General features: G+C 36.4%; 1 protein-coding gene across 1 annotated transcript; it reads right to left on the bottom strand.

The window, feature by feature from the left end:
• Positions 1 to 28393: 28393 nt before the first annotated feature.
• Positions 28394 to 65765, bottom strand: LOC149258642 (uncharacterized). Its single transcript, XM_089426760.1, has 5 exons — positions 65646 to 65765; positions 30738 to 31964; positions 29967 to 30614; positions 29748 to 29814; positions 28394 to 28791 (listed from the first exon to the last, which is right to left on the bottom strand). Exons 1-5 carry the CDS (start codon positions 65763 to 65765, stop codon positions 28394 to 28396), a joined length of 2460 nt encoding a protein of 819 aa, XP_089282886.1.
• Between the last annotated feature and the right edge of the window lie 6324 nt (positions 65766 to 72089).

Genomic DNA, 72089 nt, shown 5'->3' with positions numbered 1-72089 from the left:
ATATTTGTTACCCATTTTTTCTGTTCTTCTAAAGATAATTTTTGTTCTAAAAAGTATTTAAGACTATCATGATCCATTTTTACCTTGAAGTGTCTTCCATTAGGTAAGGTTTCCATTTCTTAAGTGAATGTAGTATTGCCAACATTTCCTTCAAATAAATAGCTTGCTTGAGATGTAGATGTAAAAATACCCAATCGCCTACATCAAAACTTCTTTCACTGTGATGTTGATATGCCTGTTGTTTCATTCGATTCTGCACTAAAGTGGCATTATCCTTTAAAAGTTGGAGAACTTGTTGTTGATGCTTGATGTGATATTTCACTGCTTGAATATTTTTCTTCTTGATATGTCCTTCTACCTTGAGAGTTTGAGGAGTGGTAATTTCTTCAAATGCATTACAAGATATGGTCGGATTCATTTCTTGGTGCTTGATGTGATCTTTCACTTCTTGAACATTTTTTTTCTTGATATGTCCTTCTATATTGATAGTTTGAGGAGTGGTAATTTCGGCCAATGCATTACAAGATATGGTCGGATCATTTCTTCTTTCTCGATGTGATATTTCACTTCTTGAACCTTTTTCTTCTTAATATGTCCTTCTATCTTGAGAGTTTGAGGAGTGGTAATTCTTGCCAATGCTTTAAAAGCTATGGTCAGATTCATTTCTTCTTTCTCTGAGGTTGGTTCCTAGTGTATATCCTCTTCTTTTGATGTTTCTTGATCCTTTTCTTCCTCCTCTTTATAATCTATGTAAAATAATTTATTCCCAACACACTTATGACCTTTAGTGTATTTGCTATCACAATTGTAACAAAGCCCTTTTTCTCTTTTTTCTTCCAGTTGTTGTGGTGTAAACCTTGTAGGTTGTGAAAGGCTAGGAGAAAAAACAATTCCATAATTATAGTCGTGAGTGGTGGGATTCTTTGTTTCCATAATTTCGCTTTCAATTTTTCTTGCCAACCTGAATGCCTTCTCCAATGAATCAGGTTCCCAAAGACGAACCTCATGTTGAATGTTATCCTTTCCCTATGAAGACATCAATCCTTTGCTTCTCTGGAATATCATTTACCCTTATATTCAATTTTTGAAAGTCCTCAATGTGCTTTGCCATTGAACCCTTTTGTTTGAGATTTATCAATTGGCTAAAGAAGGTGTTTCTCTTTGTATCCTCATAATGTGCTATCATTTCCTCCATAAAAATTGACCACGTGACAAGTGGTTTACGAGAACAAAGCCCTTTATACCATAAAAATTGATTTGGTTCTAAATATAAATATGCCATACGTACCTTTTGTAACAGTTGCACCTCATGTAGATCAAAATATTGCTCCATCTGTAGTATCGAATTTATCGGATATTTGCCATCAAACTTCCTCATATCAATTTTTCTTGATTTTAGGAGTTCGATCTTGAAACTAATGTAACTATGGAATTTATGATCTCCAAGGTTTGAAATTATGAGTTGCAGTAGCCCTCTGCATCCTCTTTCCAATGCCACCAGTCTGATCGAAATTGGATTCTCCAAGAAAGAGTTATGCCCAATCTCCTAAGATGACCCGCTTATATACTTTTTCAGTAGAGCGAACTTGTACAGAGTTCCACGTATTACTGTTTCGACCTTCGTACCTGAAAACAATACACAGAAAATTAAAATCCGTCCTATTTCTCCATCTTCTTACGAAATTTCAATCTTTTGCTCAGAGAGAAAGTTATGATGATTTTTCCCAGTTCACCTATTTGGGATGTAATTCGGGAGCCTACAAAAACCCTAAATGTCTTGGACTGTGTCTACGAAAATATAGTGAAAAAAGATCTAAAATTTAGGCCCGAGCTTCACCAAGTTTTCGGCTCAAATTGGTTTTAATTTCAGAGCTTGAAATTTTGTAAAAACTAAATTATAGCGAAAATTCCACGATGACCTGTTTGAGATGGAATTATGGAGCTTGCAAAAACCCTAACTTCCTCAGATCATATATCCGCAAATATAGCGAGACAAGATCTGAAATTTAGACCCGAGGTTCAAAATGATTTCCGCTCAAATGAGTTTTTTTTTAGCTTCTGAAACATCGCAGAAAAAAAATTTATAGCTAAAATTCCACGATGACCTGTTTGGAGCAGCGAAATCGTAGAATCCAAAGCTTTGATACCAAATGTTATGGAACCAGCTCACAAAAAGATAGAAAAGATAGATAAACGCCTTCAAAGTAAGCCTCATCGAGGGGGAAACCTCCTTTACATTACACAAATGAACAACTTGGATGATACAAATGACAAGACATCCTATCTATATATAGGAGTCTAAGGGGTCATAATATAATTGGAGCCGACATAACAATAATAATGTAAGGGCACAATAATAACAATAGTGGGCTTCTATGGGGTACAATAATAACAATATGGGGACTACATGGGCACAAAAATATAATAAGGGGGTTGTACTAATAACAATAAGGGGTTACACTAGTAGTATAGGGACCTAACAACCTTCAGCCCTAAAAATTATACATAAAAAACTACAGTTCGTTCGATTATAGTCAATTTTTATGAAATTCAAATCTGATACTCGTAGAGAAAGTTATGATGATTTCCCCTAGGTCACCTGTTTGAGACTGAATTCTGGAGCATACAAAAAAAAACTTATTCAAACTATATCACATAAAATTAACGAACCAAGATCTGAAATTTCTACACAAAGTTCACCAAGATTTCGGCTCCATGTGGTAAAAATTTCAGCATCTGATTCTTTGTAGAGAAACAAGTATAGTGAAAATTCTAAGATGGCTTGTTTGAAGTAGAGAAACCCTAGAATCCAATGCTTTGATACCAAATGTTATTGAACCAGATCATAAAACATAAGAAAATATAGATAAATGACTTGAAAATTAGCCTCTTCAAGGAGAAAACCTCCTTTATATCGCATAAATGAACAATTCTTGGATGATAGAAATGACAAGACCTTATTGCTATATTTAGGAGTCTAAGGGGTCACAATATAATCAGATCCTACATCGCAATAATAATGTAAGGGCACGATAATAACAATAATGAGGATCTATGGAGCACAACAATAACAATATGGGAGCTACATTGGCACAAATAACAATAAGGGGGTGACACTAGTATTATAGGGACCCTAATATAGAGAGACTTCCAAGGAATGAAAGTACCTCCCTCACTAAGAGGAAGTGTTGAAATTTGGTAGCATTAGGAGGTACTTCTCACATGCCTTTTGTGTTGAGCATTTGTGAATAATTAAAATGATCAAGAAACATTTTACATTTAATTATAAGTTAGCTTAAGATGTCAAGCCATCTAAGGTTAGGCAACAAGGCCAAGAGACACACCGCTTGGGGTTTCACACCCCTTGGAAAAGTATAAATACAAGAAGGAAAATGATCATTCTTCTTATGTGTGGTGGAAGAGGATAGATGTGACCTATTCGCTAGTAGAAAAAGGATTTATAAGATAAAGGAGGTGAACAAGTAAACAAGGGACGAATATGTGGAAATATGGCCTAAGAAAAGTAAATTGTAGGCCTAAAAAGGCGGCAGGGAAGAATAGCTACCAAACTCTAGGCCTAAGGAGAAGTCCAAGGACTAAGAAAGAGAAGGCCACAAACATGAACAATTGTCTGTAGTTAGAAGAGGAGGTCATAGGTGTGGCTGAAGAAAGTTGTAGAGTTGGTCGCAGCTAGAAGAGGCCAAAAGTGTGGCCGAAAGAGGCTGCAGCTAGGGAAAGGCTAGCCACAGGTTTGTATAGAACTATGGAGGGAAGCTTTAGTCATTTAAGGAGGTTTGGTAATTTCTATGCATGCCAGGCATGGAGAAAAAGGTGATTTGTCTACTATAGGAAGGTTGTACAAGAACTTCCAGGTAAGCAAATTATTATATTGGTAATTTAAGGAGGGTTGGTAAAAGCCCTAGTTTATTATAAAAATGTAATTAGATTGTTGTAGATGTCTATATTTGGGAAGGAAAGGCTTAGAGGAAAAAGCTTCAGCCATAGGAGAGTTTTTCAAAGGATTAGACCTGATATTTTGGCATTGTACATGGATTGTAAAGGGCCACTATCCAGGGTATATGAGCCCTATGGATTTTCTTATTAATGGACTGATAAGAAGGCAAATTTTGGGCATAATTATTTTGTATTATAAATTGATCTGATTGCTAGTATATTTTTATAGCACAAATGTTTTGAACTTGGGGATTTTCAATGTGTTTATGTTTTCTAGCTAAAACATAGATCAGACCTAGGGTGCATGGAATTCTAACATCCTAGTTGCATTGTAGCATAATAGTTTAGAGCTTTCATAGACTTACTACAACTTGTATTATGGTCAATTTTATTTTGGTCTTCAATTACAATAGTTTCATTGTTAAACCATTGGATGTTTTAAGGTGCATTTTGAATAATGCCCTCATAAGTGGCTATCCTTGGTATTTTGTCATAATTAACTATTTTTTGGGGCTTGGGAAACAAGTTATTTTGGTGTATCAGTACAACAAGGTGGTATAGTGGCATTTTAGTGGCACAAAAGTGTTGAAAATGAAACAAGAAAATCTTAGTTTGAATTTTCCTTGGGCAAACTGCAAAAATTTTGAATTTCCATCTCAACAGAAATATTGGAGGTATTTAATTGAGATGACATGGAACTTGTCACTCTGTTAACTCAGTTAATTCGATTTGGGGAAGCTTGAATTCAGTTCATTATTATTGATTGCTAATTTGTAGAAATCTATTTAAGTTAAATTGAGTTATGGTCAGTTAAACTAGTTCTAATTGTTGGAGGAAATAGTGGAAGGCCATGTTGTGGAAGTGTAACTTCAACCACACTCAATGATAACCTAGTTAACTAATCAATTAGCCAAAAACAACTGATGCATGTAGATAATTCAAGTTACCCAGTTGATATGGAGATTATAAGGCAGTGTACTATCAATTGTAGACTATTCTGAGTGTATAAGTGGTGCATGCAATTAGAGGATGAGCCTAGATGAATTGCACAATCCAATTGAGGTAATTTCCTAAACAATAGGGGCTAATTTAAACAAGGAACAATGCAAGGAAATAAGAGCTTGGAGGGCTTGAAAATTGGCTAAGTGTTGGCTAGAGTCCATCTGTCAGGCAGAGAGATAGACTATACACTTGCAGGTTGTGCTTAGGCTTCAGCAAGCATATGTATTCATCTCTATTCTTTGATCAACGCAATACAAATAGGAAGGGGTTTTGATTAGTTTATTTCCCCTAGATAAATCTCTATGCATGTGTGATATTTCTTTTTGCATGTCTATGATTTATGTTCTATATTGTGAATTGAATTCTACAGAACAACAAAGTAGCTCTGAGTCTTGTGATTTAGTAAATTTCATGGGAAGCTTCCAATCTACATCATAATTTCTACATGGTATAAAAACATGATTCACAATAGAGTAGACATTTTAAAGTTTTTAGTGCAAGAGGATCAAATTTGCAGGATCAATTCTTCAGAGCTAGAAGGATGGCTTTCTATGGACTAAGACTTGAGTATTCCCTTTAGGGAAGCTCAAATTATGTTTCTTGGAAGGACCAGATGGAGGGTGAAACCAAAAACAACTGATACTCAGAATTTAGAAGAATGGAATAATTGTGTAGCCAAGGCGAAGAGAATCATATTGGAGGGAGTACGTGACTAAATTGTCTCAAATATCCACGAGAAAGAGACTTCATATGCAATGTGGCAAGCACTGAGAGATTTTTTCTAGAATAGTAGTGACCTTAGGAATGTGGCGCTCAAGGATAAACTTCGAAATATAAAGATGTAGAAGAAAGACACTATTCCAAAGTACCTAAGCAACTTCACACAATTTCGTGATGAACTTGGTCAAGTTGGTGTTATTGTTGCAAAAGATGATTCGGTAAGCCTATCCATTCTAGGCCTTCCCAAGAGCTGGCACAACTACCAAGATTCGGTGAATGGGATGGAGAAACTACCGAGTTGGGAATGCTTATGGTCCAAATTTGTATAGGAGAAAATAAGGCATAATACCAAAGATGGGACTTCAAACAAGGGCGAGGATGAAGAAAATTATTCCTTGGTTGGAAAGGAAAAGAAGGGAAAATGAATAAATCCCAATCCAAACTAGAATTTAGTCAAGGGGGAAAGAAGAAAGACTTGTCCAAAATCAAGTTCTTTCACTTTCACGAATTTGGGCACTATGCCACGAAGTGTCCACAAAAGAAGACAATCAAGAAGACCTTAGGAGGAGCAACAGGTGAAGCATTACCTTCAAATTCCAAGCTTGAATTTACCCTTTATTGTTGTTACGACAAACACCCTCCAAAATTTTGCTTACACTTGAATTTTGGAGCCTACTATGGATCCTGTGATCGGTCGTTCCATAATCACTTCTTGGTCGATCAATTCTTTGTTAAGTGTTTGATATTGGTTTTGGATCGTAAGTTTCAAGGTCATCTTCTCGCACGTGCTCGGTTTGTGACAAGTCCATGAGTGCAATCTTTTATGCAAGCTTGTACAGGCATAGCAAAGTCCATCAAGGTTGTTATTGTGTGATGATCAACCCATGTCGATAGTTAGTGCATGATTTCATTGACAGTCTCTCACTTTTGGTTGTGATTGTGCTTTTATTTCGGTGAGTTATTTGAACTATCTCTTTTGTGCGCCTTCACTTTCGCGAGTGTCACTTTCATTTTTTTGACTGTCACCTTCTCATGATTTCATCCTAATTGTTGTTTTTTTCATGTTATCTTGGATCTAACATGTGTTTTTTTCACCGTCGTTCACATATCACCAGTGTTGTTAACACTTTTCTCTTTATATAGAAAATGTTGTCTTTTGGCATGGGAAGTGTCGCTTATCATATAAAGTGGAGTTTTGGCTTGTTTCAAAGGGTAAATTTGGTGTTGATGAGTCCCTCTAGTCATGTAGATATGTTTTAAACTCATTCTCAAAGTTTTATGCACTATCGCACAAGTGTTGTCACTATTGTTGCAAAGTGTACCTTTAGTGTCGCACTTGGGGAAAATCGTTGCAATTTCGTCGCATTGAGGGAAGTATGTTTTTCATGTATTATGAGTGATCAATTTTTCTAAGTGTGTGGTCATGCTAAATTTTTTTCCTTGTTCACTTTGGTCTCACTGATTCCATACTTAGCCTCATCTAGAAAATTTCACTTTTAGGCAACTTGACCTCACTCAGCATTCCTAAACTGTGCATTGCATAGTCTTAACCCTCAATCCATAACCTTGCCTCTTGGAACTATGCATTACATAATCATAGTTCCTAGCCTTGACCCTTGAGCTACAGAACTGCGCAATTTTTGCCTCCCAGACAACCTTAATTTCACATTGCGCATTGTCAAGCCTGAAGCTTATAACCTGACACCTTGAGTTGCACAACTGTGCAATCCTTGAGACTATTCTCTCTCTAGAACTATGCATTTGGAAACTTCAAGCCTCAAGCCTTGACCTTGATCCCTTGAATCCCTCAACTACACAATCTCCCAGCTTGTTCTCCTGTCTGAACTGCGCATTGGGCAACTTCAAGCCTCAAGCTTGACCTCCTGAGTTCCCCAACTGCACAATCACTTAACTAAGGCCCTTAGAACTATGCTCTGTGCAGTGTCAAGCCTCAAGCCTCTAGCTTGATCCCTTGAGTCCCTCAAATGTGCAGTCCCTCTACACAGGTCTCAAGAATTGTGCATTGCGCAATCTCAAGGCTCAAGCCTCTAGCCTGAATCCTTGAATCCCTCAACTATGCAATACCTCGACCCTGGCCATCCTGAAGCACACATTGTGCAGTCTCAAGCCTCAGTATAAGACCTTGGCCTCTGGAATTACGCAATCCCAGAGTTAGTCATTCAATCAGTCACGAATTCCAACCCTACCAAGTGATATCATGAAGCATCATAGGCTAGGGATTTATTGGGATGATGTCGTCTTATCATGATTGGTTTGGAGCCACAGGTATTCTAGTATGTCATGACAAAGTGATGATGAAGGAGATGGAGAAGGAGACCATGCTATAATATACCCTTATAGCTACAAAGACAAGTTGATCCATCAAGAGAAGACAAAGGGACATCGGTTTGCAACAACAACTGAAGTGCAAGACCACATTGGAGACTCCTTATCTTCAATTCATGAGGAGGAGGAAGAAGAAGAGCATGTTCCATCTTTCAAGAAGAAAAAAAGCAAGCAACAACAAAGAGTGACTTGACACTGCCATGTCATAATACAGTCCATGTCACCAGTGTCATGTCATGTCATGTCGTCAACCATCATCGCCCACATCATTTTATGGAATATGTAATTCAACATTGGAAAATGTATTGTAAAAGTGGAAGTCCAAGAGTCATCCATGTAATGTGAAAAGTCATGTAGGAAGTCAAAGAGTCATCCATGTAATGTGAAAATTCATGTAGGAAGTCAAAGAGTCATGGAGGAGTCAAACAATTATGAGGGTAGTCCAAGAGTCACAAAGGAGGTGAATGGTCACCTCATTTGTTATAAATACACCCTCATTGTGCAAGAAAAGGATTTTCCCCCTTGGATTCTCCCATAAGGCATCAATAGAAACGTAGTCAGTACTTTTGGGGAGCAAGTTGTGGCTCCAATGCTCCACTATTGAAGCTGGTGATGTTCGTTGTATACATGTATCTTGGGAATTTTACTTAATACTTGACGCCTGATGGCCAACACATTTTCATGCATGGATTGTGAATATTTGTAAGAATGTTATGTGAATGTCTATGATTCATGTTTTTTTTTCACTAGTACTAAAGTATTTGAACTATTTCGATTATTTTAGTGCTTATCTTATTAAAAATGTGTTGTAATGATTGTAACAATTGTCGCATATATGTGGACTATTCTGCTTTATGTTAGGCGATTCTCTTTTCGCTTCTGTGCACCTATACTAGGGTGGTACTATTACCTCTCTTAGAGGCTCACCTTTCCTCCCCCTGTAGTAGAAGAATCTTGATACACTTGCAACTAAAAATTCACCAGACACACTTACTTGCTTTTTGTAAAGGCATACACACGCTTCTCTCTCTTGCTGACAGCTAAAGCCAAGGCAAGTCTGTAAGAATATATGGAAACTGAGCTGATATTCTGGATTGGGCTCCTATTCCAAACGGTGTGAAGACTAATTGGGACTTCACATCAAGGAGACCCCCTTGGTTAATGGATTTCCAGCACCCGTCAACACACTCATTGCATGCATGGCCAACACAGTAATGGGGAGTGTGTAGTACTTGGACTCAGGTGCCTCGTCCCATATGATAGGGAATAGAGAATTTTTTAGTGACCTAGAGGAAAAATACTTGTAGATGCACATTGAGATGGGGGACGATAGAAGATACAACACGACTTGGATTGGTACAATCACCTTTAAGAGGGAGTCAGGCTCCCCCCAGGCTCAAGGATGTCATGTTCATTTTGGGCCTAAAGAAAAATCTTGACTCTGTTGTAGTTTTGGAAGACCGTAGTTATGATGTGATCTTCAGTAAAGGGAAAGCATTCCTGAGACACATAACCATGGGACAAGTGAAGCATATCAGGGTTCGTGTGAAGAACCTGTACAAGCTAGATGTAGATGATTTCGCTGCATTGAGCACAAAGGCAGAGAAGGTGCAGAGCCACGAAGTCACTGAAATTTGGCATAGAATACTATGCCTTTTGCATCATGGAGCTTTGAATATCATGTAACAGATAACCACATGCCTCCCCAAAGGAGCACTAGAGAAGCATGATACATGTAAAGGGTGTACCTTAAAGAAGTACACAAAATCCACCTTCTATGATCGGGATAGAAAAGCACATGCAATCCTTAAAAGGATCCACTCTGATGTCTGTGGACCTTTCTTGACATCCTTCACTGCCAGGCACAAATATTTTGTCATTTTTATTGATGAATTCTCATGGAAGTGCTAGATCTTCTTCATGTGGAAGAAGGATGAGACATTCTCCAAGTTCATAGAATTCAAGGCACTAGTTGAGAAAGAAACGATAAAGAAGGTGAAGGCTCTCAGGAGTGATAATGGAGGTGAGTAAGGGTCGAATGAGTTTAAAAAAATTTGTGCAAAGGAAGGTATTTAACAGGAGTTGAAACATCCCACAACCCACAACAAAATGGGGTGGTTGAGAGGAAGAATCATAGTATTGTGGGATAATCAAGGGCAATGTTGCATGATCAAGGCCTACCTCTACATTTGTGGGTTGAAGAATGCAACACAACATTATATTTGCAGAACCAGAGTCCTCATAGAATTATGGGCATGATTACACTGGAGGAGGCTTTCTCGGGGAGAAATTCAAATGTTTCGAACTTCAGGATTTTTGGAGCCTCTGTTTATAGCCATGTATCCAAAGAATCAAGGAAGAAGCTAGAGTTGACGACAAAATTGGGGGTATTTGTGGGTTGCAGAGAAACTTCCCACAACTACAGTGTGTACATCCCATTCCTCATAATGACAATTATGTGAAGGGATGTAAAATTTGATGAAGACAAAGCCATGCAGTGCTCTCTTGAGAGGCAGCTTTAGATCCCACTAGAAGAGGAAATTTTATCTCCAAAGGAGGAACCTCAAGAAGTTGTGGAGTAGCCACAAATTGAAGAGCAGAGAGTGGAGAAAACCACTCATGTAGAACCATCCAGAGAAGGCAGAAAAAGGATCAGGAAAGCTGAGAGACTTGTGCAGGATGTGAGGGAGAATGGTGGGTGCTCCTTTAAATCAATGCAGGTAGAGATGGTCACCAGATCAGTACACTGGAAACATGGTTTTAAGGACTGATATTGTAGAGACTGATCCATCCTCTTTCGAGGAAGTAGTAGAGAAACCTGTATGGGTATATGCAATGGTGGAGGAATACAAATCCATTGTAAATAATAGTGTTTGGGAAGTGGTCCCAAGACCAACAGAAAAAATAGTTGTGGGTTCGAGATGGATCTTCAAGGTAAAGCATGCAGCATATGGAAATAGAAAAGTACAAGGCCATATTTGTGGCCAAGGGGTACTCTCTAGTTGAGGGGATTGACTACGAGGAGACCTTTTCTTTTGTAGCAAGGTAATCATCCATCAAATCAATTCTTGCTCTAGCTCCATAGATGGGGTGGAATATTGACCAGATGGATGTGAAAACAACATTCCTCAATGGAGTTATTGAGGAATAGGTGTACATCGAGAAAACATAAGGTTTTGAGACCTTTAATCAGGAGTCTCATGTGTGCAAACTCAAGCGAGCATTGTACAGTCTCAAGAAAGCACCCTGTGCTTGGTACACCAGGATCAATAACTATCTCACCAATTTTTGATTCACCAAAAGAGAAGCAAATGCAAACCTCCATCATATTTTGGTAGAAGGTAAATCGTTGATTATTGTCTTATATGTTGGTAACTTGATTTTAACTAGTGATGAGAAGCTGATTAGATCTTGCAAGGAGGACCTTGCAAGAGAGTTTGAAATGAAGGACATGGGTCTCATGCACTACTTCCTCGGATTGGAAGTATGGAAAGGTGATGAGGAATTGTTTGTCTCTCAGGGAAATTATGCCAACGAGATACTTCAGAGGTTCCGCATGGATAATTGCAAACCCATGGAGACACCTCTAGCGACCAACTGGAGGAAAGAGGATGCCACTTCAGGTGAGGAAGTAGATGATATTGTTTACCAACAGTTGGTGGGTTCACTAATATATCTTCTGAACACATGACCAACTACGTGCTATGTGGTTAAATAGACGAGACAAGCTATGGTTAGGCCAACCAAACTATTTTGGAGGGAAACTAAGCATGTTCTATGGTACCTTAGAGGAACTACCCAATTTGGACTGTGGTATAAACAGACAAAGGTAGTGATGCTGTGTGGCTTCACAGAGGGATTGCATTAGAAAGAAAGAGTACATCAAGTGGAATTTTTAGTGTTAGGTCCACAACAGTTTCTTGGTACAACATGAAGCAAAGATTTGTGGCACTCAACTCATCAGAAGTAAACTACATGGCTGCAATTCAAGCAACACGTGAGGTGATCTGGATGAGAAAGATACTTGTTGGATTATTTGGTCAGATGATGGATCCAATTGTGATCTACTGTGATAATCAGAGTTGGATCAAGCTCTCTGAAAATCTTGTTTTTCACAATCGATCCAAGCATATAGATATCCGTTATCACCAGTTATGGGATTGTGTGCAGAGGCGGATAATGTTGTTGTAGTACATTCTGACAGAGGAATAAGATTCTGGATTTTAGACATCCGTGGTTTATATATTTTGAGTTAGTTACCGGAGAACCCATAGTAATAACCATATTTTGTCAACGTTTCAAATCCCAACAGGGATCCATCATCAGGACTATTTCTGAATGTTGATAGTAGAAGAGCTAAATGAGAGTTTTAAATAGTTATGAGGTGAGTTGTTTTGATTTAAGGAAGAGATGAAGGTCGGTTGCTTAATAATTATTATTATCCATATTTTAAGGTTTTTTTATTAAATTAAGTTTTTATTTTAATTCCTATAATTTTTATTTTATGATGATTTTAATTTAAAAGTTAATTCATTAATTGGAGAATATTAAAATAATAATTATTACAAACTATTTATTATTAAATCTAATTATCAAGAGATTAATTATATGATTAATAGAACTATTCTTAATCTTGATCTAAATATAAATAATTCTTAGTATAAATTAATAATAATACTCATAATTAATTAATACTTAGTATAAATTAATAATAATACTCATAATTAATTAATAGTAATAATAATAATTAATAGTAATAATTTCTAATAATAATTAATTACGCCGTAAGGCGTTTCCTTCTGAGAAAGACTTTCCCAGCTGCCACTCTGGACGGTTTAACACCATTCGATTGCTTGTTAGACGATAGAAAGGTTTTAGGCCATAGATCTCACCACTTACGGGTAGTAACTGCTTCTTTGATTCGCGCCACTGAAAGAGAGACCGATTACCGCTAGTAACTGCTTCCTTGATTCGCGCCGCTGAAGGAGAGACAAACACGTCGGCAAGTCTCTGGAAGCACCAGCCTGTTTCTTTTCAAGATTTAGGGTGGCGTTGGTTCCTCACACATATTTTTTAATATGGTTCGGTTTGCTTTCAGATAGCGAATTCTGTGTCAGGAAGGCAGCCCGCTAGAACATTCAATGGAAAAGTCTTCCAATTCAGAAGAGACGACACCTGATTTTGGAAGCAAGGACTTTTAATTCGGTGTTTTGGTGTCTGATTCACTGCTGTAGCAGAGCATGAGGGGTTTGGGTAATGATTTCAATTCATCACAACCGCCAGCAGGAGCAGAAGGAGAAGCAAAAGGAAAAACAGAAAAGAAGGTGAAGGAAGAAGAATGGCGCAGAAAAGGTTGCAGAGGTGGCCGATGATGAAGTCGTGGTGCCATCACAGGCCGTTCTCTTGGCAGAAAGTTTTACTCAGAAGTTCCGCCCCATAACCATGGAGCGCCCCAAGGTATGAAGATATTCAAAATTGCTTGCATTGGAACAAAATGACACTCGATTAGGTATGAAGATATTCAAAATTGCTTGCATTGGAACAAAATGACACTCGATTGTGTCCACCAGAGTTAGGATTAAGGCGCAGCTTTCTGAAAATTTCGATTCGATCTTTGTGCTACAAACTAAGTAAATCATTTGTAAAATAATGCACACTTTGCAGTGTCGAACGTAACGAGTAGGTGATACAATGGTATTAATATGTATACTTTTTCTCCCAAATAAATAAAAACTAAAAAGTTTTACAGACCAGTCCATATACCGCGTTTAGTTTAAAGAAGAAATTTGTGGGTAAAACCGTCCTATTTTTGAGAGGATCCGGTCAAGGAAGTTGTATTAACACAATTTAAGCTAAAGTATATTGATTTGGTTTTCGTTGGTCAAATAAACTTATATCAAACTATTATATATGCATCTGTAATTTTAATATTTCATTCATTTATTTGTTGGGTTTTATTTATTGGGTTATATTTCAGAGATTGCCCAAATGTTTATTCCCATCATGTAGCTTGATTATCCTTAGTTGTCTTTCATACATGGGAATATAAATTTTTAAATGCCAATCAAATTTTTAAATGTAGTCCTTATATTCTGTTCATAATTGGATTGTTAAACAAAATTCTTACTAACACGTTATTTATAACTTAGTAGACCAATACAATTGATCCACATAATTTTTCAAACAAACAATCATTAAGTAATGATCCAGATATATTTTCAAACACACAGCCTTTTCAAACACACAGCCGTAAATTGTTATGACATGGCTACCAATTTTGTAAAAAATAGATTCTTTGCTCAATTTCATGTCATTTGCTAGAATTTGCAAAAATATGGATAATTGATAATATGTTCTTTGAAAACAAAATGTGTTTATTGCATATAATTCTGTAATACAGAACACAATGCTTTGACAACTATACCACTTTTCCATAACATATTGCAATTGGTGCTTAATACCATCTTATTTCAGAGGAAGAAAATTTAAAGTGTTTATCTATCTACCAAGCGATTTTGACCTCCAAATAATGGAAGAGCCTGGCCATCTGCATCTTCCATTCTTGTTTGAATAATTAACCGTTTTTTTTAATTGATGGAATGGGTTTGCATAAAATCAAGGTTCATTTAATTTTGTTTATGCATCTCATGTTTTCCAAAATTAATCTATTTAATTAAATAAATAAACTTTCTTTTATGTTTTAGGGTTTGAAATGAGCATGTGAGCTTTTCTTATTTAGAGAAAAAACACAACAACAACAAACTTTTAAGTTTCATCTCTTCAAAAAGAGGAAATGTTATATATCTCTTCAAATGCATTATATTTACATCTTGATTGAATTCTTAAATTTGTCTACACAAGAAATTGTGTACCAATTACACACATACAGGGAGATGCAGTTGTCACTTATATGCATGAAGTGGAGACCCAAACTAATGCACTTTTATAAATTTAAAATAAATGTTAAAAAATATGTAAATTCCTATTGTTAAAATTTAAAATAAATGTTAAAAAATATGTAAATTCTTATTTTTAAAATTTAAAATAAATATTGCATTTTTTTAGGTTTAATAGTTTGGTGAATAATTTGTTTCCCTAATTACATTGTTAAATATCTAAATTATTGCTTCTTCTAAAATGTTAAAAAACATGTAGATTCCTATTTTTAAAATTTAACTCTTTAAAAACATGTAAATTCTTATTTTTAAAATTTAAAATAAATGTTAAAAAACATATAAATTCCTATTTTTAAAATACAAATAAATATTGCAGAAGTCACTATTAGATTAAATTTTTGGTAATTAAATTTTCTTTAAATTTATTATTTAGTTTTAATTTAAATTTATTTATTTATAATTTAACATAATAATCTTCTAAAATTTACATCTTATTTTCAAAATTACATAATACAATATAAATATGTAAATTCCTATTTTTAAAATTAAAATAAATATTGCATAATATAAATATGTAAATTCTTATTTTTAAAATTTAAAATAAATATTGCATAATTCATTATTAGGTTAAATTTTTAGTAATTAAATTTTCTTTAAATTTATTATTTATTTTTAATTTAAATTAATTTATTTATAATTTAACATAATAATCTTTTCAAATTTACATCTTAATATTTTATTATTCATGTCAAAATTACATAATACAATATACAAAAGATCCATGTCAATTAATTATAATTAATTATAAAGTGTTTTGTGAAAGATTATTCATTATGTCAACCACTCACACAATTACCACCATTGCTTAATTTATTAGCTATTTTATTTTTATATGTTTAGTTATTTATATTAAGAATGAGTACCCTATTTATCCAAGTATTATAATTTTTTTATTTAAATATTTGAAATTTGATATGATTTTATTCTCATATATATATATATATATATATATATATATATATATATATTAAATTAAATAAATTTGTGTGATTTTTAAAAAGCACTGAATCTATATATGCATTCAAAAGAAGTCAATTTAAATAACACAAATTAAGATTTTTTTAGTTTAAATAATAGAAATCAAGACAACTCCAAAAATAACACTTAAAACAACTTTTTTTTAAAAACAATTATCTAAACTCATATTTTAAAAATATTAATTTTCATTTTCCAACTATATAATTAAATTTATTTGTATTATATAACATAAGAAATAAGTTTTATGATACTGCATGCTTCTTTTAAAAATATTCCAAGCTTACTAATGAATTAGGTTCTTCTGAAATATTAACAGCTTCTTTTAAAAATATTCCAAGCTTACTAATGAATTAGGTTCTTCTGAAATATTAACAGTCATTATTTCAACAGTCATTAATTGGCAGGATAGAAAATAGAGAGTTGTGATTCCATGAAAATATGAACTTTGCAAGAAGACTTCAAGAGATTGGTAATTGGCAGGATAGAAAATAGAGAGTTGTGATTCCATGAAAATATGAACTTTGCAAGAAGACTTCAAGAGATTGGTGCTCTCCAGTCACATCTCAAATGTAACTTCTTCCGAGCATATAAACAAGGGTTTGTGTACTCAATATGCACAAGGATGGATACCAAGTTTAGGGAAGGATTCTTTATTTTTCTTAGTTCAAAATGATTGCATGTGAGGTTCAGAATTTGAGGCCATTTGTGGCTACATTTATGAGCTTTAATGTCTACCTTGTCTGAAGTATTTACTTGTCTATTGCATTTATTTAGTTCATATCTGCATTCTCCCTATCCCTCTTTTTCTCTAGGAGAATCAAGGCCCTCATGTTTCTTCGATTTTCTATTGAACATATAAGGTAAGTTTAAATATTTACTCATTTGTTTACAACTAACATGCAGGAAGGAATCCTACAGGACGGTTCAATGGATTAATGAATCTCTAAACAAAATTAGACCCTCTTTTTGTTTATGCAACCTCTAAGTAGTTTTCCAAATGAGAAGTCCTAGAGTAGAACAAATACCAATGACGAATATTAATTGTATGTCCATATATAGGAAACACAACTATTATTAATTGAATATCCATATACAACTAGTTTTTTAGTTTGGAAATATATTTGTTGGTGTGTTTGAAAGTACTGTTTATTTACAAGTCTTCTACATGGAAACATGGAACTCTCGTTGGGCTTTTTTAGTGAAAATAATTTGCGTTTGAATATTATATCATGAGATAAAATAGTTGCAACATTTTAATTAAATTTAAATGGTGGTTTTCAATAGTTATATAATTTAAATAAATATATATAGTTTTGTACAATTTATTATACATAATAATAAAGATCCATAAAACTAAAATATCATTTTTTATAATATCTATATAGAATTTAATTTTTTAATATATATGGTATACATATTCACAAATGTATTCTTCATACTATTTTGGAATTTAAACAAACTATCGGCCTCTTTTTGTACCTTTTGGGGCAATTACTAGTTATTTACCTCTCTTAATTTAGTCTCTTCAATACTCACATTATTGTGAGCAGAGATCAATTTACCTTCAATTTAGTCCCTTCAATACCCACAATACCAACATTATTGGGAGAAGAGATCAATTTGCCTTCAATTTAGTCCCTTCAATACAATTTACTATGTTGTTCTATTAGTTGTCTCGAGTATAATTTAAACATTTACTATGTTTTTCGAGTATAATTTAAGCATTTTCCAGAGTTGAATGATAGTCTGTAGAGTTACAGCAGTTTGACTACTTTTACTTCAACTAGACTTGAAAATCGAAGTTCATGGAGGAGATGAATTTCCTGGGGTTAAATCTATCGAAATTAGAATGTGTCTCTAAGTTCTAAATTCGGAAGTAAGAACTTTGTAATTTAAACCTTCCTTAATTGATGTTCCTTAGACTTTGTGCAGATTTTCAAAGCTCATTCCAAAGTAGCTAAAAATTCTAATTATTATTTAACGCATGAATGACTTTTATAAATTCAGATGGTTGAAATCTTCTTTTTCTAAGTTTCAATTCAAAAATACTTAATCCAGAAACTAAAGGGAGTTTTGTTTTCTAAATTCAAATATCAATTTTAAAACTCGGAACGAAGTTTATAGTGAAGAAAAGAAAGTTATCTACTTAAAATTCGGATATCTACTGGAATTTGAGTCTGTGAACTCTTATGTTTTTGAAATAATTAATAATGATGTTTTCCAATTTTTTTATAAAAGAAGAGTGTATATATGTTGTAATATATAAATTTTATTCAATTTTTTTAGATATGTATAAAATTGAACTTTTTTGTTTTTGAAATAATTAATAATGATTTTTTCCATTTTTTTTATAAAAGATAGTGTACATCTGTTGTAATATATAAATTTTATTCAATTTTATTTTTTAGTTGTGTATAAAATTGAAATATTTAATATAGAACATTTTTTTTAATAGTAAATTTACTAATATTCTTTAATATAAAACATAATTTCTTGTTTTTAGTATAAGAAGTGAAAAACACATTTATTTATTTTGTAGCGTAGCACAAAATTTTTTCAATTAAAAAAATCAAAATACTATACACAACTAAGAGGAATATTAAGAAAGGCCTTGCATAGAAGCTTGAAACAAAAAAAGGGTAATTACAAAAGGAATATTAATGAGTAGGAAGACAATGGTTGTAAAATTGCACAAATATGTCATTTATGCATGCAAATGAAAGATATATAGGGTATATTTATTTATTTATTAAAATGAAAATTATTTATGTTTATGAGACTTTATGTAGATTTTCATAGCTTGTTTGAAGGTAGCTAAAAGCGAAAAAGTTATTTACTTAAAATTCTGATATCTATTGCTCTGGAATTTCAACATTAGAATTCTGAAGTTTTTGAAATAATTAGAAATGTATTTGCTCTGGAATTTCAACATTAGAATTCTCAAGTTTTTGAAATAATTAGAAATGTATTTTTTTGTTTTGTTTTTCTGTTTTATAATAAATAGTATACATTTGTTGTGACATAAATTTTATTATTTTTTAGATATGTGTAAAATCAAATTGAAGTATTTAATATAGAACCAAAAAATCTTTAAAATAGTAAATTTATTAATATTTATTTACCTCTCTCTTAATTTAGTCTCTTCAATACTCACATTATTGGGAGCAGAGATCAATTTACCTTCAATTTAGTCCCTTCAATACCCACAATACCAACATTATTGGGAGAAGAGATCGATTTTCCTTCAATTTAGTCCCTTCAATACCCACAATACCAACATTCTTGGGAGAAACGATCAATTTGCCTTCAATTTAGTCCCTTCAATACCCACATTATTGGGGAGAGAGATAAATTTATTTTCCCTCAATTTAGTCCATTTATTTTCCTTCAATTTAGTCCCTTCAATACCCGTGTTATTGGGGTCATAGATAAATTTATTTTCCTTCAATTTAGTTCTTTCAATAACCATATTATTAGAGTCATAAATCAATTTACTTTCTATCAATTTAGTTGCTTCAATACCCACATTAGGGGAGTATGTAAAAGAATTTTTTTTTGCCAAGGTTAACGGAATGGGTGAAAACAAAAACAGCTATGAATTAGTTTGAAATTAAAAAAAAAAAAATATTAACTTATAAATTATTTTCCCTCAATTTAGTTCCTTCAATAGCAACGTTATTGGGGTCATAAATAAATTTATTTTCCCTCAATTTAGTTCTTTCAATAACCATATTATTAGGGTCATAAATCAATTTACATTCTATCAATTTAGTTGCTTCAATACCCACATTAGGGGAGTATGTAAAATAATTTTTTTTTGCCACGGTTAAAGAAATGGGTGAAAACAAAAATAATTATGAATTAGTTTGAAATAAAAAAAAAGAAATATTAACTGTAGCAGGTTCATTATGAAAACTAAAAACATGTAGTCCAAGAAAAACAACCCTTAACCTTACTTCACTGCAATCTTTTATAACCCTAATGCATAAAACAATAGGACAACAATGTAAGGGAGCGTTTGAGAATTGGGTTGCAATCTTTTATAGCCCTAATGCATAAAACAATAGGACAACAATGTAAGGGAGTGTTGAGAATTGGGTTTCATTCCAAGCTCCATTCATGCTGAATCGACCAATGGAAAAATGGTTAGAATCTTCGTTATTAATTTGGTTTCATTCCAAGCTCCATTTAAGTAGAATGGACAAATGGTTGGAATATTCGTTAATTTCTGGTTGGTTTTAAGGAAAGTTGGTTGAATAAAAACCATGTAGTGAGATGAATAGGCTCACCATTTTTTCATAAACTCATGGATCAAAGACCTCTGGTTAAATCCTCGAGAGCTGATAGCATACTTTTGCAAGTTTTTTATTTTATTCTCTCCTATGAAATCTACTTTAACGCTGGATATGAGGTTGTTTGTTGAATTTAGTTTAATTGTAAATCTTTTTGTTGAATTTAATTTAATTGTAAATCTCATATTAGAGTTAGTTAAATACCTTTAGCCATTGTGTACATACACGATTTTTTACCCTCTTTTTGTGATGGGTTGCTTGGTGAGTTAGTGTAGGTGTAAATCTTTCTTGAGAGTTAATGATCTATTTTTAACCATTGTGTATGTATAGGGTTAATTATCTACGTTCAACCATTGTGTATGTACATTGTCATTGATTCTAACCTAGTTTGTATATTTAATATATATACTATTTTTTAGAGTTGTTTGGGATGTATATGGGTTTTTTGAAAAATTCCAAGTTAGTCTTTCATCCATTCATTCGTGATGTTTAATATAATTTTGCTTTCCAAGTCTTACTGGGAATTTTACTCTTTTTTTAGAGTTGTTTGGGATGTATATGGGTTTTTTGAAAAATTCCAAGTTAGTCTCTCATTCATTCATTCATGATGTTTAATATAGTTACTCTTTTTTTTAGAGTTGGTTGGGATGTATATGGGTTTTTGGAAAAATTCCAAGTTAGTCTCTCATCCATTCATTCATGATGTTTAATATAATTTTGCTTTCCAAGTCTTACTGGAAATTTTACTCTTTTTTGAGAGTTGTTTGGGATGCATATGGGTTTTTTGAAAAATTCCAAGTTAGTCTCTCATTCATTCATTCATGATGTTTAATATAATTTGGCTTTCCAAGTCTTATTGTAAATTTCTCTCTCCTAAAGACGTTGGTGAAGATAGTAAGTATTGAATGATTAAAGAGGGTTACAATAACCCAATCCACCTGTTGGGGACCATCGATATGAATTCAATACTCTTTATCTGCTGGATGATTTCATAAATATTGGAAATAAAGTTGGTACTCAAAACTTGATCTCAATATAATGAATTAGACTATAAGCTATCTGTGACCATTCATGATTATACATTCATGTGGTACTCAAAAATTGTCTCAATATAATGAATTAGACTATCAACTGTCATGTGACTATTCATGCTTATACATTCATGAGGGACAACTGCAAAAAAATATATCTAAGGCTTGAAAGGCCTATTAAATATTAAACTAAATTAATATTTGCAATGAAAATACATTGCAGGCGATAAAGGAAAAGCTTCTCGAAGCAATGGAAGGACACATATTGGGAGTTGCTGAGCTGGTATGACATTATAGCAAGGAAAAGTTTACAAAGTTCTCTATTGGGTATGCTATGGATATTGTGGAAAAAATTCCCACTTTGGATCCTAGTCAAATATTGTCACTTCCGTTTAACTACTCATTCTTTTCCTAAATCATCAATAAACACACCATTACTACTTTTGTTGAACTTCATTCCATATTTGATGGTATCTTTTCCATTTTGCACAACGTATAAGTTTTCATTCAAGCATGAAGAAATCTTTGTGGAGTGTGAATATTTTATTTTGTCTTTATTCCAGTTTATGAAAGATGCATCCATGGAACTTTCGATCATATGTTTTTTTTGTGTTTTTTCCCCTAAAAAATCATTGTTTAGTGTTGGAATGTTCTGATTGGTCTTATAATTGATAGAGAATAAGTGCAAAGGATCTACTTGATGTTAAATAATTTTGGATAGATCTTGTCCCTTGCATCTAGTAGGTTGGTTTTATTTAAGTATATATGCATTAATTGTTGTTCGGTTAGAATTAAATTTCCATTCAAGTTTAATTCTAGTTTTAGAGGGCTCAATATTTCGCCCCATAATATAGAAAGCAAATATTGATTTTTTGATGCCTTATTTTTGATGTTGCAACTTGCCGAGGTATGATCCATCACATGATTTTCAAACAAAGAGGAAATGACAACAACTGAGGAAGCATGTTGAAATGACCAAGAGACAGAAAATTCACAACATCCTCCACAATAAGATGTTAGACTACCTCCTATATAAACTGGTAGACAATGCCATCTTCCACTAAGGCCAGATGTAAATCGACCTCCTTAGTATCCAGTGACACCTAGTAATTATGTGGGAAGACATGGGGGGGCGAATAGAATCCTACCGACCTCGTATTTTACCCAAGCTTTTAGAAAAGAGAAACATTGAAGATGCCCTTATCAGTGTGGGCTCTGGTATGCCTATCTCTACATCAATTCCCGCTATAATTGAATGCACGGTTTGATGCATGTATGGATGTACATTAAGTTGGTAGTTTATTTTAGTAAACACGAATTTTGATGGTTGTGATGCAGGAGGTGGTGGTGCTTCTACATTTTTGTAGTTGGTCCTTCTAGTGGTGGTGGTACTCCTACCACTACCACTCTTGCCCTTGCAGTTGAAGAGAAAGAGGTCAATCTTTTGATATAAAATATATAATTATAATTTTCCTTCAGACATGGCCTTAGCACTGCTTTGACTACTTTGACTACAAAATTTGGGTAGTGTTGTTGGTAGTTGATTAGGTTAATGTGTTTTTGATACCATTTGTCTGTTCAACAAGAGGAACCCAAAGAGGAGAGCGATTAAATCTTACTATAACAAAGCCTATCATTACATTAAGAATCTCCATGGTAAAATGGTGATGAATTTTCATGATTAAGAATTTTGTTACTTTTTATATATGTGTGTTTGTGTTTCTTTTTACAATTAATAATAATAAATTAAAATAAAGTTATAATTGAACTTCTCTTCTAATCAAACATAGTCAATTTAATTCATCTTCTAAGCGAGAATAAATGTAGTTGTTAATTTTTTAGATTTTATTATGTAAATTGCTAAATTGCAGATTATTAGCATATCGTTGTGGATATCTTTGTGACATTTGTATTATATCCTATATCAGCATTTTGTTTGTTCTTCATGATGCATAAAATTATGCCAATGCTTTTTGTGACATTTGTATTATATCTTCTATTATCATTTTGTTCTTCATGAAATCTGGCCAATGCTAAACGTACTCATCTTCAATTGAAAAATTAATGAATAATCATATTCAAATTTTCAAACACTTTGAATTGTTGTTCTAGTTAAAGCTCAAACAAAAAATTACAAGAAGTAAAATGAAAGGTTTTGAGTTTCAATCCCATGGCGAGCCACTAATGAAAGGTTTTGAGTTTCAATCACATGGCATTGATTTGATATTATGTTGCTTGCATTTTTAAAGAAAGAACTGGAAATAATAGATAATGGTAAATGTTAATCACCTTTTAGTGTAAATAAATATACATAATAGATGAATATATCCTTTAATCTAATGATTATATTTTTCAACAACGTTACTCAAAACCACATAGTAAATAAGTATACATAATAGAGGAATATATGTTTTTTTTATGAGTATTATGTATTATGAGTATTGATTGGCCTATATTGGTCAATTTTAATGGACTACTCTTCCTAGAACTCACCATATACAAAATTCTCACACGAACTCATGGGATATAGATGCAAGTGTCCAATCTATGTATAAAGAATCATTCATAAAGTTGTGATGCAATTTCAAATGTGGAAATATCACCATCATGTTTTTTACATTTTAGAAAATCAAGAGCCAATCTTTGTTACAAGCATTATATTATCTATAAACTTCACATAATGTAAATAATTTAGCTTTACCTTCCACTTTTGTGTGCAATTTTCTTTATTAATTCTTATTTTAAATGATCATTTACATGTCAAGATTGTTCCTCAATTTATGCCTTATGGCGTTTCCTTTGCAACATCTGGTGCAAATGCTAGTAGTAATAATTTATAATAATAATAATTAATAATTAGTAATAAACATTATAAATATTCACTACTAATTTTTATTAATAGTTTTAATAGATCTTTTATATATATATATATATTTTAGTTATTTATAAATAATAAATAATAAATGTTAATGATAAATGTTATAATAACTATTATTATTATAAATAATTATTATAATCAATTTATTAATTATAAAAAATATTAATGCAATTTCTGACTAATAATTTAGAGGTTAATGAATTAATTGGATTTATTCTTAATTTTTAATCTAAATACAAATGATTCTTAATATGAATTAATAATAATACTAATAATTAATAGTCATAATTAATAATTAGTAGTAAATATTATAAATATTCACTACTAATTCTTACTAATAGTTTAATTGATTAATAATTATTATAATTAAATATTAATTATTATTATCCTGAGATTGATTATTAAGAGTAACAATAATAGTAATAAAACTAATAAAACTATTTTTTTGCTAATTTTAACCTAAGATGGATAGGGAAGGGAGATAGCTACCTACTGAGTGTTATACCTAGGATGTATTGGTGGTCTTAATTTCTCTGATTAAGGGAAACCAGCTACCGCTGATCTCAATACCATTGTCCCTGTTGAGATTATGTGGATGTTTCATAATCTCAAGAGCCTCTCTAATCTTTCGCCTATGATGATGTTCTTCTCTTGCGACAATTGAGGCCTTTTCCAAACAGAGATGGTGCTTAGTTTTAGAGGAACAAGATGCTGACATTTTGACAATCAAGTCCTTATCAAGAGGGAAGTTCGAGTTTCATAGGTGTAGGATAGGGGTGGTTGATAATCCCTTTATTACTGAGAGGGAGTGATGAAAATGCAACAAGAAAATCTCAGTTTGACTTTGCCTTGGTCAAACTAGAGAAAATTCGAATTTCCATTTCAGCATAAATCTTGGAGGCAGTTAATTGAGGTGACATGGATTTTGTAACTTAGTTAAATCATTTTATTCAAGTTGGGGAAGCTTGAGTTCAATTTAGTATGATTGATTTCTAATTTGTAGCAATATATTTTAGTTAAAATGAGTTATGGTCATTTAAACTAGCTCTAAATGTTGGAGGAACTAGTGGAAGGTCAAGTTGTGGAAGTGTAACTTTAATCACACTCAATGATCGACCAATTAACTAATCAATTAGCCTAAAATAACTGATGCATGTAGAGAATTCAAGTTACCCAGTTGAGATGGAGATTCCAAGGCTGTGTACTATCAGTTGTAGACTATTGCGAAGTGTACAGGTGGTGCATGCAGTCAAAGGATGAGCCTAGAGGAATTGCGCAATCCAATTGAGGGATTTTCCTAAATAATAGGGGCTAATTTCCTCAAGGAATAACACAAGGAAAGAGGAGCTTGGAGGGCTTAAAACTGGCTAAGTGTTCGCTTGATTCAGTCAGTTACGTAGAGAGATAAAGTATACACTTGTATGTTGTGCTCAGGTTTGAGAAAACATATGTAATCATCTCTTTTCTTTGATTAATGCAATACATATAGGAAGGGGTTTTGAGCTGTCCTTTCCCCTAGATAAATATTTGTGCATATCTGATGTTTCTTTTTGCATGTTTATGATTTGTATTCTCGATTGTGAATTGAATTTCGTTGAACAATACAATAGTTTCGAGCCTTGTGATATAGTAAATTGCATGAGCAGTTTCAAATCTACATCATAATCTCTACAAGAAGTTCAAATTGCATAGGCGTTGGGAAATTTGAGACCTCAACTAGAGAAAATAATTGACCAATTACATAAGATGTAGGAATAAATATATTCCCTTCAATTGAAGCATAACCCATTAGTCTCAAATATCTCCTATTATGAAAATACTCATCGACCATCAAAACTTAATACAACACATCGAAGATGATATTTTTAGTATGCATCAACAAATGGAGGATTTGTAGTTCTCTATGCAACACTTGTCTAATCCTTCTTTATCAGGTAAGTCTACAAGTTCCTCTAAGTGTTGGGCCCCTATACTACTAGTGTAACCCCTTATTGTTATTAGTACAACCCCCTTATTATATTGTTGTACCCATGTAGTCCCCATAGAAGCCCACTATTGTTATTATTGTGCCCCATAGAAGCCCACTATTGTTATTATTGTGCCCTTACATTATTATTGTTATGTCGGCTATGATTATATTATGACCCCTTAGACTCCTATATATAGAAAGGAGGTATTGTCATTTGAAACATCAAAGAATTGTTCATTTGTGTAATGTAAAGGAGGTTGCCCCCTCGAAGAGGCTGAATTCTAAGGCGTTCATCTATCTTTTCTATCTTTTTGTGAGCTGGTTTCATAACATTTGGTATTAGAGCTTTGAATTCTAGGTTTCGCTGCTCCAAATAGGTCATCATGGAATTTGCGATATAATTTTTTTTTTCTCTTTTTCTGCGACGTTTCAGACGCTAAAAAAAAACCCATTTGGGCCGAAATCGTTTTTAACTCAAGGTCCGAATTTCAGAGCTTTTCGCGCTATATTTGCGGAGATATGATCTGAGGAAGTTGGCATTTTTGCAGACTCCCAAATTACATTCCAAACAGGTGACTTGGGGAAAATAGTCATAACTTTTGTTTTGAGCATTAGATTGAAATTTTGTAAGAAGTTACAGAAAGAGGACGGAATGTAGTTTGCTGTGTATATTTTTCAGATCCTAAGGTCGAAATAATGACACGTGGCACTTCCTACAAGGTAGCTCTTCTGAAAAGGTCTATAATCAGGTCATCTTGGGAGATTATGCATAAGTCTGCCTTGAAGAATCTAAATTCGATCAGACTGGTGGCATTGGAAAGGGGACACAGAGGGCTACTACAGGTCGCAATTTCAGAACTAGAGGATTCGAAATTACAGAGATACATTAGAGGTAATATCGAGCTCCTGCAAAGTGAAAAAAGGTGTGTAGATTTTTTTAAATTTTTGCTTAAGCTTGGTTTGAAAAACTATTTTGAAGGAATTCAAATGGCATAGTAGAACATTATTATCGGTAACTGATGCCCTGAGGAAAAAAATGCAAACACCTAGTAAGAAACCTAAAATCTCCAGCATGACTTATGAAGAAGAGGAAGAAATGCAACATGATATATCAAAATTACGAGACCAAGTGCAACAAATGTCACTCGCACAAAAAGTAACAGAATCTAAGATGGATGGTTTAAAGAAAGATGTAGAAGCTAAGATGAATGACGTGGAAGCTAAGATGGATGATTTTTTTTTTCTCGGCAAAGACTAATTCTATTAACTGAAAAGTAAAATAATATTACAAGGAGTTGAGGCCTCAGATAACAGTACCCGAGAGCACTCAACGCAACAAAACTGCCGCAGTCTAGGAAGAGCCTGGGAAGACCAGTTACAGAAAGCTAGAAAACATATGTAGAGCCCAGAGATAGACCAGTAGAACATAAGAAGAGACGTGAAAGCAAGACATACATTTTCCTTGGCTAACCAGAAGATCATTATACTGCCACTGCCCAGGAGGAAAACAAAATCATCTGGCTGAAGATGTTGAACCATGACTGCAAACAAAACTGCCTGGAAATGGTCATCTGAGACGTCAGCAAAACCAAAAAGAAAGTTTGAACAGACCCAGGTGGCCTTAAACATCCACGTCCTCACTAGGAGGCATCTCCACCACTGGACACGCACTGCCAATCCATAAATCTTCGCTTCCAGCCTTCTCGCCCGCTGGGTTCGCCATGGGATGATTAGTGGCTTTGGAATTCCCTTCCCCGACCACCGGGACAATGTCTTCAAGAGGTGGGGTAACGCTGGGAGCTTCATCCTTGCCAAGCCTATCTCCCTTTCGTTTCTTTGGGCTTCCCCCATCCGTAAATTGCTCACTGCTTTGAGAAGGCTCAGGAGCCACGCACACCAGAGGATAAAGCTGGTTTTCTTCTTCCAAAAGGATAATAGTGATATGAGCAGTGATCAATGGCCTATTGAGATTTCTTTGGAACTTGAAGTGAGTGGTTTGAAACGCACTGTTTGGAGTCGGCCTGTGAAGCAGGCCTAAGAGGAGGCACATTCACCGGAGAGGAGGGGAGATTAATAGGAGACAGTTCAGGGTCCACAGAACATCTTGCCTTCGAACGCCTTCGACTACCTCGGCGCCCCCCGGAACGATTCCTCACACTCTAGCGAACCATATTGAGGTGCGTAGGGGGAGGCACAGAACAACCAGGGACAATGACTGGAGGGCAAAAAGACTGCACCGGGAACCAATTCGAGCGCACAAAGTAGGCCTAAGAGGATGGTGAGGGCCGCCCAATTCGAAATTCCAGAGCAGTAGAAAGCTTACCGCTGATAGCAGAGTTTAACCTGCCATCAAGACCCTTAACATAATAATACCGCCTCCAAGATAACGGAGTACAGGCATGAAGCTTGCCTCTGTGAGCAGAGACCTGCTTTCCCCCAAAATCCGCAGCAAACCAGAGCCTGGAGCACGAAGACTGAACACTAATTGTGAGGAGAATAATCGAGAGTGCCATGATTATAACCACCATTGCTTCACTTCGAATGGAGCAAACCATTAATGCAGAGATCCTACCAAATCTGCCCTTCTTAAGTTTATCCTTCTTGCGCCGGGTGAAATCCTGGGAAGCCACGCTGCCCTGCAGCTGGCAGTACCAAACCTTACTGTCTGTCATGAAGAGCATTAAGTTCATTAATTTCACCCGCATCTGGGGGTTCTACTTCTTCCTGATGCATTTCCTTCTGCACTAGGTTGTTGTAATCCAAGAGTTGAGATTCAGAGGCTAAGCTTGAAATTGATCCAACATGTAGATGCAACCTACAACCAACCCCCATATTAGCAAGTAAGTCTGCCACTTTATTCCCTTCTCTACGAATGTGATTCAGAGTGACCGCCCTGTGGGAGGAAAGCCAGCATTCAATAGATTGTAGCCTTTTTTCCATTCTCCAACTGTTACTTACTTTGCAAGAAGGGGATCCCTGCAGGATTCTTGAGACCATATTGATGATGATCTGGGAGTCGCCCTCTATTATGAGCGGAAAGAAGCCTTTACCTTGTGCAAGAATTAGACTCTACCATAGACCTTCCAATTCTGCTGAGTTATTGGTATCCCATCCTCTTGAACCTAAAAAGGTTAAGAGAGGAGCTCCCTTATGATCTCTGAAAATCCCTCCAAAGCCTGAACTACCTGGGATGCCTTTCGAGGCACCATCAAAATTAAGCTGGTACATATGCATGGGGGGAGGTGACCATTTCTCAGGTGAGTGGCTCCTTGGAGGCTTTGTTCCTTTGATAAGCTGTTCTCGCTTCCATTGGAAGTTCCAATTGGCCCATATAGATTGTTCTTGGGGGGTAATTGGGAGATCCTCCTGGTACCAGGTTTTGAGAGATATGGTTTCTTCAATATTTTGGCAAATTATTTTCCAGATATCTTCCAGCGGTCTAGAGTGATCCTTGAATATTCTACTGTTTCTCTCCTTCCATATGGCCCACATGAGAAAGCCCGGAATGAGCTTCCAAAGGAAATTTAAAATCTTACTTTGATAAGGGGTATGGTCCCAGTTGCGCACAGTGGCAATGATGTCTCCATTAGTTCTTCCTTCCTTTTGGCAGCGGAAACTGACCTTTTCCCAGAGCTTGCGTGCCATCGGACAGGAATGCATGAGATGCTTTATGGTTTCCTCCTTTTGTCTGCAGTTAGGACATATTGAAGGTCCATGAAAGTTCCTTTTTCTAAGATTGTCCCACGTGAGAATCTTGTTATGACAGAGGAGCCAAAGAAAGGTGGAGATTTTCGGCCATATGGAAGGGTCCCATATTTTGCTCCAGAGAGGATCTATCACCATATGTTCCTTGATAAGGATGTTGTAGGCCTCTCTCGTAGAAAAGGTGCCTCTTTCCTCATATCCCCATCGAAGAATATCCTTTTCCTCAGAATATTGAATTCTTCTTTTCATTAATTCTGTATCTAGAATTTGTTGGGCTTGTGTCGAACCCTGTCTTAAGATCTGAATCGCCTTGAGCCATTCCCTGTAATCTTGGTTCGATGAATTTCTCCAGAAGTTTTCCACCTTATCATGAGATTGCATATCCTGCTCCAGATGTTGAATATGAGGGATTTGGTCCTTTAGTTTGGGCATCTGCTGCCAAGAATCTTCCCAAAACCTTGCAATGTTACCGTTCTTCACTTCCCAAAAGCTGTGCTGCTGAATGAGATTCCTATGCTGCTTGGCCGAATTCCATATAATGGAACCCATGCTGACCTCTGATATTCTTATTAGTTCCTCCGCTGGGCAATTTCTTGCATACTTAGCTGTCCACAGAGAGGCCCAAGGGGTGAGAGGCTCAGTTAGCCACTTCCACCAAATTCGAGCTCCCATGACCTCATTGCTATGAGAAGGGTCCCTTAAACCAATACCGCCCCCTTTCTTTGGTAGACATGCCGTTTCCCATTTGACCAGAGCCCACTTGCGCCTGTGACCACTGCTACCCTAGAGAAAGGATCTCTGGAGAATCTTGATTTCTTTGAGAACCCATTTGGGTGCTGCGAGGATGGAGAAGAGGTATAGCGGCATAGCCTGAAGAACTGCTTTTATGAGGACTAGCCGGCTTGCCATATTTAGAGATCTGTGAGTCCAAGAGGAGAGCCGAGCCTCCAGATTTTCTAAAAGGATTTTCCATGAAGAGTGCTTTAGGGCCGAGGCAGTCAGAGGAGCACCTAAATATTTGGAAGGAAGTTTAGCAGTGGAGAATCCCAGAATATGGGTTATAGCTGCCTGAGTTATAGTAGGAGTATGGAAAAAGATGATCTGAGATTTGGATTTATTGATAGAGGCTCCAGATGCCTCCGAGAAGTCAATCAGAAGGGATTTGAGCTGGCGAGCTTCCTGGACCGAGGGATGCCCAAAAAGCATGTTGTCATCAACAAATTGCTGGTGAGTGAATGCAGGGGAATTATGAAAGGATAGGCCTCTGAGACACTGGGATTGCTGAGCTGACCTAATACTTCGACCTAATCCTTCTGCCATGATAACAAACAGGAAAGGGGAGAGAGGGTCTCCCTGCCTGATACCCCGGGAAGGATGAAAAGGAGAAGAGGGTATACCATTGACCAAAACAGAGAAGAAGGAGGAGGAGATGAGGCTCATAACCCATCTAACCCAAGGAGCAGCAAATCCAAAAGCAATTAGAACTTTTTCAATATACATCCAGCTTAGGCTATCAAAAGCCTTTGAAATATCTAGTTTGAGGAGCATACCTGGCTTCTTGGAGATCTTCAGAGAATGAATTATTTCATGAGTCAGGATGATACCATCAGTGATCTGCCTCCCTTCGACATATCCGGATTGCTCAGGCGAGATGATGAGAGGAAGCAACAATTTGAGCCTGGAGGCGATGATTTTGGAGACAATCTTGTAGATTATATTGCACAGTGCTATAGGTCTATACTTGTCAGGTGTGCTTGGTAGATCCACCTTGGGAACCAGGGCTATGAATGTAGCATTCACCCCCGGAAACATCCATCTTAAGGATCGTGACTCCTCAACCACTTGCCAGACTTCCATCTTGATCAAATCCCAGAAATTGTGGAAAAAATTTGAGGTAAATCCGTCCGGGCCTGGGGCCTTACCTGCTTTCAGTTGTCGTGCTGCTAGTTCCACCTCTTGTAAGTCAACAGGCTTGAGAAGCAATTGGTTATGCTCTTCTGAGATAAGTTTAGGAATGTTTCGAGTGATTTTCTCTATAGCCTGTGATCTATCACCGTTTGGCTCTCGGTGCATTTGCTTGAAGTAATTTAAGAGTACACTTTCAGTTTCTTCGTGCGTTTCCACTTTGATTCCCTACTCATTTTCAATATGAGTTATATTATTGTTCATTCTGCACTGGATTGTGGTACTATGAATTTTTTTTTGTGTTTTTCTCTCCATATTTAAGCCATCTGACTCTTGATTTTTGCCTCCACAACGTTTCTTCCTGCTTAGCCCTTTCTGTGAGTTGCGTTTCAAGAAATTTTCCTGTTCTGATAGGTCATCTGAACGGCCATCAATAATAATCCTCTGCTGCTGTTTCTTCATTTCTAGCTCGAGGGCACCTTGAGCCTGGAAGAAAGATGGACGATTTGAAGATAGATTTGAAGACATATTTGAAGACAAGCATGGCAGATTTGAAGACAGATTTGACAAATTTTCTACCAGAAATACTTACTAATGGTGAAAGGGTAGTAAAGGAAACTCATGATGAGAACAAAAGAAATGTTAATCATGATTTCATAGACTCTAATGTTGGATCGAAGACCCACCATATTCCAAAAATCGATATGAGGAAGTTTGATGGCAAGGATCTCGCAACATGGATATTACAGATGGAGCAATTTTTCTATCTCAATAATGTGCAAAACAAACAAAAGGTACATATTGCAACTTTATATTTGGAACCAAATCAGTTTGTATGTTATCAATGGCTTTGCTCTCGTAAACAAATTATCACTTGGGCAATTTTTACAGAAGAATTGACAGCACATTATGAGGATACAAAAAGCAACACTTTTTTTAGCCAATTGATAAGTCTCAAACAAAAAGGTTCAATAACGGAGCACATTGAGGAGTTCCAAAAATTGAACATAAGGGTAAAAAATATTCCAGAGGAGCATAGGATTGATGTGTTCGTAGGGACTTTAAAGGATAATATCCAACATGATGTTCGCCTTTGGGAACCTGATTCATTAGAGAAGGCATTCAGGTTAGCAAGAAAAACTGAAAGCAAAATTATGGTAACTAGGAAGCATACCACTCACAACTATAAAGATGGAAGTGTTGTTTCCCCTAGCCTTCCACAACCTATAAGGTTGACACCACAACAATTGGAAGAAAAAAGAGCAAAAGGGCTTTGTTACAGTTGTGATAGCAAATACACTAAAGGTCATAAGTGTGCTGAGAAGAAATTATTCTAGATAAATTGTGAAGAGGAAGAAGAAAAGGAGCAAGAAAGGTCAAAAGAAGAGGATATACTCCAGGAACAAAGCCTAGATAAAGAAGAAATGAATCCAACCATATCTTGTAATGCATTGGCTGGAATTACCACACCTCAAACCATCAAGATAGAAGGACAAATCAAGAAGAAAAAGGTAATAGTGTTGATTGATTTAGGAAGTACCCACAATTTTATTCATTGTAAGATAGCACAAGAATTGAATTGCCTCCTATATCCAGCACCAGAGTGTCAAGTGATGGTTGCAAATGGAGGAACGATAAATTTCTCTAGAAAGTGCCATAATATCAAGCTATCCATGGGAGAATATGTATTGACTAGCCCAATGCTTTCCATTCCAATGGGAGGTGCTGATGTTGTACTATGAGTCCAATGGCTACAATCCTTGGGTACAATAACTTTTAATTTTCGAGAACTTTTCATGAAATTTTCTGCGGAAGGAAAGGAAGTTGAATTAAGGGGTATTGCAGGGAAACATGGAAAGATAATCAACTCTAACAGTATGACAAAGCTTCTAAAAAAGGAACAAAGAGGTGTAATTGCACAATTATGTTTGCTAGATGTTTCCACATCGAAATTATCTATTTCTCCAGATCTCCAAAAAGTCTTGGACAATCATTCCAAGGTATTTAGAGACTCCCAAAGGTCTCCCATCTATTCATGATCATGATCATGCTATTCATCTGATTCCAAGAAGTGTTCCTCCAAACATCAGGCCGTACAGATATCCCTATGCCCAAAAGAGTGAAATTGAACGTATGGTTACAAAAATGCTAGAGGCTGGTATAATTCAACCTAGTCAAAGTTCTTTCTCTGCTCCAATAGTATTGGTGGACAAGAAGGATGGATCATGGTGCATGTGTCCGGATTATAGGGAGCTCAACAAGATCACTATTAAAGATAAGTTTCCTATTCCTATCATTGATGAATTACAGGATGAATTGCATGGATCAATTTACTTCACCAAGTTGGATCTTCGTTTAGGATATCATCAAATCAGAATGAATACTGAAGACATTCCAAAAACAACATTTAGAACTCATGAGGGTCATTATGAATTTTTGGTCATGCCTTTTGGCCCTACCAATGAACCTTCTACATTTCAAGGTTTAGTGAATTCCATTTTCAAACCCTTCCTTAGAAAATTTGTGTTAGTATTTTTTGATGATATACTAATCTATAGCAAGCCTTGGAAGGATCATGTTGAACATGTTGATAGGGTGCTACAACTATTGGAGGAGAAACAATTATATGCAAAAAGATCCAAATGTTTCTTTGGAGTACAAGAGGTGGAATATCTGGGTCATATTGTATCTCATGAGGAGTTAAGGTAGACCCTAGCAAAATTAAAGCCATTAAGGAATGGAAAATCCCCACATCCATAAAGTATCTATGAGGATTTATCGGTTGACAGGGTATTATCGCAAGTTTGTTAAGAATTATGGGAGAATAGCAGCACCTCTAACAACATTATTGAAGAAAGATGCATTTTCATGGACTCCAGAAGCAACAAAGGCCTTCGAACATCTTAAAGAGGCAATGTGCCAAGCATCGGTCTTAGCTACACCGGACTTCACAAAAACCTTTATTGTGGAATGTGATGCTTCAGGAAATGGAATTGGTGCTATTTTAATACAAGATGAAAGACCCATTGCTTTTGAAAGTCGTCCAATCAAAGGAAAGTTTTTACACAAAGCTATTTATGAGAAGGAAATGTTGGCAATAATACATGCACTTAAGAAATGGCGACCCTGGGAAGACACTTCAAGGTAAAAACGGATCATGATAGCCTTAAATACTTTTTAGAACAAAGATTATCCTCTAAAGAGCAACAAAAGTGGGTCACAAAGATGTTGGGTTATGACTTTGAAATCATCTACAAAAAAGGGAAGCAAAATGTGGTGGCAGATGCACTCTCAAGAAAGGATGAGGATGTGGAAGCATTGTTGTGCGCCATTTCTATTATCCAACCAAAATTGATAAACAAAGGAAGGTATGAATGGAAGAATGGTGAAGCGGGGTGGGAAGTCATTCAAAAGTTTCCGAATATCCCAGTTCCAACAATATTGCCACAACTTGACAAGGAAGGAAAAAGCATATTGAAACCTAAAGCATTTATAGAACCGAGAAGTCTACAACTACGAAATCGATCAATTTCAAAGCATCTCATCAAGTGGAATAACTTACTTGTTGAATATTTCACATGGAAGGACAATAATTTTATACAGAAGCATCAAGAACTACTCAAGCATTGAGGACAACACTTTTTGAAGGAGAGGGGCATGTTAGGCCCCTATACTACTAGTGTAACCCCTTATTGTTATTAGTACACCCCCCTTATTATATTGTAGTACCCATGTAGTCCCCATAGAAGCCCACTATTGTTATTATTGTGCCCCATAGAAGCCCCCTTTGTTATTATTGTGCCCTTACATTATTATTTTTATGTCGGCTATGATTATATTATGACCCCTTAGACTCCTATATATAGAAAGGAGGTATTGTAATTTGAAACATCGAAGAATTGTTCATTTGTGTAATGTAAAGGAGGTTTCCCCCTCGAAAAGGCTGAATTCTAAGTCGTTCATCTATCTTTTCTATCTTTTTGTGAGCTGGTTTCATAACACTAAGCATGCAGTTCCAAATCTAAATGAGCATGTCCCAAAAATGGGAATGAATATAGCTTAGTGTGACTCTGCCTTGCCTTAGTTTTTTCATATCAATGATAGTTAAAATATGTAAGATCTTGGTCTCCTTGTGGGAAAATTGTGTGGTTGACCTAATGGGATGTTATCCCCTCCACTCGATTTCAAATCCCACACGGGGACCTGTTTGGCACATTGTAATAAGGCTTACGGAGTAGGCTCCCCTAACCTCGGGGAGTCTCGACTCTTGTTAAATAATAAATTCCTAGTATTCTGACTTACATACTGTTAAATACACTCTTGGTGTTATAGTGACAACTACTAAGTTTGATCTTGGCCCTTGCCTAGATTACTCCAAAAAATTATCGATTCATCATGATTAAAAAAAATTAATGTCTTAAAAATATATTGAAAAGTGTTTACCTTTCAATACCTTAATTTTAATGTAATTTTCTATTAAATATATAAATTTAAAAATATTTTATTTATATTTACAAAAAAAATCTCAATTTTAATGTAATTTTCTATTAAATATATAAATTTAAAAATATTTTATTTATATTTACCAACAAAAAAACATCTCACTTTTGATATATTAAAATATATTTTCTATCCTCGACATACAACTTTTATCCTAAGATAAAATTCTTTGTAAATATTGATATAACTTCAACTTCATCACCATCATCCATAACATTGAAAGCCACGTTTCTTAAATGGGTAAATGTTGTTGTGACCTCTTAAATGCATTTTTGAATGTGTCATTATAGTTGACTTTATAAATTTAAATGTAATTTTATATAGTATTTATTTATCTATATATATATATATTCATTCATTCAAATGTGGCCTTTAATGTAAATTTTATTATGACATAGCATAGTGATTAAGATGAGCTCTTTTAAACAAACAAGTTGACTTAAAGTATAGAGCCTTTATGGCCTTTATGTGTATATAATGGAAGGTGTTTAAAACTTCAAAGTTGATTTCTCTTTATTATTCAATAAGTTCAAATCTAGGCAGTAGAGTTTAAATTTTAGTGAAAGTAGAGCCTTTATGTGTATATAAAGGAAGGTGTTTAATACTTCAAAGTTGATTGATTTCTCTTTATTATTTAATAAGTTCAAATCGAGGTGGATGTAAAGTTTTTATTGTGTAAGGGTAGTTGTTTAGTTTTTGAAAGTTGATTTATTTTTAATTAAATTAAATTCGAATTTAATTTGTTCTCATTACTTATTAAAAAAGAAAATTAACATAAATCTGAACATTTTAGAATACTCTTTAATACAATAACATTATACAATATAAAAATCTATTTTACAATTCTATTAACCCAAAATTCAAAGTAAATTTGGTTGAAATTTGAAGTGAAAAAGGTTGGTTTTCATTCCCTTTATTTAAATTAAAGGGAAGGGAACAATTCGTATAACATTTAAGCTATAACCTTCAAGTCCATTTTTTATCATTGAAAAACTTAACTTTTATTTTATAAATTAATAATAAAAAATATTAACATAGATTAAAAACACAATGTTTTATGAATTAAATTAATTTTGAATTATTTTTTATTTACAAATTTAATAGATATTTAAAGAGTAAAAATTAATGATTTTTAAAATTTTTATCTTAATTCTGGATCAACTAAGTGTTGAGAGAGATCAAAACTCTTTTCACTTTAAAATAAATTTTCATCTGAAGAGATTTGATCCTTCTCGGTGCATACTAAATCCAGAGTTAAGATGTATCTAGGCTAGTTTAACTATTAATTATAAATATGATTATAAATATAATTATTAAATTTATGTTTTTTTAAAATTATTTTTAATTTGTTTTGTTTTATTCTAATTGAGTCATAATGTTAAACATGATATTACAACATCTGTACCATACTGGGTTGGAGAGCGCCCCTTGGTGCAATAATTTTTTTTTATTTTAAATATACATTTCTTTTTAAATATAATATTTATTTAATTAGTTAAATTAAAAAAATGGATCAAAGTGGTAGGTATAAGTGGGGTCGTTTTTTATCATGTTTATCTTTTCTCTGACCTCGGGGTATACTTTAAATAAACAAGCTAAATTTTATGCCCTTTTGCAAGGAGTTCAACTGGTTTAAAGATTAAATCCCCACTTTCTAATCATCTTTGATGACTCTCAATTAGAAATCAATCACATTCAAAAAGGAACTTTGCCATCAAAAATCAAATTGGCATCAATAACCAAAAGAATCATCATGCGGTTGGCAACCCTCACCATAATTGAGGCCTACTATGTGCTTAGAGTCCTCAATTCAAAGGATGATGAATTGGTTAATCACATGATGAATCTTCCCAAAGGTTCCCTCATCAATCAACGCATCACATGGTAGCCTATTCCATGATTTATACACATGTCAGGAGTCCTCAGTAGCAAGTGGCATTGTGTCGCAATCATGAGGCCATTATATACACATGCACATGGGGGTTTCCATCCACCCTTGGCTTCATCATTTGTTTTGATGGGAAGATCTCCACAACTAGGGAGTGAGGTATGTTGTATAGACACATTTACTCAGAATTCGTGGGGAAGGTTTCAATCATGGTTAAGTGGAGGGTGCCTTATATGATGATTAATGGAATGAATTATTGTGGTGCATTGCACTCTCACATGCTTTTTTGGTTCTACTAGTCTATGTAATGCCCTCTTGGAAAGATGGCTCAATTGCCTTCATCATTGGGAAATAAACTTCCTCTTGGTCTTTAACATGAGTTGGATGATATCCTAGACATGTTGCAACATCTACAAGTTTGAATGGGCTAATTGATTATACAAGTGGCCTCTTCCCTAGACATATTGATCCAACACCGACAACACTTTCAATAGCTAGAAGATGAAAGAAATTGTGGTAGAAGTAAGTTCAATGAGCTTGCTCCTCCTCTTTATCAATGTCAAAGCACTCAAGTTGCCTCCTAGTATGTTCCCTGAAGCCCCCCTCTCTCGAATTTAAATGTATAGGCCTAGATTAATGTGCCTGCCACTCGATTCACCATCTACATAGTCAACTCCTCTAGCTAGCAATTATGTATTGTAAGATGTGCAAAATTTTGGAAGTCTTTTTTAGAATTTGTAACTATCTTTACATAATTGCTCTGAGAGCCCTCTCCAACTCATTATGGAAGAGATGTTGTGATGTTATGTCATATAAAAAAAATAAAAATAAAAAAAAATAGCCCTACGTTAAAATAAAATAACTTCAAATTAAAATAATAAAAAGAAATATTTCACTTTATTGTTATATATTTTATTAGTTTTTGTTGGTTAGTTATGGTAAACTTGACTCACTCAAGTTATTGGCGGTTTTTGAGCTCTTGGTTTATGAGAACCCAGGATATTTATGTGGAATATAACATATTTAGAGGGAAAAAGACTATTTATAGAAATTAAACATTAATTTAGATTTAGTAGTTATAATATTTTCATGATATATTAAAAATTTTGAAAAGGAAAAATTTCTATTTTAGTGGACAAGGATCCTAAGGATTAGAAACATAAGGGCTATAACAACATCAAATGAACCATGGAATGATCAAAATCCTTCATTGAGAAAGCTAGAAGCTTACTCGGACGAACCTAAATGGAAAAGTTCAATACGCGACAAATAATAGGTGGTCTTACAATGAAATTTTTTACCATTAGAGATCATGTTGCTAAAAAAATTCTTCGAATCAACTATGTATTTTTTAATTAAAGTTAAATTAACTCAATAAAAGAATTTATGAATAATTAAAAATTAATACTGCCATTGGAATTGATCATATGAAGAATATTAGAAAGTAAAGAGATGAGTCTTATAATAAAATTAATAATAAAAGGAGTTGTCTTTAGTGCGACTTTTTGGAAGCTTTTCCGGTATAATTTCTCTAAAATCTGGTAGGAATTCATTGAAATCACAAGATTGATGGGTAAACCCTGCACAATAGAAGTTCCCTATGGATTTTTCATGGTTTTGAAGCCGTATATATAGTAAAAAAAAGTTTAAATAACAAAAATCAAGATTTCACCTCCAAATTTTCATAGGATTCCAACACCGGAAACTCCAAAAAGTCGCACTATAGACAACTCCATAATAAAATGGTTAAAATGAAACAACTACCAATATATGAGCGATTGATCATAATCTATTAACTAATAATATTATTGTTCTTCATTTATTAATTGATTAATAAGTATTGTAATATGATTTTGAAAATAATAAGACTATATATGGTTATGTGAATATCTTAATAATTATATTCGTAATATTAATTATATTGAAAGTGAAATAAATAAATAAAGATTAATATAAAATTTATATATTATAATAGCAAAATAATATTATAATGACATTAATAAAATGTTATTATAACCAACCTAGATTCAGTTTGACTCTAGATCTATCAAGTGCCAAGAGGGATAAAATCTCTCAAGGTGCAAACCTTTTTTTTGAGTGTAAAACTTGAGAGATTTTATCTCTCTCGACACTTGATAGATCTTCAGTTAAGAAGGATCTAGGTTGGAAAGATCTAGTTTCTTTTTGTCCCTAAAGAATCTGTACTAAACTCTAAGCATTAAAGAATTATTTTTTGGAATAGGTTGTGTCTTATAGGTACTTATGATGTTAGCTTTGGTCACAAAGTTTTATAAACAAGTTTCATCAATTATAATTAACTTTTTTAATAAAATGATTTATTTTGTTATGATTTTTAATTTTTTTTAGTTTATTTTAATATAATATATTTATTTTAAAAGGAAAAAAAGACGTTGTCTAAACATGCTACATTTTGGACTTTTGTCTGGAATCTAACCATTTTTTTGGCAAAATCTTAATTTTTGTTGTTTAAAATGAGTTTTTGATTTCATATATGGATTCAACACCCTAAAAAACCTTTGGGTCTCTTATATTGTGGAGAGTTTATAACTCAAACTTGTCATTCCAAAAAATCCCTACCAAATTCTATACAATTTAAACATGATAATATGATACAAAACTCCCAAAAAAAAAAAAAACTGTGGCAAAAAAATGCAACAACATTATTAGTTATAATTTAATTATTACACTTACTCATTACTACAATTCACAGTGACTTCCTTTTTAAGTCACTTTTGCATAGGGTGGCTCTGAGGTGCGCACATGGCTCTGTGGTGCACACTCACACGTCTGCGAGTTCTATCATGTTCGGTCTAGATGTCAACGTGAGGAGGCAATCAACATAACCTGGGGTATATTGGGCTACAACCAGTAAGGAGGGAATGAAAACAGAGATATGGTTGTGTAAAACATAATTTCTTGGTCGTGAACACGGAAGTGGCACAAAGGACACGAAGGGATAGACGAATGTGTGCCCTATTTTGGAGGTCTTATTCAATTCTCGAAAGTGCGTGAGGAGGTTTTTACAAAGGTAGGGTTTAATTGTCTCAGTTAATGGTTTTTCATGCGAATAGTTAAGGTGAATGGATGAAGAAGTGATGCAAGCCCAAATTTTGAGCCGCTTAAAATCCTAGGGTGCCCAATCTGTTCTTGAAAGGCACTTCCTATGACCCAGTGGGAGGAGACTTAGGGGAATATTCCAAACATCTTCAAAGAAACCATCAGTTTCAAGTTCCTTAGATAGCCCCAAAGTCAAATGTTGCATATAGACCATGACCCAAAATTTGTAATAGCCGCCAGAGGCAAGTTACTTTTTTTGGTGACACCATGCAAGGAAAAGGTCCTTCATATGACCTTCCTATATAACTCGGATCCTGTACCTTTAACTTTAACGCATAGCCTTTATCTGTCGAAACAACTCAAGATCTAGGGCCCCACTTCTATGTTCCTATTGGTGTTCGTCCCTGAATTTTCCATGTGATTGTTTACAAGAACACCCGATCCTTACTACCGACGCAATGGAAATGGGGATGACAAAAGTTGTCGGGGTAAACCCTCTGGGCGAGACCCATCCAGATTCTCCCCATAATATCTTTTGCCCACTTTCAAAATACCAACGCAAAAGAAAGATGAGTTCACAAGTCTCTGGTTTATGAAACTTCCAGGTGAATCCATTTCGCCACATGATCCCACTCTCTAAGCCTGCCTATTTCATAACCACTCCCCTCTTGTTCTTCCAGGATAATAACTATGGTTCGGTGCAGTCAAGAACTTGTGCTCTTTCCTTATGAAATAAAGCCTCTTGGTCAACTTTTCAGATTTTTTTTTCCTGGCGCTGTCAAATGATGTATCCCAACACTGTAAAGTGATGGACTTCCGTCACAAAACTAAAACTAAGTGTTGTGTTCTCGACGATGCTTATATGTAGTGGCTCTGTGCTCCAACACCTTTTCATCTCTCTACTTATCTCTTTCTTCTCGCCTTTTTTCCTTCTCGACTCCTCTCAATATTTAAGTCTCCTCTACGATCTTTTCTCCCTTGAATTCTTTGAGCCAATCCTCCTAAGCTTCCTTTACTTTGATTAGCCTCTTTCATACCTTCTTAGGAGACCCTCCTGCAATCGCTCTCATATATATGAGTTATATTTTAGGTGATCCTCTCACCTTATCTACAAACGAGTCTGTAACCACTATTATGTACCTAAATATTGTGCATGTGTTATAGTGTATGTATTCCAGATATAAGATAACATAAAAACTAGTTATTAAAGAAACTATCACTTCCCTCTCACACACAGATCCACTCAGGACACTCTGACAGAGCACTTCCTTCATTATATTAATTAAAATAATAAAACATAATTACAATAGGCATTTCTAGCCAGATTTATAATACATGGCCCTTTTGGCACTAAAGCCATATTTTGGCTTTCCCAAGCCTCTCGATTCTCTTCTCTCTCACCATAAAATAATCCTATTTTAGCTACATATTTGTACATAAGGATTTTGAACTATATTATGGTTCAGATCCACAAAATCCTCACTTAAACCCCTATTCTAGGATTCCTAGATCCATAAATCTTTCAACAATCTAACTTCCTTCATTTCTCTCTAACTCTCACAGGTATTAATGAGATCTATATTCAAAAAGAGATATCTAGTTACACTATCCTCATTATCATTACTTATGTACATTTCTCAATTAGGGAACCAACTCCCTTGGTAAATCAAAACCCTCGGGTCTAGTCAAAATAGATTTTGACTTGGAGGTGGAATGCTCCTGCATCATAATCCTAAGGTAGAAAAATATCATGGTTTCCTGACCATGTACTTTCATGTGTTGCTGAATGTCCTTCAGGATCAAAAACTTTAATTTGTAACTGGTTTATTTCCTGGCTGTGGTGATGTTGCCCTGTTGTCTTTTATTCTCCAGGTTTCTATATCTTGCGTTGTTGCTGCCCACTTGCTCTGTTGATGCAGATTTCTTTTGTCATTTTCTCTTCCTTATTACCCATACTCCTCTTCCAATTGTACCTCCTCCTTTTAGATGGTATTCTCATCAACTCACACACTTCATCAATCACCTTGTCAGCCTCTATCTTTGGTTAATCTCCACTGCTACTATTCATGTCCTTAGGTTGTTGCACATCCTCCTTTGTTATAAGAGTTACAAAACTCTTACCAATCAACTGTTCATATCTTTGCTACTCACACTGGACAACTCTTTCTTCACTGTTTTTTAACACAAATCCTTCCTCCTCCAGTTATGTCCTTGTAATTTGTATGTGCATTCTTTGGGTTTCTATCCTTTGTTCCAAACAATTCAATTCTTCATACAATTCAAAATCATTTTGAATTGTTTCCTCGTCCTTTATGCAACATCCATTGCTCCAATTTCTTGTTATCCACTCCTCCAAAAGTTAAACTTCAGCTTTATTAGTGCTTTCTTCTATAGGCACAATACTTTCCTTGAGTATGTCTTGTGATGTCTTCATAGGTTGCTTCATCTTCAGTACTTGTACAAAGTCCGCGGCATAATCCCAAGAATAAGAAATTTTGTTTCATGATCCGAATTGGATCATTATATTGTTTTTCATCGATTTCGATACATTTGGAGTGAAAAAGTGGAGGAATCATCTCATGGGACTGATTTTACCAACGGGACCCAGTTTGGCGAAACAGGGTCTGAAACCTTCTAGGAGATTTTTGAGGCATCAAACGACATTTTTTGGGGGTAAAACTTTGTTGTGTATGCGAAACATCTTTGCATGATATTCTACACACATATATCTTTACAATGACACAAGAATCATGTCAATTGGAGTCCGTATGCAAAAGTTATGTCACTCAGAAGTTGACCTTCCTGTTTTCACACCTATAGTTTGGGAGGATGCCGCGTCAACCCCCATTATTCATGGAAAAGGGGCTAGCCACGTGTTTGTGATGTAAAAGACTCTAGAAGAGTCTATTTTGTAACTCTAGTTAAGAGTTGATGTAATCAAACTTAACCACTAGTAGGCTATCGAGTTGTGTTATAACCGAGCCACAAGGAGGAAGAGGCATTCCATTCTTCCAAGAGGATTTTATTCCATAGTTGAGAAAATATAGCTAGGAGAGATAGGAGGTAGAGAAAAAAGAGAGGATTTGTGCACTGTAGTAGTCCACGGGCCACGAACATTAATTCTTTTTATCTACAACCATATTTCTATATAGAGAAAGAGAGCAAAGCGGCTTCACTTTCCAGCTGGGTTTTCTCCCGAAAGGGCTTCCCAGAGAGCATATCTTGTGTATTATGTGTGTGTGTGAGCTTATATTGTCATTCTCTAATTTTATGATCAATTTACTTTTACATGCATGCACTAATTATATTTAATTTTACATATTTAGAAATTAAATAAAACTGTAATAGTGTAGAATCTCAGATTTTTAATATAATATTATCAGATCTGTTGTGACGAACAGTCCAGTGGAATATCCACGACAATTTATGGATCATTTCATCTTCCTTAGAAATTAAAGATTTATTTTCCTCAACTTCCCCTGTTATAAATCTTCAAGACCAAAATCTATATGTGTACAAAACTCTTCTATTTCAACCATTTCCTCTATAAGCCCTAGTTCTTCATCAACCTGTATAAGCACATGATTAACTTGATAATCCTCATCTGTCAAACTTGAAAACATACACCTAGTGTTAGATTAAAAAACATTGGGTTCTTCCTTTGTTTCCTCAACTGTCTCATTTCCAAGCTGAACTGCATTATTTTCATAGTTCATCAGACTGTCAATGAACCTTTCCTTATTATCTCTAATTTCTTCCTCGTCAAGGAACCATTTGTATTAAAAAACATCCATTATTTTTTTCTTTCCAGCCGTTAGTGTCAGTTTTTGCAGCCTTCCTCCAGTGATCAAACATGCTCTTACAAAGTGATTTTAAGGTGTCAAGGTCAAATTTTGTCATTTCAGTGAGTCTTCAAGTAAAATTTGGTCACTAGGCATTAGCTCTAGGGTTTGCTTTTACTCCTTTCAAAGTTGTCCAAATGTCGGTCCATGTCACCATTCAACTGAGTGTACCATCATTCATAGGGTTGTCATCATCATGTCAAGGTCCAATGGGTCATTTTACACCTTGTTCATGCTTCAGTTGCGCCTAGGTAAAGTTCATTTCCCTCTCCTAGGGTTTTGAAGGTAATTTCTCTTGGATGGTCAAATCATCAACAAAACTTGTATCCGGATTTTCATACACCTTCCCCTATCCTTAATGTACCTTATTAAACACTTCCCATCACTGAGATCCCCCGAATTCCTCATTTTTGCACAAACCCTAGTTTCTTGCTACAACTTGACAATTTTCTAGACTAGGCCTGTGTTTTGCCCTTTTGGACCCCTTCCCCTCACTCAATCTTTGAAATTCCACTTTCCCCTACTTCCTAACATCCCTCCCTACTTCCAAAAATTTTCTCAGGAATTTAGAAGCCACTTATCCCATTCATTTCACTTCATTTCGACAAATCCCCTGTTCCACACATCGGGATAGGTTTTACTCCAATGATGTTTCTGAGCAATAAAAGATGAATTTGGGAACTGAGAGAGGTTTTTGTCCATAATAGGCCAAGGAAGAAAAATGTTGTTCACTTTTTACACAGGTGTCATGGTTTTAGAGAAGTGTCAAAAATATAGTTTCCTCGGGAGAATTTATACACCTCTGAAGTGACTTGGGAAAATCAAGTTTTATCCTAGCTTGGTTGGCCAAATGACTTGATTGATGAGTCCAATGATAACTAGACACAAATATCTTTCTAATGAGCTATCATGAGCTCAATTGGGAGTTGAGGAAGACCTTCAAAAGTTGACTACAACAACACTCGGCCTTTAGGCAGCCTCATTCTACACATTTTGACCAATCTTGGGAGATTTGATTTTTGATAGGGCAGATGAACTCAAAATTGAAAAATTCTAGTTGGGTTGGAAAGTAGACTCAATAAAAGTTCCAAAAAACTATCTTGTGCCCAATTTGGATGCCAGGAAGGCCTCCAAAAGTCTCCTACAAAAAGCGCTATGCATAGGGTTTGGTGGCGTGACACATTGGGTTTGTGGCACAACGCATAGCGTTGGAAGCCTGATTTCACTCACAAACTCTCCAAAATTGCAAAATTTGCTCAATATTCTTGTGTTCAAGTAAGTTAAAACCTCCATATTGCCAATGTATGAGTTTCCATCAGTGTTTATGGTGTTTCAATCAGTTAAAAACAAAACCCTAGTTCCTTGCAAAGTTGTGTTGAGAAAATTGCCTAGGGTTTGCAAAATTGCAGTTTTGCCGTTGTATCCCCATTTTCATTTTGCTTTCACTACACTTCAATCATATTAATTTCCCTCTCCCCTTTCATTCACACTCACCTATCCCCTTATCCCTAAAACTAAAAACCCTAATACCTAATCCCACTATTCCCAAACCCTATTCAAATATCCCCAAACCCTAATTGCTATCCCAAAGCCTAAATACTATTCCATAAACCCTTTCATTCCCCAAAACCCTACAGCTAGCCTCAAATCCTCCCCTCATCAGTCCCACTCATCCATGGAGCTCAAAAACATGCAAGCAACCGACAAGTTGCTAAGAGAAGGAAAACCAAGTCGACAACACTTGAAAGGGAAATTCAAGCTGAGTGTGAATCTTGGCTTGAGAGGACAAACTTGCACTTGGGAAAGGATGCTAGAGAAGGCTAACAAAGAGAAGAAATTGTTGGGGCACATGGCCTACCATTATTTGGCGAAAAACAAAGTTGCAAGGCAAGAATCAGGAGCTTGAAAGAAAAGTTGAAAAGGGCATCGAGGAGGCGAAAGGAGCATGATAGATTTCATATATTGGATGAGGCTTCCTTGGCCCAACACAATGCTTGATGGAGGAGACTCAGCCAAAATTTCAAAAAATTTGGGGCACTTTTTGCATTTTTGGAATTTTTGGCACTAAAACACATAAATTTCTGCCCTATGCGGCGCGCCACCCGACACTCGGTTTTGATGGAGGCATCATTTTGAGAAAAAATCAACATATTTGGATTTTTCATGAAAAAATATGCATGCTCACAAATGGCCAAGAAATTTTGACAGGTTTTGAGCCCCCAAAAAGGTTAAAAACACCCTAAAAATGGCCTTTCTGCCCCTATTTTGACACATAGAAAGCGGTGTTGGGAGAACTGAGTTTTGGAGGGGCAAATGGAGGCTAAATTGAAAAATTCCACTTGGGTTGGAAAGTAGATAGGAAAACCTTTCCAAAAAGTACACTTGGTATGAATTTTGACATTGGGAAGGCCTCCAAAAGTGGGTCCAAATAGGCGCTACGCATAGAGAATCAGGCGCGACGCATAGAGGAAAAATTGCCAGTTTGACCAAGTATTGCTCTGTTTTTCGCCCAGCTTTGGCCAGTTTGACTTTTTCACTTTCTTAATGGAAAATTTGTGATGTAATTTAAGGTAAATTGATGGATCATGATGTAAATATGTCAAATTTTCACTTATGGAGGTAGATTCATTGGTTAAAATGTTGTTTGAAACTGAATGAATCAGTTCCCTAGTTTCTAGAGGCAAGCTGTTCCACTGCCTGATTTCTAGTTCTCAGTTTAGAATTAGTTGGAACAGCTCCTAAACTTGTGAGCTCGACCCCTAGAGGCTAGGATGAGTTATGCTTTGTCTATATCTTGTGATCTTTCAGTCATTAGCATGGTTGGACTCTTGAGAAAGAAAAGAACTTCATTGTACACTCATATTTTCATTTTGGCTAAGGAATTGAGACCAGGATTTGCAGCACTCTTTGGGATCCATGTGGCAATTTGTCTTGGTACAATGCTTTTCTCTATAATTGTGAATTTTCTTTATGTGTTATGTATGCCATTCTCTATCTTGTTTCTTCTGAACTAAACAAACAAGAGTGTAAGTAGAATCCATTGAAATTGCAGTGCTCTACTTGAAGTTTGCTTTAGTTATTTGATGTTTTCAGCTGTTTGGGGAGGATCCATGATTTCTCTTGCCCTCTTCAACACCTCACCTATCTTTTCCTTCCATCTCATTGGATTTTAAGGGCCAAAAAAAATTGCCTACCTTGCCCCATTGAGATCTCTGCAGGACTGAGCCTCAATCCCCGCACCCAAAATCTACCTTTCCATCTGAGCCAACAAAACTCCATTTTATCAAATCAAACTCTCTTGCACTTATACCTAGCCTAAGATCAGTAGATATTTCAGTCATCTCAAGCCCTCATCGATCATAATTTGCTGAGATTGATTTGGAGAGAGCCCTCTCCTGACCTGGTAGGGCTAGCTACCAGGCTGAGCGTGGTTTGATGTTGGCCCTGGATCCTACCTTTTCAACCTGAGGTAAATCTAGGCACTAACACCAGCTTTAGGTATATATTATTATTTCTGATCATCCTTAACCAATGTACAAGCCCCTATCTCCAGATATGCCCTTTTTCTTTCCAAATTGTCTCCTCACTCCTGACTCCTTATAACTTCTGTTGAGATAATTCCTTGAGTTAGGTTACTCTGGCCAAATTCTTCCTTACCATCTTCATTCTGAAAATTATGCAGTCTCTCCTTTCCTTCTCTCCAAATATTTCTAAATCCTTCAAAAATAACTAAAAATACACTTATAAAAAAGAAACAAACCCAACCAATCATACCTCTGAGTTTCATCCTACACCATTGAAGAGTTTCATCATGAACTCTCTCATAGTTGCTTCTTCCTATAATAATTTCCTGGAACTACTCCTCTCTAGGTTCCATTTTCATTCGCTATTATGCACTAGCATGGCTTTGCCTCTGTGGCACTCCCACCATTTCTATTGTTCCACCTACAAATATACACTTACCAAAATAATTAAAACCAAAATCATGAGACAATCTAGTCTCAAAAGATGCTTCTAGCATCTCTGCATCATCATCTTCCTTTCCAAGGATTGGTCCTTTTTCAGGTTCACAAATGGATTCTCTGACTTCATACTCAGCTTCTCTGAGTGCTTCTTCTTCCTCTACTTGCTACATTAGCTTCTCAGCATACAACTCTCTAACATGCCACTTTACTCTTCTTCCCACATAAATACCTTTCTTCAATCTTGTTAATAATCCTTTTTTCCACTGCTTTATTTGTTCTTGTAGCCATTGCTTCATCTCATTGAGTTCTACTTTCATATCAACCAGCTCTTTCTCTCTTTCCTTTTCACTCATTTTCTGTTTTGTAATATTTGTTTTGGTATCCTTTTTCCTGTTGTTGTGGTGTCTTTCTGGACTTCCTCTTCGAATGTTTTCCATTATCTTCATCAATCTTTCCTCTGTGAGCTTCTCCATGCCCATTGTGACTGCAACCAACCTCTATAGTAGCAAGCTTATCCTCTTCTTGCCACATGATACCTCACCAAGCTTCTTCTCCTTTGAGCTTAGTCTTTTGGCACCTTCCTGGTCCTCTCTTTTGGAACCAAATGATCACTCCTTGCTCTAGGTTGTTGCAAGTTTTCACATTGTCCTTTCTTCCATTCTTTGCTTCAATCTCTGGCTGAAGTTTCTTTACAACATCCTTGCTGTTTTTATTTTTATTTTTTTTCCACAAGCTTCTTTTGAGAGCTCTCCTTACTCCCTTATTCCTCTGTCACTGCTTATTTTCTGCCACCTTTGTGTCTGTTTCTTTCATGACTACCTATCACTTAACTTGTCATTTCTCCCTCCAATTGCTTCAACATTTATCAACTTTCTTCATTGGACCATTTTCCTACATTTTATCCTTGGCAATCGACATTATCAACCTACATTATACTACAATTAACTCATTCTACCACAATCCATCACTAATATTTCCTTTCTATCCATTCATCTAAAAAAGAAATACTTTCAAAATTCAAAACAAATTCTTCTTAAAATACACAATTCAGTAAACCTGCAATCTCGTTCAAACTCTTCCAGATTGATGCCTCTTCTTAAGCTTCTTGTGTTTTACCTGTGTGGATTCTTTCTTCTCTTGCATATCCTTCTTTTGACCTTTGCAATTTGAGATTTTCAGAGCTTTCCAACTTTGATACCACTTCATGTAGGGCCAAATTTTGAGCTGCTTAAAATCCCAGAGTGCCTAATCTGTGCTTGGAAGACGATTCGTATGACCCAGTGGAAGGAGCCTCAAGGGAATAGTACAAACCTATTCAAAGAAACCATTAGTTTTAAATTCCTCATATAGCCCCAAAGTCAAGCATTGCGTACAAACCACGACCCAATATTTGTATTAGTCGTCAGAGCTAAACTTTTTTTTTGGTGACAATGCGTAAGGAAAAGGTCCTTCATACAACCTTCCTATATAACCTGGATCCCGACCCTTTAACTTTCATGCATAGCCTTTATCCACTGAAAGAACTCAACATCAAGGGCCCCACTTCTATGTTCCTATTAGAATTCATTCCTAAATTTTCCACGTTATTTTTTTCATGTATGCTCGATCCTTATTACCAACGTAATAGAAATGGGGATTACAAAATCTGTCAGGGTAAAGCCTCTGAGTGGGACCCATCCAGATTCTCCCCTTAATATCTTTGGCCCGAATTCAAAAGCCTAGTGCGACGCAAATATGATTTCACAGGTCTTTGGTTTATGAAACTTCCATGCAGATCCACTGCGCCACGTGAGCTTAGTCTGTAAGCCTGCCTATTTCATAAGCACTCCCCTCTTATTCTTCTGGGATAATAACTTCGGCCCGACGTGGTCAAGAAGTTGTGCTCTTTCCTTCTAAAATAAAGCCTCTGGGCTAGCTTTTCACATTTTTTCTCCTAGTGTTGTCAAAAGAAGTATCTCGATGATGTTAAGTGACAAACTTTCATCACAAAAAGAAAACTAAGTGTTGTGCTATCAAAGGTGCTTGTATGTAGTGGCTCTGTGCCCTAGCACCTTCTTGACTCTTTGCTTATCCCTTTCTACTTGCCTTTTTTCCTTCTCAACTCATCTCAATATTTAAGTCTCCTCTGTGATCTTTGCTCCCCTGCATTCTTTGCACTAATCCTCCTAAGCTTCCTTTTCTCTGCTTAACCTTTGTCACACCTTCTCATGTGACCCTCTTGCAATCACTCTCATATATGTGTTATATTTTCGTTGCATATCTTTCCTTATCTACAAACGAATCTATAACCACTATTATGTACCTAAATTATGTGCATGTGTTAAATTGTATGTATTCTAGACATAAGATAGCATAAGGAATGGTTATTAACGCAACTCTTGCTTCCATCTCACATACATATCCACTCAGGACACTTGGACATAGCACACTTCCTTATATTAATTAAAAGAATCAAACATATTTACAATAGGCCCTTCTTGCCAAATTTACAATACATCACTCTTTTTGCATTGAAGCCATAATTTGGCTTCCCCAATCCACTCGATCCTCTTCTCTCTCACCATCACATAATCCTATTTTAGGTACCTATTTATACATAGGAATTTTGAACTATATTCCAGTTCAGATCCACAAAATCCTAGCCTAAACCTTATTCTAGGATTCCTAGATCCATAATTTTTTCAACAATCTAACTTCCCTCATTTCTCTCTAACTCTCACAAATATTAACGAGATCTATCTTCCAAAAGAGAGATGTAGTTACAATATTCTCAATCCCATTACTTATGTACAATTCTCATGAAAACATAGGAAAATTCAATTAAATAAATAATTACTCTCAATTAGGGAACCAACTCCCTTGGTAAATGAAACCCCTACAACAAAATATAAATTGACTTAGAAATGGAATGCTCCTACATCAAGAAGAGGTAGACTATTTGGCAGACCCATCCGATTTCGAGCCAAACTATCAAGATATGCCACCTAAGTTGGAGTTTATGGTTGCTGGAATGCCACTTGGACTGCCTGAACACATAGTTTATTCTCCTCTTCCGGCCTTGAAGGAGATTCCTTCCCAACATCAGAATTTGAACTCTTTGTTCTCGAATATGCAAAATGAACATGTCTTAGTTTTTTCATCAGGATATGGCAGTTTGGTTTTGGGAAGCCATGAATTGATCCAGATCTTGGGGGGAGGCCCCCAAGATCTGAAAAATTGAAATGGATTTTGGGGGAGAGGCCCCCAAGATTTGAAAATTTGAAATGCCAGAAGAAAAAAAAGGAGAATGCCCAATAAACAAAACCACAAATATTTTTTTTATTAAAACGAAGAATAACTGTAAAAGCTACATTGTGGTAGACAATTTGTCCTTATACACAATGCGACTTGTTATTTATAGTAATTTTCAGTTACAATACCACGGGTCAATTCCATGGGGGAATGAATACCATGGGTGGATGTCACAATACCATGGGAAATACCATGGGTGAATGAATATCATGGGTGGATGTCACTTAAAATACCATGGGTGGATACCACTTACAATACCATGGGTGGATGAATACCATGGGTTGATGCCATTTTCCATTCAGATCATTCCCCCCTCCTTAAGAAGCAATGGTCCCCATTACGTGAAGTTCCCTCCTGCAAAGCCTTTGTTGAATATAAAGAGCAACTGAAGAGAAGGGTTTTATGTGGTTAATCCATAACTATGATGAACGAAGATCCAAGGATAGAGATACCCTGTAATGCTTGTGACCAACTGTGACACTGACAGTGTGCGGCCTAGCAAATGGACTTCGATGATGTGTGGGTTTGTGGATGACCCATGAAAAACGAAGATCCGAGGGTAGAGATACCCTGTAATGCTTGTGACCAACTGTGATACTAACAGTGTGTGGCCTAGCAAATGGACTTTGATGACAAGGATTTTGTGCAGTTGACCCATAACCATGATGTTGGTTTGTTGATGAAGTAGCGGGTGCCTACATAGCCTGGGGTGGGAGGGCACGTCTCCAAAGAACCCAAGTTGGATGTTGATATGTTGAAACTGATGAATGTGAAGCAGGTGCCTACTAAAGCGGGGTGGGAGGGCACGTCTCCAAATGGAACCCGCTCCGAATGCTGCTCCAGAATTAAAATGGACATAACTCGGTCAATATAACTCAGAATATTTATTAAACCCTGTTTTTGGAAACAGAAGGGACCATTTTTCATCTTCCCGTGTGTTGGAAATCCTTATCTAGACACCCTAGAATCTCAGATTCGCACTGCAACTTCTCTGTCGTCACAAAAGTTATGAAAAATTAGCTGATTTTAAATTAGCGATATCTCCCACATATAAACTCCGTTTCGACCCATTTCTTTTTAAATTGGGTGAATTTTTGAGAGAAGCTCAGATATAAAATCATTGTTCTGAAATTATGAAAAAAAAACTATAAAAAATGATAGGAGAGTCATCGTCAACCAATTGTTGTCAGAAAAAAAAAAAATCTACAACATAGCGATTTTAAATCAACGATATCTCCCTCATCCGAACTCCGATTCGGCTGAATTTTTTTTTGAGTTTTGGTATTTTTTCACAAGGAATCCAGATATATTATTTGTTTTTGTAAATTTTGCACCAAATGTGTCAGATATGATCTAAAAACTCTCCGCCCAAAAAATATCTTGCAAAAAAATGAAAAAAGAAAAATTCTTCCTGCTTGGCCCAAGAAAGTGCTCTGTGGAGGTCGCAGCATGTGCCTAACGTTTGTTGAATATTTCTGCAAAAAATTGAAATTGAAGTATGCATTAAACCCTCATTCCCATGGAATTGCAACCTGCTCTGATACCACTGATCCAGATCTTGAGGGGAGAAAGATTTATAAGATTGAAATGGAAGAAGAAAAAGAAGAGAATTCCCAATAAACAAAACCACAAAGAATTTTTTTTATTAAAACAAAGAATAACTGTAAAAGCTACATTGTGGTGGACAATCTATCCTTTTACAAAATGTGACTTGTTACTTATAGTATTTTTCAGTTACAATACCACGAGTCAATTCCATGGGGGAATGAATACCATGGGTGGATGTCACAATACCATGGGAAAATATCATGGGTGAATGAATACCATGAGTGGGTGTCACTTACAATACCGTGGGTGGATAAATAACATGGGTGGATGCCACTTACAATACCATGGGTAAATTCCATGGGTGGATGAATAACATGGGTGGATGAATACCATGGGTTGATGCCATTTTCCATTCAAATCATGAATGGTCGCATATGTTGACAGATGTGATCCAGATTTATACAGGAACACAAGAGAATATGTATAGAAACATAAACATAGAGATGAAACATAAATAACACTTCATTCCATTAATGTCAAAGAACTAAAATATGCTTACATACAAAATGTAAATAAATTATCTTGGGTGATGGTAGCTTATCCCTGAGAAGAGATGTGGTCACCACATGCCTTTGAACTTTTTTACAATGAGCATCAAGGGAATTTTTATTATTGAACAACAAAGGGAAACCCTAGACAACCAAACCCTAACCTCAGGAGATGGAACACCAAGAGTTTATGGGCCTTGTTGGGGTTAGTTGGGAAACCAACTTCTCGGGCTCATAACTTGGTCATATGATCTTCGTTTGGCGAATATGATACCTCATTGGAAATATATCTCCGAGGACTACAAGATTTTTTTCTGCAGACCTTAAAAAAATGTTGTTTAGGGGGTCAAAATAGCTCAGGAAGTTCAAGACTTGAAAAATTGCTAAAAATAGTAAATGGTTCTATAATGAAGGAAACCGATGAAATTGACTGGGGGTCTAGGTGGAATAGGTAGGTGGCCACCAATATCCACCTGTATCAGTCCTCCCCCCTTAGGAAGCAATGGTCCTCATTATGTGCAAAGCCTCCATGAGGTGAGGAAATTTCTATTGAACGTGGTCCTTAGTGAACCACTTTCCCTGATGAAGAAGTTGGCATGCTTTCACAACTCGATATAGTTGGATCCTCTGTTGGCGATTGTTCTCGATCTGTATGTCCATGATCCTGTTAGTTGTTTCTTTTTCTATGCATCTTGGGTTGAACTCTGTTGGTGTCAGCTACTTAGCAATGTTAGATGTGTCCAACAATGGGGGAAAGTATGGTCGCAGCTGGTCCACATTGAATACTAGGTGTAGGCCAAAGAATGGTGGAATTATGGGCTCCACGGAATTATCCCCTACAACCTTAGTGATGGTGTATGACCCATATTAGAGCAGATGAAGCTTGCGGTGGGGTCCAATGAGGTGAACCTTCTGCAAATGTAACCAAACTTTGTTGCCCACCTAGAAGTTGTGTGACACTCGATGCTGATCATGACACTACTTATAATTAGCATTGGCTCTATCCAATATGTCATGGACCTACTTGTGGATATGCTGAATACGCTCAATGAAGCTGCTAGCCCTGTCAGCTTCGAACTGGACATGAGCCAAACTTGCCTAAGTAACTGCAAATGGTATGGTCACATCAATGGGACATAGTGGCTGGAATCCCAACCCCACCTTAAAGGGGTTGTGGCCAGCTGAGCTATGGAGAGCTTTGTTGTAGCTGTATTGGACATAGGGGAGGCTTTCATCCCATGTGCGTGGATGCTTCGAGTTGTACATGCGTAGAATATGCATGATCATCCTATTGACGACCTTTGTTTGGTCATTAGTTTTGGGGGTGGAAGGTCATGGACTTAGTGAGATTGGTATCCGGCATCGACTTGATCAAAATGTACTCAGGAACCTACCGTCCCAATCTGAGATAATAGACTGTAGGATCCCAAAGTGTACCAACACTTGTTCAAAGAAGAGCTTAGCAATGGCTTCTGTTGTGATACTTTTCTTGTAGGCCACCAGAATGGCCATCTTAGAGAACCTCTCGACGACCACGAAATCACAATAATTTCCATGCTTAGTATAAGGAAGGCCCGAAATCTAATCCATGGAGATGGATTCCCAAGGCCGACTAGGAGTAAGTAAAGGAGTATATAGGTCTTTCTTCTTCATTTTCGGTTTGGAATTGGCGCAGGTAGTGCAAGATCTGATGTACTTCCCAACATCCTGTCAAAGGTTCACCCAATAAAAATACTTCTGCAAAATTGCCATTATTTTCTCTACTCCAAAATGTCTAACAACCATATTGTAGTGTGCCTGCCAAATCATCTTGGAACGCTTGCTTGAAGGAACATAAAGGTGTCCCAGGTGGCATAACAATGCACCCTAGAGGTGAAAATATGGAACTTTATTGCCTTCCAAGAGCATTTGGAATGTGTTGTTGAATTTTGGATCACTCTTGTAAAGATGCGGCCACCTCAAAGTCTCTATTCACAAGATTCAAGCACATTGGTCATCGCCATAACCGATAGTCGGCTGAGACAATTTACAAAATTATTGGTGCTGCCCTTCTTGTAGTTGATGTTCAAATGGAAGTGTTCCAGATATGCAGACCATTTCTGATGGTGATCATTCTACAACTTTCCTTGTGTCTCTATGATCTGCAGGGGTTGGTGGTCTGTGTGGATGACCGTTTCCTTCCCTAGGATGTAATGCTTCCATTGTTGCCAGACCTACACAATGGAATATATCTCTTGTCATAAGTGGGATACTTTCAGAAAAGATCTGAAAGTGTCTCACTGTGATATGCTACTGGATGCCCCTGGTGGGTAAGAAATGTACCAATAGCATAATCAAAGGTGCATGTCTCAATTTCAAATGGTTGTTATAGGTCTGGTAATGTGAGCACTGGTTCAAAGCAGATCAAACGATGATTCAAATCAACAAATGCATTCTGTTTAGATTCAGACCAAAAGAACTTTTCTTTCACTCCGCCCTTAGTGACTTGACTCAAAGGCCGAGTGATATGAAAGAATCCCAACACTAATCTGCGATAGAAATTGGCAAGACCTAGATAAATGCAAAGCTCTGTTAGAGTGGTTGGCATTGGATAATCCCGAATAACTTGTATCTTTGTTGGGTCCACATGCACACCCCTCTCATCAATGATGTACCCTATATATTGAACCTAGTTCATACCAAAAGTGCATTTCTCAAAATTTGCACACAATTTGTGTTGTCGCAGGGTTTGGAGGGCCTGTCAGATATGATGTATGTGATCTTTCCAACTCTGGTCGAACATCAGGATGTCATCTAGGTACACTACCATGAACGAGTTGGTGAAGGGCCACAAGATATTGTTCATCATCCACATGAAGGTTGCGGGAGAATTTGTCAACCCAAAAGGCATGACCAACGATTTGAAAAATTCCCTCCTTTCATTTGAAGGCAGTCTTCCACATATTAGAGGGTTCAATTAGTACCTAGTGATAACCAGACTTCAAGTCAATCTTACTGAAATATTTAGCACCCTTGAGCTGGTCTAGAAGGTCATCAATATGTAGGATTGGATACCTATTCCAAACAATGATATTATTCAGTGCCTGATAGTAAATAAAAATCCTCCAGGTTTCATCCTTCTTTTGTACCAACACAATCAGGCTTCCACAGGGTGATGAACTTGGCTTGATGTTCACTTTTTGTAACAACTCTTGAATCTACCTTCTGATCTCATCGTTTTCCAGAACATAGTATCAATAGATTCGTCCATTAGGTAGTGGCGTGCCTGGGGTCAGATCGATTGAGTGCTTGACTTGATAGTGTAGGGATACCCCTGCAGGTGAGTTGAAGTGCCCCTGTACTCCTCCATGAACTTGTATATCTACTGTTGTCGTGCGGAGGATCCCTGTTTAGAGGCCATGGAGGAGGTCACAATATTCTTCTTCTTTCCATGAGGGCGAATCATAAGGAAGACTAATTTCCTAGTCTAGTAAACGATCTTATGCATTTCTCCGCAGAGATCAAAGATATGGTGGTAGGCAGTGCTACCTCCCGTATCCTGTATAACTTATTTCCTAAAGTAATAATAACAATCTGAGACCTAGACTCATACACAACATGGCACTTCCACAAGTATGGTTGGCCTAATAATACATAACAAACTTCAAGAGGAGCAACATCACATAGTACCTCATTTGTGAAGGGATTGATGTTGTAGGGAAGGCAACACTGTTGGATGATGTAGAGATCTCATCCTTAGTGAAGCCACCTGATGGTGTGTAACAACCCTCGTGAAAAATTCCATGCAATAAAAGTTAATAAAGACAGAATAATAACCACGATTGATGGGACAGTTATTCCACGCTAAATCTTGGGTAATATATCCTAATGTGGGTGTTAATTTGGCTATTAATGACTAAGGAAATTGGCAAAGGCAATGGCTAAATATTTGGAAAGACAAAATGGAATTTTTGGCACATTTATTTATGAAAATAATGGAAATTAGGGGAAAAGGGAGGTGAAAGGTCACAGGTTGCATGTGAGGAGGAAAATGAAAATGGAAAATGAAGAAAATAGGGACCTCATTCATAAAAGGGCTTCTAAGGATCAATTGGTAACCTTTTGTCAGTTCAATGTTGGATCTCTCTCTTTATTCTCTCTCTCTCTCATACTCTTGCATACTTAGAGTTTTCTTGGAGCACTCTTGGAGGGTGTGACATACTTGGATTTTTGGAGAAAGAAGGCAAATGAAGAGCAGGAAATGCAAGAGGACATCAGGATCAACAACAACAACAAATTTCTCTTTCAGGTACTTAGTTGCATGTATGTTTTTCTCACTAGTTTTGACGTGCATGGCATATGCATGTGGATTTTGGTCATGATATGTCACTTGCATGAAGGATTCCCTGGATTGACAATGGATTGCCTAACCTTTCCATTTCTTGGATAGCCATGGAGATTGTGGACTTATTTTCCTTGTTTGTTTTGATTGGTTCTCATGTTTCCTTAGCTTGGGTTGAGTTATTAGTTCCTGGAAGCCCTCGTTGGACAAATGCTATGGAAGCCCTGTAACAACTTGGGTTGAGTTAATAGTCTTGGAAGCCTTGGTTGGAAAAACACTCTGGAAGCCCTTGGTGGGTTGAGTTACTATGTTATGAAACCAGCTCAAGAAAGATAGAAAATATAGATCAACGCCTTAGAATTCAGCCTCTTCGAGGGGGCAACCTCATTTACATTACATAAATGAACAATTCTTGGATGATTCAAATGAAAAAACCTCCTTTCTATATATAGGAGTCTAAGGAGTCACAATATAATCCAGCCGACCTAAAAATAATAATATAAAGCCACAAAAATAACAATAAAGGGATTCTATGGGGCACAATAATAACAATATGGGGGCAATAGGGGCACAACAATATTAATAAGGGGTATAACTACAATACTAATGGGGTAATAACTAGTATTATAGGGACCCAACATGCCCCTCTCCTTCAAAAGCGTGTTTTCCTCAACGCTTGAGTAGTTCTGGATACTTCTGCATAAAATTCTCATCCTCCCATGTGGAATCTTCAGCAGATAAGTTCTTCCACTTGATAAGATACTCTGAAATTGAACGATTTCATAGCTGTCGAGTTCTTGTTTCTGTGATTGCTTCCGGTTCCAATATAAATTTTCCTTCCTCGTCAAGTTTTGGCAATATTGTTTGAACTGGGAGCTTGTCGCCTATAACCTTCTTTAAACATGAAACATGGAAAACTGGGTGCAATCGAGAAGCTGCAGGAAGCTCCAATTTGTATGCCATAGTACCAATCTTTTGCAACACCTTGTACGAACCATAATACTTTGGTGATAATTTATTATCCTTCTTAGCTTGCTTGAGGGACATTTGCTTATATGGTTGTAGCCGTAGGAATACCCAATCACCTACATCAAAACTTCTTTCACTACGATGTTGATCTGCCTGTTGTTTCATTCTATTCTGTGCCAACACGAGGTTATCCTTTAAGAGTTGGAGGACTTGTTGTTGCATGGAAGGAAGTGTTATACCACCATTCAGCCAGAGGCAACCATTTGACCCATTGTGTCTGTTTATCAGATACAAAGCAACGAAGATATCCTTCCAAACATTTGTTTACTATCTCAGTTTGCCCATCAGATTGAGGATGATAAGATGAGCTATGAGCTAACTGAGTACCAAGACAAGAAAATAATTCTGTCCAAAAATTTCCAGTGAAAATGGGATCTCTGTCACTTACAATAATCTTTGGGTTTCCATGTAGCTTTTGAATTGTTTCCATAAATGCAGTAGAAACTGTACTAGCTTTAAATGGATGTGATAATGCACAAAAGTGTGCATACTTGGTAAGTCTGTCAACTACCACCATGATGACACTCTTTCCCTCCGACTTGGGTAAACCTGTGATAAAATCCATTGAAACCTCCTCGCAACGTTGGCTTGGAATGGATAAAGGTTGTAATAGACCCGATGTCTTAATTGTTTCAACTTTATTTTGTTGGCAAACCAAACATTCAGCCACAAACTTTTGAATATCTGATTTAAGGCCATCCCAAAAAAATTCCTTCTTAACCCTGTGGTAAGTTTTTAAAAATCCTGAGTGCCCTCCTAAGGGAGAAGTGTGCAATTCCATAAGAATCTTTTGTTTTAGCTGGGAATTCTTACAGAGGTATAAGCGATCTTTGTACCATAACGAATCATTTTTCCAACTAAATGTACCAGACGTATTGGAATCTTGTTGTAACTTTCGAATAAGTGCCCACACTTCTTTGTCATTCTTCCATTCCTCCCTTGCTTCGTTTATCAAATTTGGTTGGATAATAGAAATGGCGCACAACAATGCTTCCACATCCTCATCCTTTCTTGAGAGTGCATCTGCCACCATATTTTGCTTCCATTTTTTGTAGATGATTTCAAAGTCATAACCCAACATCTTTGTGACCCACTTTTGTTGCTCTTCAGAGGATAATATTTGTTGTAGAAAGTATTTAAGGCTATCATGATCCATTTTTACCTTGAAGTGTCTACCCATTAGGTAGGGTCGCCATTTCTTAAGTGCATGGAGTATTGCCAACATTTCCTTCTCATAAATAGCTTTTCTTAAAAACTTTCCCTTGATTGTACGACTTTCAAAAGCAATGGGTCTTTCATCTTGCATTAGAACAACACCAATTCCATTTCCTAAAGCATCACATTCCACAATAAAGGTTTTTGTGAAGTCCGGTGTAGCTAAGACCGGTGCTTGGCACATTGCCTCTTTAAGATGTTCAAAGGCCTTTGTTGCTTCCGGAGTCCATGAAAATGCATCTTTCTTTAATAATGTTGTTAGAGGTGCTGCTATTCTCCCATAATTCTTAACAAACTTGCGATAATACCCTGTCAACCCGAGAAATCCTCGCAGATGCTTTATGGATGTGGGGATTTTCCATTCCTTAATGGCTTTAATTTTGCTAGGGTCTACCTTAACTCCTTCATGAGATACAATATGACCCAGATATTCCACCTCCTGGACTCCAAAGAAACATTTGGATCTTTTTGCATATAATTGTTTCTCCTTCAATAGTTGTAGCACCTTGTCAACATGTTCAACATGATCCTTCCAAGACTTGTTGTAGATTAGTATATCATCAAAAAATACTAACACAAAGTTTCTAAGGAATGGTTTGAAAATTGAATTCATCAAACCTTGAAATGTTGAAGGTGCATTGGTAAGGCCAAAAGGCATGACCAAAAATTCATAATGACCCTCATGAGTTCTAAATGATGTTTTTGGAATGTCTTCAGTCTTCATTCTGATTTGATGATATCCTAAACGAAGATCCAACTTGGTGAAGTAAATTGATCCATGCAATTCATCCAGTAATTCATCAATGACAGGAATGGGGAACTTATCTTTAATAGTGAGCTTGTTGAGCTCCCTATAATCCAGACACATGCACCATGATCCATCCTTCTTGTGCACCAATACTACTGGAGCAGAGAAATATCTTTGACTCGGTTGAATTATACTAGCCTCTAGCATTTCTGCAACCATACGTTCAATTTCACTCTTTTGGACATAGGGATATCTGTACGGCCTGATGTTTGGAGGAACACTTCCTGGAATCAGATGAATAACATGATCATGATTACGCATAGGTGGGAGACCTTTGGGAGTCTCAAATACCTTGGAATGATTGTCCAGGACTTTTTGGAGATCTGGAGAAATAGATGACTCCGATGTGGACACATCTAGCGAGCATAATTGTGCAATTACACCTCTTTTCTCCTTTTTTAGAAGCTTTGTCATACTATTAGAGCTTATTATCTTTCCTGGTTTCCCTGCAATACCCCTTAATTCAACTTCCTTTCCTTCCGTAGAAAACTTGATGAAAAGTTCTTGAAAATTAAAAGCTATTGTACCCAGGGATTGTAGCCATTGGACTCCTAGTACAACATCAGCACCTCCCATTGGAATGGAAAGCATTGGGCTAGTCAATACATATTCTCCCATGGATAGCTTGATATTATGGCACTTTCCAGAGCAATTTATTGTTCCTCCATTTGCAATCATCACTTGACACTCTGGTGCTGGATATAGGAAGCAATTCAATTCTTTTGCTACCTTACAATGAATAAAATTGTGGGTGCTTCCTGAATCAATCAACACTATTACCTTTCTCTTCTTGATTTGTCCTTCTATCTTGATGGTTTGAGGAGTGGTAATTCCCGCCAATGCATTAAAAGATATGGTCGGATTTATTTTTTCTTCATCTAGGCTTTGTTCCTGGAGTATATCCTCTTCTTTTGACCTTTCTTGCTCCTTTTCTTCTTCCTCTTCACAATCTATGTAGAATAATTTCTTCTCAACACACTTATGACCTTTAGTGTATTTGCTATCACAACTGTAACAAAGCCTTTTTGCTCTTTTTTCTTCCAATTGTTGTGGTGTCAACCTTATAGGTTGTGGAAGACTAGGGGCAACAACACTTCCGTCTTTATAGTTGTGAGTGGTATGCTTCCTGGTTGCCATAATTTTGCTTTCCATTTGTCTTGCTAACCTGAATGCCTTCTCTAATGAATCAGGTTCCCAAAGGCGAACATCATGTTGGATATTATCCTTTAAAGACCCTATGAACACATCAATCCTATGATCCTCTGGAATATCTTTTACCCTTATGTTCAATTTTTGGAACTCCTCAATGTGCTCCATTATTGAACCCTTTTGTTTGAGACTTATCAATTGGCTAAAAAAAATGTTGCTTTTTGTATCCTCATAATGTGCTATCAATTCTTCCGTAAAAATTGCCCAAGTGATAAATGGTTTACAAGAGCAAAGCCATTGATACCATACAAACTGATTTGGTTCCAAATATAAAGTTGCCATACGTACCTTTTGTGTGTTTTGCACATTATTGAGATTGAAGAATTGCTCCATCTGTAATATCCGTGTGGCAGGATCCTTGCCATCAAACTTCCTCATATCGATTTTTGGAATATGGTGAGTCTTCAATCCAACATTAGTGTCTATGGAATCATGATTAACATTTATTTTGTTCTCATCATGAGTTTCCTTTAGTACCCTTTCACCCTTAGGGACCATTTCTTGTAGCAACTTATTCATATTTATCTTCAATTTGTCCATGTCTGTCTTCAAATCTATCTTCAAATTATCCATCTTAGCTTCCACGTTAGTCATCTTAGCTTCTACGCCTTTCTTTAAACAGTCCATTTTAGCTTCTACACCTTTCTTTAAACCATCCATCTTATCTTCTACATCTTTCTTTAAACCATCCATCTTATATTCTATTTCTTTTTGTGCAAGGGACAATTGTTGCACTTGGTCTTGTAATTTTGATATATCATGTTGCATTTCTTCTTCTTCTTCATGAGTCATGCTAGAGCTTTCAGGTTCCTTACTAGGTGTTTGCATTTTCTTTCCCCAGGGCATCAGTTACTGATAATAATGCTCTACTATGCCCTTTGAATTCCTTCAAAATAAATTTTCAAACCAAGCTTAAGCAAAAATTTAAGAAAATCTACACACCTTTTTTCACTTTGTTGGAGCTCGATATTGCCTCTGATGTGTCTCTGTATTTTCCAATCATATAGTTCTAAATTTGTAAGTTGTAGTAGCCCCCTGTGTCCTCTTTCCAATGCCACAAGTCTGACCCAAATTGGATTCTCCAATGAAGAGTTATGTGAAATCTCCCACAATGACTTGCTTATAGACTAGTTCAGTAGATCGAACTTGTACGACGTGCCACGAGTCACTGTTTCAACCTTTGGATCTGAAACGTGCATAAAAGAAACTACAGCCCATCCTATTTCTATACATTCATACAAAATTTCAATCCGATCCCCAGCGAGAAATTTATGACGATTTTCCCCAGGTCACCTGTTTTGAATGTAATTCAGGACTCTGCAAAAAGACCAATTCCTCAGATCATATCTCCGTAAAGATTGCGTAAAAAGATCTGAAATTTAGGTCCAAGGTTCAGCGCGATTTCTTCTCAAATGGGTTTTTTTTTCGACTTCTGAAACATCACAGAAAAAAATTTATAGCGAAAATGCCACGATGACCTGTTTTGAGAAGCGAAACCCTCGAATCCAAAGCTCTGATACCAAATGTTATGAAACCAGCTCAAGAAAAGATAGAAAAGATAGATCAACGCCTTAGAATTTAGCCTCTTCGAGGGAGCAACCTCCTTTACATTACATAAATGAACAATTCTTCGATTATTCAAATGAAAAAACCTCCTTTCTATATATAGGAGTCTAAGGAGTCACAATCTAATCCAGCCGACCTAACAATAATAATATAAAGCCACAAAAATAACAATAAAGGGATTCTATGGGGCACAGTAATAACAATATGGGGGCGATAGGGGCACAACAATATTAATAAGGGGTATAACTACAATAGTAATGGGGTAATCACTAGTATTATATGGACCCAACATACTAGTCCTGGAAGCCATGGTTGGAAGAACACTCTAGAAGCCCGACGACAATTGTGGGTTGAGTTATTAGTTCCTGGAAGTCTTGGTTGAAACAAACGCTCTGGAAGCCCTGGAAGGATTGGATAGAGACCAATCTGATGATGGTTTTGTGATGTTCGACCGTGAGGTGGAATCATTGTTGGTGGGTTGAGGTGGGTGATCTGAAAGTCACTCGTGAGTGATATCAGTTAATTAATTAATGAATGAAGGTATTATAGACTCATGTGTTGGTGTGTGTCTATGTTATCTTAGGCAATGGATCGATCATATTGCAAAATACACAGACACTAGAAAATGGAAAACAATAAGAGAAACACAATAAGCAAATGCAAGAACACAACAAATTAATAAGGAGTTCACCCTATCCTCTAGGGCTACGTCTCCGGTCCAGCTTTCAGTGGTGGCCTTTTCTTATTGTGTCTTTAAAGTAGAGTTTTTACAATGCGGAGCTCAATTTGAGTCTCTTGAAATAGATAATGCTTAGTAGGGTGGTTCTTGGATTCCCCAAGCCACTAGAGTGCATAGACTCTTCCTTACGAAGTCTCAACCTCAACTGGTCTTGAATTGGGTGAGTCCAATTTGGTACTCAGTTCCCGACAGATATCCTCTTAGGGATTGCTTGAACCTCTCAAGCCTGGTTCTATCTGCTTGATGCTACCTTACTCTGCAGGTTAGCTCGCCTCTTTGTTTTCTGCTTCTTGCTTATTCTCTGTTCTGTCTCTCTATCTCACTGTCTCATTGTATCTTTCTTTCTTACAGTGCTCGCTCACCTTTTTGTTCTCTGTCTGTTCACGGCTTAAAGCCAAGACGTCCTCTGACTGTTCACTTCCTCTTCTGCCTCTTTGGATTGCCTGCTGTTTTTCGCTTGGAATTCCCTGTCTCTGCGTCATCGTCACTGTGTAATGTCTCACAGGGAAGTGGCCACTTGTCCTCTCATGAACTGCGCCAGCTCTTCCTCAAATGGTTTGGTGTTTCGGTTACGTTGGGAAATGATTCATCCGCCAACTCAGCGGTTGAATCGCACTTCATAATTTTATATGCCACAGCTTAACTCTCCCTCTAGATCCGGTTTCTCATCGGGCACAATCTCCTTCGTTAGATCTGGAGCCCCCAGATCCTACGATGTTCGCTCTTATCACGTGGTTGACTTTCTCAACCGTTAGCTCATGATGAGAGGTGGTTTTCTCTCTCATTTTCCGGACACATGTCGTGCAATGTATGGAATCACTCGTTCTTTACCAAATCCACTTACTGCCCAAAGTGCCTCCAATATTCTGCCAGTTTTGGAGCGCGGGACCCGCCTTTTGCTTTAGCGGTTTCCCAGCTTCCCATGCGACTGAGCGCTCAGGGATTTTCCTTCTCGAGGGGTTTTTCCCAACAATGCGCTAATCACGCATCAGAAACGGCCTCTGTTTTCCGATCTGGACTTCCTAACTGCTAGTTTACGTCCTGCACAGTCTCCATGGGCCTCGGTCAGCGCACTTTGACCGAAGTCCTTATCGTTCCTTGCTGGCTACAAACTACCATTGTTCAAAGGTCCTTCCTGATAGCTCTTTGTTCACAAGTTTTTGAAGTCTGTCTTGATTTGATACAGTCATAGCACTTTGATAATTTTCATGGATCCAATTCGGATCACGGCCTTCCCACTGAAAAAGCTTTTGGACCACCAAAAGTTGGTTTTCAAGCATCGACTAAGTGAGGGTACAATTGTCTCACTTGTCCAATCTCTATCCACTTTGCACTGCTCGGCTTTGAACCCTTGAGCCCAATTCTAAGGTACTCAACATCTCCCCTGCGTGTCGTCCTCACCTTCCTGTCCAAAACTGTGTCTTCCTGCAATTCATTAAGATATTCAGGTAGCAGGTCATCAATAGAAGGTAATTGACTATGCTCTTTAGGATCTTCAATTAGTGAAGGTTCAAACAATCTCAAGCAATCTGCATTTACGACTGAGTAGATGTGCATGTAAGCTGGTAGATCAAGGCGAAAAGCATTCTCACCAATCTTCTCAAGTATCTTGAAGGGTCCATACCTAATAGGCTTTAGCTTTTTACCTTCACCTTGCATCCTGTCCTTGCTGATATGCAGCCAGACTTGGTCACCAACTTGGAAACTATGCTCCATTCGATGCTTGTCATGCCTTGCCTTATATTTGGCTTGGCTCTTTTCCAGCTATTCCTGTATTGCCTGGTGGATCTCTTGGATTTGTTCAATGAACCTAGTTTCCCTGTCCACATCACTATGTCCCTCAACTGTGGTTTCTTTACCAAAGACAAAATCCAAAGGAGACCTTGGTGTGAAACCGAAACAGGTCTCAAAAGGAGATCTCTATGTAGAAGAATGTTTTTCTCTATTGTAAGCATGTTGCACATAACATAAATGTTCATCCCAAAGCTTAGGATGCTTGTTACAATATCCCCCGAGCAACTGGATCACTGTCATGTTGACTACTTCAGATTGGCCATCAGTTTGTGGATGGCAAGTTGTGCTTTTCTTCAGTTTGGTGTCCATTAGTTCCCACATACTTGACCAAAAATTTCCCACAAATCGGGTGTCTCGATCAGATACAATGGAAGTGGGTAATCCAAAATGAACCCATACATGTTGAAAGAACAGTTTTGTAGTTTGTTCAGCTATAATCTGTTTATTACAAGGTATCAAAATACACATTTTGCTGAACCTATCCACAACAACATACAGATAATCATGACCTTTCCTAGATTTAGGCAGTCCTCCAACAAAATCCATGGAAACACTTTCCCAGGGGTGAGAAGGAATTGGTAATGGAGTGTACAAGCCTAGTTTTCTATTGCTAGGCTTGCTTTTAGCACACATAGTACACCCTCTTACATATCTATAAATTGTCTCATTCATTTTTGGCCAATAACAAAATGTTTGCAGCTGTGCAACTGTTTTGCTTACCCCAAAGTGACATGATATTAGAGAAGTGTGTGCTTCTCGAATTATCTTTACTCTTTCAGTTTGTGGAATGCATAACTTCCCACAATGATATAAGAGTCGGTCCTTTATATGATAATCCAATTCTTCTACTCGTTTGCCTTGAATTAAAGTTGCATATACATCTTTGAAATTTATATCTTGAGCATACTGTTCAATGTAGCTCTCATGTAGCACTGAATTATGCTTAAGTATAGTAGATGCATTTATAATGGGTCTAGATAACATATCTGCAACTTTATTGTGTATGCGTTTTTTATATCTGATGACTAAATGAAACTGTTGTAGAAAACCCATCCATCTATATTGTCTTGATTGCTGCAACTTAGTTTGGGAGTGTAGATATTGAAGTGGTTGATGATTAGTATGTATTACTGTCTCTTTGCCCATTAAGTAATGTTTCCACTTTTTCACACTCTGTACTAATGCATACAATTCTTTATCATATGTAGGATAGTTAACTACTGCAGAATTAAATGTCTCAGAATGATAACATATGGGTTTACCGTGCTGTGTCAACACTGCTCCCATGGCATAGTCACTGGCATCCGTTTGGATCTCAAATGGTCTTTGAAGATCAGGCAGTGCTAGTATAGGTGTTGTACTAATCTTTTCTTTTAAGGTGTCGAAGGTTTTCTGTTGTTTTCCTCCCCACTGAAACACCTTGTTCAATCCTGTTAAAGCATGTAAGGGCGCTGCAATAAAGGAAAAGTTAGAAATGAACTTTTTCCAATATTGTGCTACTCCTAAGAAGCTCCTAACTTCTGTAGCAGATTTGGGTTTAGGCCAGTTTACAATGACTGCCACCTTAGAGGGATCTATCTTCAATGCATACAATTCTTTATCATATGTAGGATAGTTAACTACTGCAGAATTAAATGTCTCAGAATGATAACATATGGGTTTACCGTGCTGTGTCAACACTGCTCCCATGGCATAGTCACTGGCATCCGTTTGGATCTCAAATGGTCTTTGAAGATCAGGCATTGCTAGTATAGGTGTTGTACTAATCTTTTCGTTTAAGGTGTCGAAGGTTTTCTGTTGTTTTCCTCCCCACTGAAACACCTTGTTCAATCCTGTTAAAGCATGTAAGGGCGCTGCAATAAAGGAAAAGTTAGAAATGAACTTTTTCCAATATTGTGCTACTCCTAAGAAGCTCCTAACTTCTGTAGCAGATTTGGGTTTAGGCCAGTTTACGATGACTGCCACCTTAGAGGGATCTATCTTCAATTCACCACCCCCTACTATATGTCCCAGCTAATTCAAAGATGTTTTGCCAAATTCACATTTTGAGAGTTTAACATAAAGTTTTTCTCTTTTCAAAACATCTAGTGTCTGCTTAACATGCTTTAAGTGTTCTTCCCATGTTTTTCTAAATATCAAAATTTCATCCAGATACATAATAACAAAATCATCAAGAAAAGGTTTGAGTACATCATTCATTAATCTCATGAAAGTAGTAGGAGCATTAGTTAAGCCAAAAGGCATAACCAATCACTTATACAATCCCTGCTTTGTTTTGAAAGAATTCTTCCATGCATCTTGTTCTGCAACTCTGACCTGATGGTATCCACTATGCAAGTCTAGCTTGGAAAAATAAACAACTTCTTTCAATTGATCTAACAGATCATCAATGCGAGGAAGGGGATAATGATTTTTGATCGTTATCTTATTCAATGCTCGGTAATTAATACACATTCTCCATGAGCCATCTTTCTTTCTCACCAAAACGATCAGTGACCCATATGGTGATGTGCTAGATCTGATGAACCCTTTATCAAGCAACTCCTACACCTGCTTCTTGATTTCTGCGCTCTCTAAAGCGGACAACCTGTACATCCCAATGTTAGGCAATGGAACATCTTGCTGCAAAATAATATCATGCACTATTCCCTTTTTGGGTGGCAGACCTTTAGGTTCTTGAAACAAGATATCATACTCTGAAACAACCTTTTCTAAATCATCTTGCTATTCAACATTACATCCCTCAAATACGTTGGTTTTGTCACGTTTCTTTTCCTTTACAACCGTCAGTAAGAATTTTTTACATGAATTTACCATTCTTTTTATCTGCCCTGAGTTTATGAGAGTATAATTATTCTTGAGCTTATGAGCTATTACAAAGTATTCGATTCCATCTTTAACAAGTAGATACTTGTTCTCATCTCTATAGAAAATAGCTTTTCTGTCATACAAGTAAGGAATTCCTAAAACAATTCCACATATATCCAAAGGAATTATGTCTAACTCAACCTCATCTACAAATGCTGATCCAAAAGAAAACTTGAGTTTGCATTGTCTAGTCACTTGTAGTTGTGCTTTATCATTCAACCATCCTAATGGGTATGGTTTTTTGTGACGTGTAGTTTCTAATCCCAACTTCTTTACAATTGCTTCAAAAATCAAATTTACTTGTGAGCCACTATAAAAAAAAAGTATCGATCTTTTGATGTTTGGAAATAACTCGGATATGGAAAAGCTCATGTCTTTTTCTCTCATTTTCTTCATCAATAATAGATTGTGCAGAATTACTAGTAGATACTTCAGAATTCTTACCTTTTATACCTGTGGTTGCAATAGTTGTTTCATCTCCTAAGTCTGACCCCAAATCTTTCTGAATAGCTGCATCAGTCTTCTTCTTCTTGCCCTCGAACTTCTTAGGTCTCAGCTCCAGATGCAGAATCCAACAGTGCTCATCATCATGCCCATCCTTTTTATAGTGAGTGCATGAAGCCTTGCTTTTATGTGTAGTGTTAGCCATCCTTGCTTTCCATTTCTGCTTTCTTTTCTCCTTATTCTTACTTGCAGTGGGTTGGGATGATCCCCCAACTTCTGGATTTCCACTCTTTCCTCTAGCTTCTAGATGAGTAGCTTGTACATATACCTCATCCATACTAGTGGGATTAAACATGAGGATAGTGTGCCTCATGTAGCTGTGTAGACCACCAATGTACTTCAACAGAGTCTTAGGTGAGTCTAATGAGATTCCTAGAATCAATGCTCTCTTTCTAAATTCTTGGGTGTATCCTTGTACACTTTTCCCTTTCAACTGTCGAAGAGTTTGCCAGCTCATCATGGCTTGCTGCATGTAGGCCAATGGATAGAACTACTTTTTGATTGTAGAAACAAATTCACTCCAGACAGAGATAGTCTTACCATGTCTCTTCAGGTCAGCTTGGGTCCTGCCTTCCCACCAAACCAAGGCAGTGCCTCCAAGACGTAGGCTTGCCAGCTGAATCTTGCTCTTGTCTGAGTCGATACTCTGCACTATTAGGAGGTGTGAGAAAGCTTTGTTCTTTCCCTTTGCCTTTTGAGTGGTCATGGAAGTGAGACTCATCTTCTCCTTTGTTTGGAGCTTGATGAATCTTCATCCTTGTGTTTTCTAAAGTCCCTATACATTTCCTCTACCATGGACTTTATGGCTAAGAAACTATCTATGAATTGAGGATCTGGCCCCATAGAACCTTCTTCTGACATTGTCTTCTGAGGGTAGACTCTCCCAATTTCAGGATTAGTTTCGACCAACTGTCCTTCTCCTAATTTGAGCTTTGATCTAGTTAGCATTCAACAGCTAAATCCAACACAAGCTTGTCTAACCTTAACAGCCTTTTGCTCTAATACCACTTGATCTGAAAGTCACTCGTGAGTGATCTCAATTAATTAATTAATGAATGAAGGTATTATAGACTCATTTGTTGGTGTGTCTCTATGTTATCTTAGGCAACGGATTGATTAGATTGTAAAATACACAGACACTGGAAAATGGAAAACAGTAAGAGAAACACAATAAGCAAATGCAAGAACACAAAAAATTAATAAGGAGTTCACCGTATCCTCCAGGGCTACGTCTCTGATCCAGCTTTTAGTGGTGGCCTTTTCTTATTTTGTCTTTAAAGCAGAGTTTTTACAATGCGGAGCTCAATTTGAGTCTCCTGAAATAGATAATGCTTAGTAGGGTGGTTCTTGGATTCCCCAAGCCACTAGAGTGCACAGACTCTTCCTTACCAAGTCTCGACCTCAACTAGTCTTGAATGGGGTGAGTCCAGTTTGGTACTCAGTTCCTGATAGATATCCTCTTAGGGATTGATTGAACCTCTCAAGCCTGGTTCTGTCTGCTCGATGCTACCTTACTCTGCAGGTTAGCTCAGCTCTCCATTTTCTGTTTCTTGCCTATTTTCTATTCTGTCTCTCTGTCTCACTGTCTCATTGTCTCTTTCTTTCTTACAGTTCTCGCTCGCCTTTTTGTTCTCTGTCTG

This window comes from Pinus tabuliformis, chromosome 6, assembly GCF_031772625.1.
Source record: "Pinus tabuliformis cultivar Carrire ecotype Pingquan chromosome 6, CPIR1, whole genome shotgun sequence".
In the NCBI taxonomy this organism is placed as follows: domain Eukaryota; kingdom Viridiplantae; phylum Streptophyta; class Pinopsida; order Pinales; family Pinaceae; genus Pinus; species Pinus tabuliformis.
Note: the sequence above shows the minus strand (reverse complement) of the source record. Positions and strands in the feature narration are given on the sequence as shown.

What these genes read in the sequence shown, in the direction of transcription:
- LOC149258642 (XM_089426760.1), bottom strand. Translation starts at nt 65,765, where the DNA reads ATGACGCAGAGACAGGGAATTCCAAGCGAAAAACAGCAGGCAATCCAA. An exon ending in TCCTTATCAAGGAACATATG is followed by an intron (nt 29,815 to 29,966) that starts GTGATAGATCCT and finishes TCCTAACTGCAG; the next exon opens with ACAAAAGGAGGAAACCATAA. An exon ending in CACGCAAGCTCTGGGAAAAG is followed by an intron (nt 28,792 to 29,747) that starts GTCAGTTTCCGC and finishes TCTTCATGACAG; the next exon opens with ACAGTAAGGTTTGGTACTGC.